Source organism: Salvelinus alpinus, chromosome 17 (assembly GCF_045679555.1).
Source record: "Salvelinus alpinus chromosome 17, SLU_Salpinus.1, whole genome shotgun sequence".
Classification (NCBI taxonomy): domain Eukaryota; kingdom Metazoa; phylum Chordata; class Actinopteri; order Salmoniformes; family Salmonidae; genus Salvelinus; species Salvelinus alpinus.
The window spans coordinates 20752901-20824989 of record NC_092102.1 but is presented as its reverse complement, the minus strand read 5'-3'; the positions used below and the strand labels follow the sequence as shown (position 1 = coordinate 20824989).

The 72089-nt window shown below is 42.8% G+C and overlaps 2 protein-coding genes across 4 annotated transcripts; both read left to right on the top strand.

The window, feature by feature from the left end:
- The first annotated feature begins 13067 nt into the window (after positions 1–13067).
- On the top strand, positions 13068–62143 carry LOC139542470 (prickle-like protein 2). 3 transcript variants are annotated; one of them, XM_071347923.1, is made up of 12 exons: positions 13068–13347; positions 13485–13549; positions 27810–27889; positions 42517–42700; positions 42887–43000; positions 53670–53807; positions 55883–56086; positions 56793–56979; positions 58739–59077; positions 59339–59647; positions 59892–60260; positions 60356–62143. In XM_071347923.1, exons 2-12 carry the CDS (start codon positions 13508–13510, stop codon positions 60832–60834), a joined length of 2445 nt encoding a protein of 814 aa, XP_071204024.1. In that variant the 5' UTR covers positions 13068–13347; positions 13485–13507; the 3' UTR covers positions 60835–62143. The 3 variants fall into 3 exon arrangements, with proteins under 3 accessions (XP_071204024.1, XP_071204025.1, XP_071204023.1); XM_071347924.1 differs by lacking the exon at positions 13485–13549; XM_071347922.1 differs by having other exon boundaries at positions 13068–13549.
- A 778-nt stretch (positions 62144–62921) lies between these two features.
- Positions 62922–66671, top strand: LOC139542471 (protein FAM110A-like). Its single transcript, XM_071347925.1, has 2 exons — positions 62922–63120; positions 64704–66671. The coding sequence occupies exon 2, from the start codon at positions 64902–64904 to the stop codon at positions 66189–66191; it is 1290 nt and encodes a 429-aa protein (XP_071204026.1). The 5' UTR covers positions 62922–63120; positions 64704–64901; the 3' UTR covers positions 66192–66671.
- Positions 66672–72089: the final 5418 nt, after the last annotated feature.

Below are 72089 nucleotides of genomic sequence, written 5' to 3'. Positions count from 1 at the left end.
GCAGTTAAGAGAGAACATCAGTCCGCTTTTTTTCTACTGAATTTAATTTAGCTACAAAGTTGTGTCTTCGTTGAGTTCTGCAACCTTGCAAAGGGAAATAGAGCCGTTATAATTAGTTGGTAAACTATAACGTTACATTCAAGTTAGTTATGGCTGATATGGATGCGGGCTGCTTTGAAAATCTGAAGGGTTACGTCAAGACCCTAAAAGGAATTATTCTCATCGCAGAAATAGGAAGTTTGTTCCATATCACTGTTATAGCCAGAGACTCACACAAAGAGTGCTGTAAATTAGCCTACATTTACTGCAATAGGAGGGTTATTCTTGGGCTGCGGTAATATTTTTTTTAAATACACTTTTTTTTACAAGAATAAATATATTTTCTGAACACCTCACAACATTAATGTAACGGGTGTCCTCCTCCTCTTCAGACGAAGAGGAGGAGTAGAGATTGGACCAAAGTGCAGCGTGATATTTGGACATAATGAAGTTTATTAAAGTACTGACGAAAACCGAAAACACTTCAACAAACTACAAAATAAGAAAACGACGTAGACAGACCTGAACATGGAACTTACATAAATGCACGAAGAACTCACGAACAGGAATGGACTACATCAAACGAACAAACAAACCGAAACAGTCCCGTGTGGTGCAACATACACAGACACAGAAGACAATCACCCACAAACAAACAGTGTGAACAGCCAACCTATATATGGTTCTCAATCAGAGGAAACGTTAAACACCTGTCCCTGATTGAGAACCATATAAGGCTAATTACAAGTGACCTAAACATAGAAACACAAAACATAGAATGCCCACCCCAACTCACGCCCTGACCAACTAAACACATACAAAAAATAACATAAAACAGGTCAGGAACGTGACAATTAAGTGCATATTAAACCTTCAAAAAAACACATATTTTTCTTTACAACCTTTTTTTGAGTAAACATTCCAGTTCTGATTGATAGAAATACATAACATCTATAAAATGCCATTTAAGGCGATATAAATGTCACGTTCTGACCTTTATCTTCCTTTGTTTTGTCTTTAGTTAGTATGGTCAGGGCGTGAGTTGGGGTGGGCGGTTCTATGTTGTCTGTTTCTATGTGGGGTTTTCTAGTTTGGCCTGATATGGTTCTCAATCAGAGGCAGGTGTTTTGTGTTGTCTCTGATTGGGAACCATATTTAGGTAGTCTGTTTTGTATTGTGGGTTGTTGTCTATGTCTATCTGTAAGTTGTCTGTGTCTGCACTTTTCATATATAGCTTCACGTTCGTTTTGTTGTTTTTGTAAGTTTGTTTAGTGTTCTTCGTCTTCATTATAATAAATAGAGAAGATGTATTCAAACCACGCTGCGCTTTGGTCCGATCCTTACTCCTCCTCAGACGAGGAGGATTACAACGAACATGACAATAAATCAATAACGTTTTCACTAATTATGACAGAAACAACAAACTAGGTATGATTTATTCTATAAATGTCTAGTATACTTTTATAACCTTTTCTTTGAGTAGAAATTCCAGTTTTGATTTGATAGAAATACATAAAATCTCAAATATTGCATTTAAAGATGACTGATTCAGTGATTGTCGCAGAAAAAAGTGAAAATATGCATTTATTTGCAATAACTGTAAAGAAATGTTAATTCTATTTACAATTTGTTCTATATGAAGTTAGACAATGTTTACAATCTTCCATTGTATGCCAAATCAAAGTTTGCATTTTTAGTGCAACAGTTCCACATTTTAAAGTAGTTACAAGGCACAACAGTCATTTATTTATACGTCTCTTATTTAATAGCAACGAGGCCCCTTCCAATCATTTTGTCACGCCCTGACCATAGTTTGTTTCTATGTTTTGTTTGGTCAGGGTGTGATATGAGTGGGCATTCTATGTTGTATGTCTAGTTTGTCTGTTTCTATGTGTTTGGCCTGATATGGTTCTCAATCAGAGGCAGGTGTTAGTCGTTGTCTCTGATTGGGAGCCATATTTAGGTAGCCTGTTTTGTATTGTGGGTTGTGGGTGATTGTTCCTGTTCCTGTGTTTGTGGGCATGTTACGGGACTGTTTCGTCGTCATTCGTTTGTCGGTTTATTGTTTTGGTTCTTGTTTCAAGTATTCTTATTAAAATGGATACTCACCACGCTGCATCTTGGTCTTCCTCTCCTTCGTCCGACGAAGAACGTTACACATTTTCTCTTTTGGCTTTGCTGAAGTTCTTCTTTGTCATCCTGATAAGGAAATGTGTTTTAATAAATGATTAGAATATTACACTCCTGGAACCATAAGTCTGAAATTGATTAGCCATATGATTGTATGAAATTAATTTGAATCATTAGATTATTATAATGCATTTATGTAAGTGTTAGAATCATTCGATTATTATAATACTGTGGGATGGTTTAAGTCAGGGGAATAATAATATATCCTGGAGTATAGTTCTTAGTCAGAATCAATGTTTTGGGGACAATGTGGCTAGTATTTTGATAACAGACTGTCTGTATGAGCCAGATTCGGGGCCGACCTTGGCTGGGACACTGAGAACTTCCCAGGTCTCTCCCTATCTTAGGGGAGGGCAGGAAGACACTATTCTCATGGACTCCCCTAAACTCTATTGGCGGGCAGATTTGATGGTTTGTGTGGAAGTATGTGTGTCACTATAAATTTAAGGTCTTTGTACTGTGCACGGCAGAACGTTCCGTGTATAAACGTTTAACTATGGTAGGCTGGGCCTCTGTCTGTTTTATTTCTATCAGTATCATACAAATCCTGATAGCGCAGACTGAGTAATTAAATTGAATTGGTTAATGAACAGGAGAACTTCATTCTCATATCACATCCCCAGACAAGCTGAATGGTACCATCACTGGCACACAGAGCATTCTATCTACAGTATTAAAACATAAAACAGGGTTAAGTTTATTTACATGTGAATTACAGTTTTGGAATTCCCAAATTCTGTTACATGATTTTGCTATTAGGAACATTTTCAAATTTAATTGGATTTTTGTTCAATTGCTAAATTGACTTTAAATGACATGCATTGGACCACAACCCTGACAGAAGCACTCATAACTGAGGTGTTAATCATCGTTGAGTATTCAGGCAATATAAATCATGTAGTAATAGAGGCATACATTTGCAAAAAACGTATGTGTTGATTTAAAAGGTATCACACATCAGTGTTGTAATATCAAACATTACAATAATGGCAGTCTTTGAAATCCAAATCAGTTTAATCGTCACTTGTGCCTGTCACGTTCTGACCATAGTTCTTATGTGTTTTGCTTGTTTTAGTGTTGGTCAGGACGTGAGCTGGGTGGGCATTCTATGTTGTGTGTCTAGTTTGTCTGTTTCTATGTTTGGCCTAATATGGTTCTCAATCAGAGGCAGGTGTGTTGTGTTGTCTCTGATTGGGAATCATATATAGGTGGCTTGTTTTGTGTTGGGGTTTGTGGGTGGTTGTTCCCTGTCTTTGTGTTTTCTCTGCACCAGATAGGGCTGTATCGGTAAGCCACGTTTGTTATTTTGTAAGTGTTCACTGTTTAATCGTCATTATTAAATCATGTTGAACACGAGCTATGCTGCGTCTTGGTCCGATCCCTGCTACACCTCCTACACCTTCTTCAGACGAAGAGGAGGAAGGCTGCCGTTACAGTGCCAGACACAACGTGTGTACCTATTGCTGTCATAGTATGTATCTAGTATCTCTCATAGTAGAATAATAAAATTGAGTAAATGGCATTTGATGTATTTCTATAAAGTCAAAACTGGAATTTCTCCTCAAATCAAAGGTTGTAAAAGTATGCCAGACATTTATTGAATAAATCATACCTAGTTTAATGTTTCTGTGACAAATGGGGAATTAGTTATTGATTTATATTGTTTTAAATGGCATTTGATAGATTTTATGTATTTCTGTCAAGTCAAAACTGGAATTTTTCCTCAAAACAAAGGTTGTAGAAGTATGCTAGACATTTATAGAATAAACAATATCTATTTTAATGTATTTGTGACACTCAATTCATTCGTTATTGATTTCTACAATTTGAAATGGCTTTTGGCGAATGTCTGTTGAATGTCCAAACGTGTGAATATAAAACCAACTTTACCTGATTTAAATAAAAAAATGCTTTGAATTCAGAATTTTTACATAAATCTAATCTTCTTGGGATTGTCCTTAACATTTCAGACTGAGCTCAGAAAACATTACATTTATATTTATTCATCTTTGCCATATTATTTAACAAATATTGTCATGTGACGGGGTTGAAACTAGGGTGACAGGGTTGAATACAGTAACGGTGTTGAAGAGACCCATCGGTTTCCATATAAACTAGTTTAGTTTACTATCGAAATCCCTCCAAGACTTACCCCGAAACATTGCAGTTCATTGTATGCAATGAAATGTAATAAGGACATTTCAAATATTTAGAATAATCTGCCCTACATTTGATAGGCCTATAGCAGTAAATATTGAAACAAATAAAAACACATCAGGCATTAGAGTAATGAATAACATTCAACAGGTTTCATCAGAAAAGTTTGTCATCAAACTGTAGGAACATGTTCCAAGGGCATTTAGAATGTTAGAACAGCTGTAACTACAGCACTAGTGTCAGCATGACGATCCTTCTCCTCAGGAGCACCATATTCACTCATTCATGGTTTTCTTCCTGAGAGTCTGGCCCACACGTCTCAATCTCTACAGTACGTCGCAGGATGTCACACGCTGTGGGTGTGGAATCATCTCAAGGACTTCATCAAACGGATACCAGTGGATGTCGTCTCGAAGTCCATAAAAATCTGTTTGGTCCAACACGATGCATACATTTCACTTGTACACTCATTTCATCTGTGCCGAAGTTGATGCCTGGATAAAGGTCATCATCATATTCCACTACACACCACTGCCCAAGAACACCTGGATTTCCCCACTGGATTTCATTCACGGGTTGTGGATTTTCCTCATTGGCTGGCTGTTCTGGAGCAGCCAGGCCCTTCTGCCTGAAACTGAAGTGCTGTGTGTTAAAGCATGTACAGATTACATCCTTTGTTGAACAAATGCAGCTGACATCACCAGACATCAGCTCATCAGGAGCAAGGGTGATGACCTGGTGTATTCTCATGATGGAGAGCACCGCTTTTATCGGGCTTGGCATCACCTCCATCGCACGATCAACATCGGCACTCTTCACAAGGTGTTTGTCTCATGGAGGGTCAACTTCCTCAGTGCTCCTTTCCTCTCCATGCTTCTTTTGTATGCTGTTCTATGTTTACATTTCTAACACTGGTCTCTCTCACGTACATCACTGATCTTGTTCTTTTTCTCTGCCTCAACATTTATTTTCCATCTCTGACGCTCTCTCTCAAGGTATTTTCTGGGTCAGCATTTTGACGTGATCGACACTGCGTTTCTCTTTCTGCTGCTGATGTGGGTGCCATCATTCCCTAGATGTTTCAATGGATAACGTTAAATCAAATATTCTTAGAATATATACATGTATACACTATAATCCTTAAGTCATTTAGGATCTAGAGCCACTTACAGGAACAACTGAAGTTAAGAGCATTACCCAACTCTCCTACCACTAGGCTACCTGCCTTAAAATATATTTTGTGTTCACATGGAACACATTACAGCATGTTTTATAAGTAAATATAAACAAGATATAATGCATTTGTTTAGATGCAATATTCATAAATAAAGTAAATAACTCAACCCTGTCACAGGTTTACTACCCCTTTACAATGAAACATGTGATGGGGTTGAATTTGACGGGATTTCGTTTTTTTTGGCTCAAAATGGCCTCTGCTCCTCATGTGTTGAAGGACAGGAGACCACATGGTGTGCATGAAATTAATAGATTGTATATCTTTATGGGTTAAAGTATAATTTAGATAAGTACTAGTTTTCCAACTTTATTTCAAATTGGTCAGCTTGACGATCCCCAACTGACTTTAAAAAACAACAATACAGATATAAAAGAATGTGATTACTTGCCTGTTTCTGTACCATGCAGTTGAAAATTGTTGAATGATGTCACTTCCTGTTAATGATGGCACATAAGGCTGGAGTGACCATTTTCTTGTCGGAGTTTGGTTGTTGTGACGGGGTTGAGTGTAGACTGAGGGACAGAGCTAAATTGTGTGATTTTAATCAGTAATCATGCATTTTTTAAACAAAATACTTTCTCAACAAAAGAACACAAATATATGTTTGCATTAATGGCAAATGTTATTCATTATATGCACATTTTAATATTAATTTCCCAAGTAAAAAATTAAGTGAAATGCCTGGGGGACATGACACAATTCTGAGTGTCAGTTAAATAATAATAATAAAAAAAAAAAAAAAGTTTAAATTAATGCTATATTTATTTCAATTCATTATAATGGACATTTCAATGTATATACAAAATCTTAAAAAATGTCATTTTGGTGACCCAATACTTGAAATATAATATAAAAAGTCAGAGGGACTGAAATATTACCCGAGCCCAAGAACGACCCAGGAGCAGCCAAACTATGAATGGAAGGTCTGTTGTAGAAATAGAATATCATTCCCTAGAATAGACCAATATGATGACATATTACTTTGTGTTGATACCTTATTACACTATTTTTGCAACGTATACAGATCTATGAGTATGTCCATGATGCTATACCATTGATTTGTTCATAGTATGATAAAAAAAAATTGTCCATTTTAAATCTTTGAGACAGTTGTGTCTCAAAGGGTTCTACCTGTAATGGGTTCTACCTGTAATGAAAAATGGTTATCCTATGGGGACAGCTGCAGAACACTTTTGGAACACTTTTTCTAAGAGTGTACTATGTTTGTTGTTGTTTCGTGTGATTTGGGACAGCTTTGAGTGTTTGTTTACTTCGTTGCTTCACCACAGGGTCTTTAACCACACATAGACTGTGTGGGTGTGTTTATTGTGTCCTGTTGTAAAATGTTAATGTGAGTGTGAGTGTGTGATTTGGCAGTTAGGGTGTCTGTCCATTTGACTGTGCTGCCCCTTGGTCTCACTTAGACTGGGCCTTGGAGTAGAAGGCTATCATGGATAGCATATGGGTCAAAAGTCAACCGGCATATTGCCTTCCTTTGATTAATATGACTCTGAGATGACAGTTCCTATCACTGCTGATCTGCGGTCTGGGATGAGTTTTAATCAAGCCATTCAACCAGAACTGCTAATTCAAATGGAAGAGCCGAATTTGGAGCCTGATTGTCAGTTTGTTGTAAACTACAGCGAGACTTCTCAAAGGATTCCTGGATACGTAGCAGTGATTTCCTTAAAAGGAAATGCTGTGAATAACATCCCAAGGTCAAGTAATTAGGCTACAGATGCATTGAGCCAAAAAGCTATTTTTGTGTACCACAGATTTGGCATTTGCTAAGTACCTTTATTAACATTTTGCACCAAATATTTCCACGCAGGCTGCTTTTTCCCTCCTCTTCCTTACTCTCTCTCACTCTCCTTTCCCCCATATAATTTTTTTATCCTTTTCTTTCAGCTCATCAGTCTCACCATCCTAATCTGCTATACGCTGTCATCTTATGTAGGTTATTATGGAGTGGCCATCTGTGAGATGGTCTCCGCCATCATCTTCTTTGTCGTCTTCATGATGGAAATGGACAAGTCCATTCAGGTGGTCAACTGGGTCTGGAGTGTGAGTACAGTATATGTTCACACACACACACACACACACACACACACACACACACACACACACACACACACACACACACACACACACACACACACACACACACACACACACACACACACACACACACAGAAAGAGAGACACAAAGAGAAAAATAAACACACAGACATAAATTATAGATACATTCATAAAAACAAACAGTAACATAAGGACATTCCAAGTGCATATAGAAGGACAATCATTCACTAATGTTAGTCTCCTCCTACCAGGATCTGTTGCGTGCTTCTACTGGTACAGCCATGTACCTCATCTCCTCTTTGATGGCTCTGATTAGTGGAACAAGGGATGGCGCCCATATTGCCGCAGGGGTGAGTCAAATGTCTAACCAGCCTGAGATTTTTTAACAGATACAAATGAAAGCATCTCAAATTACTTACTTCTTCAGCTCTCAAATCCTTCAGCCCAATTCATCACTGAAAAGTAGACCTTGGTGGTTAGATCATGTTTAGATTAAATGTTATTCCATTCCCTTAGGTGTTTGGCCTGCTGGCTGGGATCCTGTTTGCCTATGATGTCTGCACCATCATCCTTGTCATCAAGAGCAACAGATAGGATACAGCAGCGCCTACTGGTGGGTATTTTGGATAAGGTGCATGCAGCTTTGCTATGAACTACAGTTTGGACTTTGACATTTTCTCACCTAATTTCCTTTGTTCTATTCCCTGCTTTGTTTCCAGATGACAACGTTTAAGCCCTGGAAGATAAACCCCAATTTAGCCAATTAAATAAAATGACATTTGTGCAGGACGAGTTGACAATGAAGAGTGAAAGAAGTGCAGCAGGTTGGAAGGAAGTTTGATGCTCAAATGAAGAGATGAATAGCAGAAATGAACCAATGTTGGGGTCAGAAGAGAGAAACATCTACAGTACGGCTGACACGGAGAGGATAATGTTATACTGCACTGAGATCAGTATGTTCAAAAGAACCATGTCAATTCCAGGAGGGTTTCCCTTGACAACCGCTGTTCCAGTCTCGGTGTACAATTCTACCGTCCCATTGTTCAATCTTTAGTCTGGTGAAAAAGGGAAAGATGTAAATATTATGCATGATAAGGAGGTGAAAAGCTTTGGTCAGTTCACCCTAGTACATTATTTATTTTCTGATTTAATGAACTATTGTGTAAAAAAGATGTCTCTGTTGAATTCCATCCACTGCTAAAGTATTGGTTTATATTAGAAATTAGATTGTAGAATTACATTTATAGAGGTGCTCAGATTAATATAACATCATAATGTAACATCAATAGTTTTGGTACAAATGGCATTCTATCTCTCTTTGTCGTCATAATTTCACCTCAGCGTCATAGCCCTCTCCATATCCCACTGTAATATATTCAAATTGCGCTGGTTGAATTAAGCCAAATTTTGCCTGCGTTTAGGCCTCGATTCAATCAGATCGACTGTTAACCGGCATAGCGGAGGTTTTGACATATGTTGGAGGTGTCACTGCAGTATGAGCTGACAAATAGGTGAGAGGCTGCTCTTGTGTGTCACAAACCACTTCCTTCCTTATTAATCCTACTGCGTTAGAAGTTCAAAACGGCGATAGAAAGTGTAGGTTAATGCATGTTTACATGTTAATTTGGATGGTGGGGATTTATAGCCTATCACATCGAGGTATAAACAATAGAAACATCACTCATTCGAGTGTTTGAACTTGTAAAGTGGCTGCATGGGATTTGTCGGATTATAAAGTTGGGTGGTTTCGTTGCATCCAATGGCATGGTCCGCGATAAACTAACACAAGGAGCCGCTTGTGGATTTGACAGCTCTAACGCAGTTCCATCTCCGACACCAAAACAACCGCTATGCGGGTGTCTGCTAGCACGGATCTGCTATAGAATCTAGCCCTTAGTCAAGGCACCTTAATTGGGGAGGACGGGCTCTTAGTACTGGCTGGCACGGAATAAAGTAATTGGTATTAAACTGTGGTATTGGTACCATTCCATTCACTCTATTACAGCGATTATTATGAGCCGTCCTCCACTCAGCAGCTTCCTGTGCTGGAAACATTTGTAGTGCCTTAGTTGCATTGGTTGTTTTGCCTCTTTTTCTACTTACCTAGCACTGTAAGGCGTACTGGCCACAATTAACTCTGCACTCATAGTAAGGTTTGATGTTCATTTGCCACCAAATAACTTCTCATGAGTACTCTTGCCATAGGAAAATAATGGGATAACATGTTTTCATTATCCTGGTTTTGAAATAATCAAATTCAGGTCAAGTATGTTTCTTAACAGTTTTTCTTTGTGTGTTTTTTAACCAATGGTAGATAAGATATTTTAAAGACATTTAATGTTGTACAAGAGAAATGTTACCTCAGTTAGTGCACCCTTGGAAAAGTATTTAGAATGTTTGTATGCAGTTATATTAGTAAACATTAATATTTTTATTATAGACTCGTAGAAAAACAACTGATTTAGAATGAGCAATTAATTTAATTAGCAAAGAAGGGCATTTGATCATTTATGTGGTTGCATTTCAGGATGACTATGTTATAATTGTAATATCTTTTGTAAATGTTATCTAAAAAATATAAAGTACATTTCTCAAGGAAGAATTTGGCATTGTTTTATTGTTTTATTTCTAACAGGTTTTTAATGTATTTTTTCATACTTTTGCGTGTATTTGAAATATTGAGGCATACACAATGCTTTGCGCAATAAAAGCAAGTTGTTATACAATTAGGAACTTCTCTAATAACTATGTGTCTACACATTGTATAATCACATTGTTGTTATATACACAGTACTTACTAATAACTGTGTATACTGGTTTGTGACACTCACAAGTTCAAGGATCTGAGTGCTCTCTCTTAAGCTACCACTAGATGGAAGTAGCTGCACTCGAATTGGAACTTGGCCAGGGCTCATTCTGTACTTAATTTTTTTTGTTCTCACACAGGCCTAATAGCAATAAAATGGAGTGCTGCAAAATACTATGAATAATTACTAATGTTTGTTTAGAATTTCACTTGACCTAGATAACATGTTTTGTTTCATTTTCAGGGAACTAGGTAAACAAACACCCTTTCACTATGAGTCTTTGGTTGATCTGAACCCCCTCAGTAAAATTAGCAGATTTACAGCTAATTTCCTGCAATTCTAAAAATGTTTTTATAGGATGGAGAGAAATGTTTTCATTTTTGAATATGATATCTGAGTGAGAGTGACTATCAAAATCAATGGGGGCCCCTTGGTCGGTAATTCGACATGTTTACACATTTACCAATCTAACATTTTGTTTTGCTGACATGGGCAAGTTGAGTGACTGTCAGTGACTGACATAACAAGAGAAAAACTGCTGATGCACAACCACATTTTGAAATTTCACCTTGTGTATTCTACTATTCTAACTCTCAACAGTAAGTTGAGACCCCGACTGAGTTCCTTTTTTGTGTTTTTGGAAATTGATCCGTGGGCCCACAAAAGGGCCAGTTGCCCATTCCTCATCTAGAGTCTAGTCTGAGTAACCAGATAGATTTTCCTCTATGTTCACAAAAATATAATTGCAGTCACAATTCCAAATTGTCCTTCAAAAGGCTTCCTCAACCTGTGACCATATAGGAATTGTTTTGGAGTCTGAGTGTACCTGAATGCAGGCGATAGACCAAATGGGATTCAAAACCACAGACCTTTTTGATGATTATATAAGGCCGACATTGGGAAGAGCTTTGATATTCTTGGCCGATTTGAATGTTGAGGTGGTGTACTGTCCATAATGCCACTCGTTTTAATTGATTTTCCATTATTCGTTTAGTGCTCCTATCATTAACAAAGCCTTTTGGGAAACTGGGCCCAGGCAGAATGTGGAGATGAAAAATAAGTCAATACAACCCTATAGTAAAATCAACCATGGAAATGAATGTACTAGTAGTCTAGACATATGGATAATAGCAGGATATCCTTTTAAAGGTGACATAATTGTCTCATTGACATTCCACAGCATTGCAGATTACCTTGCCCTGTGGTTCACTTCACCTTTAAAATGTTGACTCCTAGGAAGTCCGATTGTTTTCTGTGTGGCACATTTGGTAACAATCGATTAGGTTGCGAGGACGCGAAAGCGTAAGAATGGCGCTGCTAAGATCCGAGATTCTTAGCTTCTCCTGTGCATACATCTTTGTTCGAGGAGTACATACCTAAGTCTCCTGATTACAAACCAAGTAATCTTACTTATAGGTCTTCATGCTCTCTTGAGAACCTTGATGATCACGAAATGGAGTCAGTCGGCAATGGTTAGGGCTCTGAAGTTAACCCAGTCCAGGATGTAGAGGGCTTACCTGTGGCAATAGGTGTGGTAGAGTCTTCCAATGTTTGCCCTGAGAATCCTACCAGAGATGATTTTGTTAGGAGTGAGATTTTTGGAAACAGTGAATTCCTGCTTTTTGGCCAATCCATATGTTGTGTCAAAATGGGTAAAGGACAAACTTGTAATGGTTACATCTATGACAGTTTCGAGAAGTGGAATTGTTTTTTTGTGTGTATTCGCCTCTCAGAGGAAGTGGCCGCTTCTAGTGACGCGGCTGGGGGCTCAACCTGTGGTGTGCTTTGCTCTCCGGAGCAGGGCACCGCTAAAAGGTGTGATCAGTGCGGTAGAGGTGGATCAAATGGAAAGGAATATTTCTAGAGTTTATAACACCTGCCATTTGGTGAAACATAGACCCAGTGGCAATGGCGAGACTGAGAATACCCTGTCTGTCTTGTTGAGCTTTGACACAGGTTCTACCTGATAAGGTCAGGTTACCTTGTATTTGCTATTCTGTGAGGGCCTATTTTCCAAACACGCTTCGGTGCTTTAGTTGCCAAGGATTCTGACATGTTACAGCAGGGAGAAGGGAGATCCCACTATATGAGAATGTGCAGGAGGGCACAGTCAGAGGGAGTGTACAGTTGGGATAGAGAAAGCACTGTGTCAACTTTGGGGGTGCCCATGCAGCTGGGGATCCGAGGTGTCCTGTGAGAGAGAGACAGGTTGAGATTGCCAGAGTTCAAGTGGGGCCAACTGTTTCCTATGCTGAGGCAATGAAGAGAGTAGAGGAAAGCCTAAGGGTGAGTGAGTTGACTCGGAGCACCCCAGTGAGTGATCAACTGCACTGCACTGATGGAGTGGAAATCACAGAAGATATATGTGGTAGTTGCAGCAGCAGAGAAATACTTGGTAATGAACGATTTTAATGAGAGAAGGGGTTCCATCCTCCCAGGCCGACTGCCTGGTGTTGGATTATTTATGGCCAAAGTAGTGGGATGGCATTTAATTGCGGTGACCAATATGTGCAATCCGCACTCCGACCTGTAAAAGGCAGCAATAGGCAACACAGCCTCTAGTCTGCCAGGAAACCACATGAAGAAGAACATGGTAACAAATGGGAAATGATGAACCTTTGAGGAGCGCACCGTCTGGGCCCGGGACAAGAGCGACAGGAGGACGTGTGTAGCGTAGGTAAAACTATCGTACAGCGCAGTGGGCTTCCACTCAATGAGTGCGGTCAATAGACATTGAAAACCGGTGCAGTCATCTAGGTGTAGGGTGCTTACGTATGCGTCAGTGATTTTCAGACAACTCCAGCAAATCGACTGTGCGTAAAACTTCAAGAAGAGGAGGTTTGTACAAGTTCGTACTGTATGTAGGACACGATTTATTGGAACATATTTTTACTTTGTCCTGTGAATTCAGATGCCTCATGTATCTATCAACCTATTTTAAAAAAAAACTCTCTGACTATTTGGAAACAACCAAGCCGCTTTTTCTTGAACCATCGACATGTTCACGCGCGGATCTAAAAAGCGACGGTCGAATCGTTCGGTAAGTAGATCCGCCAGAACTACAGTATGTTATGACATTGTTTTTTTAGAGTCCAGGGTATCTTGTTATCTGGAAAGTACTTGCATCATTTAGAATACCTTTTATTGACAATGAATAGCGTTCATACAGTTTATCGAGTAGGTTGCAAGTAAATATATAACGTTAGGCTAATCAATGTTGTCCGAACAAAATAGCCTATGCATTTGTTTTACTGTTTGTTATCGGCTTGATTATAGGCCTGTCTATGCTCTTTGCATGTTATAATTTGACAAGTTGCTTTGCTTCCCTTGATTTAGTTTACAGAAATTCCATTCTTTGTTTTATGACTCGAGTTGAATCGTGGTTGCGTGGGAGGGGCGTAAGGTCACTTCGTCAATGGCATTTACCTGCACAGGTTAGGGTTAGACAACTTCGGAGTATAGCCCACCCCTCACTGAACCCAGGCCACACACTTGCGGGAGCTCTGTGACACTCGTGTATGTATGTATGTATGTATGTATGTATGTATGTATGTATGTATGTATGTATGTATGTATGTATGTATGTATGTATGTGTACGGACACTTATTTCACAAAGACAATGTAGTCTTTATTTATTTAAGAACATTTACATGCCAAAGCATTTGAGTTTACACGTGTGGATGGTGCCAGGGAGGACATGTTTTAGTTGAACCATGCAGTCAAGGAGGACTAGTGTAGCTGTTGATATACGCGACATCTGGCTCCTATCAGACTTGGCGCATTTCCAATGTCTTTAAAAGTGAATCTCACTGTAATTATTTTGGAAGGTTGGCTTGTGAAACTCATCACACACAACTGATCCACACTATGGTCTGCATTCATGACTACTCTGTAACTACAGTATCTGTTGTATAATAACTTCTGTGGAAGTGTTATTTGGACATTATATCAGACATATAAATATATTTATTTTTAAAGGCAGTTAATATTGCCATGAGGCACATGCAGGGGAGCATGCGTCTCCTTTCCTCTGCAGGAGCTTAAAACATGTAAATAAAGCTTTTAGTCAGCATCATTTTAATAGCCTGATGCAATCCTCCTATCGCAAGCTAAACATGCAGGTAGTTGAGACATGCAATAGCTGCAACATTATGCCTCTTCAGTTTTGGCATGAATTACTTGAAAGGGTGACTTGAAGTCAAGACACAACACAGTAAGCCAAGTGAGTTTGGTTGGTGTTCGCCTCTCATAGTCAAAGAGAGGATCAACTTTCTGGAAGCAATACAAGCATTATTGCCTGAACATTTTATCCCTGTAGTTCTCTTATGAAAATCCCTATTGACAACATAATGAAATACTACACCTGCTGTATAGTACAGTAGAGGGAATTGAGTGTATCGCAAAAGCAAACAAACGTCTGTATGCAGTTGACATACAGTATAGGCTTAGGCAGTATATAGATTGTCATACCGACCTTGTTCATCCCGAGATATTCGGTAATACTGGCACTGAACACAAGGGGGGTTATTTTCAAACCCCACTGAGCCTCTGTAATACGAAGGTTAGCAATGCTAACAAGTACATGCACAATCCCGTAGCGAATGCTAACAAGGGCATTGAATGGAAAGCGGGATACCTAGTCAGTTGTACAACTGAATGCATTCAACTGAAATGTGTCTACTGCGGGGGGCTGCCTTAATCGACATCCACATCATCGGTGCCCGGGGAACAGTGGGTTAACTGCCTTGCTCAGGGGCAGAACGGCAGATTTTTACCTTGTCAGCTCGGTGATTCAACCCAGCAACCTTTCGGTTACTGACCCAACGCTCCTACCCGCCAAGCTACCTGTTGAAAACATTTGATACAGTTTCAGACATAAACTATTGCAGGACAGACATTAGGCTTACTGGGGTATTTGGCAAAATCCAAGGGATGGTTTTTCAATACAGTCAAAACTATTTATTTTAAGTTTTTCAATACATTTGAATATGTGTGGCTAGTTAATACCTGCAGTCAACTTATGCAATACGCTAGGAGATAAAGCAGATTGCGTTCTTCATTTCACCTGTCATATTATTTTACATTATGAAGCTTAGGGCCTACCATAGTTCCCCAGAACAGTTGAGCCAGTCACATGTTTTTTTGTAAATAACACAATGGGAGAAAGTGGGAGCTGGTGAGTCCAGCTGTGTATTTGGTTTACCTTGCTAGTCAGCTAAGTAAGTGGCTAAATGTAATAAGGAGACTGGGCATCATATAGTTTACTTTCTGCTGTGTTTGAGAAGTCAAAGCGCTTTTTTGATATCCTTGCATAGATTCTTTTTCCTCCTCTCCGTTCTCGGCCGACCTGCTCCCCCCCCCCTTTTCCTCCCTCCTTTTCTCAGAAGGCAGGCCTGTTGCCCTAGGGACTCCACACAGACACAGTGTGTTCACGTACTGCTCCAGAGCCAGTACTGTTCTTCCTTCAGACAAGCATGCGTCAAAACTTTGTTCATTTGCACAATGTATCTCGTTCACATTCGCTTGTAAATGTCAAAGCTCACCAAAAATACTACCTATACTTCTGTAACTTTATGAGATGGATTTCCTGTCTTTGCAATTTGTGCGCTCGTTAGCTAGCAGCCTCTATTGAAATTCTCTGTTAGTTAGTGAATTTATTTGCATTCTGGTAATAGACACCCAATTGGCTTTTTTAGTGCCTCCTTGTGTATGAAGACCGTTATACTGTAAATCCGAGGATGAGAGAAGGATGGTATGATGATATGAAAATCTGGATACCGCCAAACCATAACAGACATCCCAGCTCATAAAGTTATACAAGTAACTCAAAAATGCTACTCAGCTTGCTGCACACACAAAACAAATATTGGACTGCAAGGCTATTGATCCAGGAGGGGATTCTCTGCTGTTACCAAGAGAATCTTGATTTTGCAAGAAGCTAACCACTTAGCTAGATAACTTGCTACTAAATTAGCCTACCAAATGCACAACTGCAGAGCATTTAGCACATTTTAGAAAGTTCACTTAGTACACTGAACAAAAATATGATTGCAACATGTAAAGTGTTGGCCCCATGTTTCATGAGCTGAAATAAAATATCCCAGAAATGTTCCATATGCAGAAAGCTTATTTTTTCTCAAATTCTGTGCACAAATTTGTTTACGTCCCTGTTAGTGCACATTTTTCTTTGCCAAGATAATCCATCTACCTATGGTATATCAAGAAGCTGATTAAACAGCATGATCATTACACAGGTGAACCTTGTGCTGGGGACAATGAAAGCCCACTCTAACATGTGCAGTTTTGTCACACAACACAATGCCACAGATGTTTCAAGTTTTGAGGAAGCGTGCAATTCAAAGTTGTTTCAGAGAATTTGGCAGTACGTCCAACCGGCCTTACAATCGCAGACCACGTGTATGGCGTTGTGTGGGCGAACGATTTGTTGATGTCAATGTTGTGAACAGAGTGCTCCATGGTGCGGTAATGGTATGGTACCGACAACAAACACAATTGCATTTTATCAATGGCAATTTGAATGTTTGAATGCACAAAAATACATTGACGAGATCCTTAGGCCCATTGTGAGGCTCATTTTTGTTTAAGCTATCTATGACTAACAGATGCATATCTGTATTCCCAGTCATGTGAAATCCATAGATTAGGGCCTCATTTATTCATTTCAATTGACTGATTTCCTCATATGAATTATAACTCAGTAAAATCAAGGAAATTGTTTCATGTTGCATTTATATTTATATTTTTGTTCAGTATGGTTATAAGATATCAAGCTTGCAAAATAAAATACTGTAACTAGATCACCTGGTGCGTGCTGCACAATAGTCAGTGACTCACAAAGCTCCGGTCTCTTGTGCTTGTAAACAAACACTATGTGTCTGGGGACTACAAGTAAGCTTCAAAATAAAAAATAATGAGACAGGTGAAATGAAGAATGTAATCTTCTTTATCTCCTAACGTATTGCACAAGTTGACTGCAGATATTCAAATGTATTAAACAAACTTCAAATAAATAGTTTCGACAGTATTGAAAAACCATCCCATAGCTATTTCCAAATACCCCGGTATATGATATATGGTATACAACTCAAGCCTAATACAGTGCGATAGCCTATTGTAGGGAACGGGGATGTGTTCCTGACATTCCAGAGAGAAGAGCAAGATAGGCCTATGTGTGTTGTGGTTAGTGAAGCTTTCCCTGCAGGCTGTGTGTTTGATGTATTGAGTCCAGCCCAGTGTGTAGTGTAACTAACATGTCTCAGTGAGTTAGGCTGCACAGGCCTGTGACCTCTGACCACTCCCCTGAGTTAATGTTTAACTCTTCAAACACTGAACACATCCTGCTGTCTCCATTCCAGCATCTGTTATTCTATGCATTGCAACAACGTTACTATGTAAATTGTTATAACATGGGTATAAGAGCAACAAAGTGTTACTTAACATTACCATTGTATGACTATGATGGCATTGGTCAGCTTTTAGGTAAAGGGTCTAACAGCTAACTTTCTGCAGCCTCAATCTAGCTGACTGCTGTGTCCACCTGGCCATAACACGCATGAGCCTGAGAACAAACGCACAATATCTCACCCCCGCCTTGTAATTTAAAAAAAGCTTGTTGGATAAAGCGGATTATCAAGGTCAAAAGCAGTAACTAAAGTATGGTCTATGTATGTGTGTTGGCGAGCGTTCATGTGTACGCTCTCCTATACAGATGTGCAATCTTAATTTGATCACTGTTGTCGCAGATAATCTTCCTGTGCAGGATGAAATGCAACCTTGTAGCGTATTCTAGGTTTAAAAAGGCTTCTAAAGTTTGTAATTTCCACTTTAAAATATCAGACTTGATTTTCTCTAATGAAAAATGTATCAACGCCTACAAAAATGTCCATTCATAATAATCAAAATTTCCTGTTGCTGCAGAATTTATTTTCCTGCTGTGAGAAACTGTTCAAATTTGCTTTTAATGGAGAGAATAAGAGTTTTTTTCTTGTGTGATACTACAAACAAACCTATTGTCAATTCAAATGTTCTATTTACTCCGCACATATAGTTTATAAACTCACTTCCTACCTCTGCAGTCCCCACCCATCACATCCCCTACTTCAGATAGCAAAGTAGGCTAACCCACTGCAGGGACAGAAACGTGATGTATATTTTCTCTTGCTGAGAGATGTGAAGGAAACACATGAAACCCACATTACCTTGACTTATGTTACACTGTCTGAGAGTGTCTTCTTGACACTTGATCATCTCCTTCCCATGTTGTCTTGCACATGATGAATTTCGACTCGCTGCTCTTGTCTTCATTCAATGAAAAATCATCCTAAAGGAACAAAAGTTGTATGATGGATCTGAAGTTTTCCATTACAAACTTTATTTGTCATGGTAATGATATGGAGCTAACATCCCCTCTCTCTCTGTGAACACGATAGTGTTAATTAGAACCAGCTTGGCGGGTATTGATGCATTTCTTTCTGGATCAGTTTACAGATGGGACCGTTTTAATGCCAGCTTTTTCTCCGTGAGCAGACTGGATCAGCTTTATGACGGGGATGAAGTTTGACCTTGTGTTTCACATTTATTCACTGTTATGAAGTACATGAATGTAATGCCTACATAACGATCATCATCTGCCTTCTAGCATTGATCAACTCCCATAAATGTTTTAAATTGATTGTAAAGTCGGAGAGCAGTGTGCTATTATCTACAATATGTGTGTTTACGGACATATTCAATCAATCCTTATCCCAGTCTGCTGTTCCCACATGCTTCAAGAGGGCCACCATTGTTCCTGTTCCCAAGAAAGCTAAGGTAACTGAGCTAAACGACTACCGCCCCGTAGCACTCTTCCGTCATCATGAAGTGCTTTGAGAGACTAGTCAAGGACCATATCACCTCCACCCTACCTGACACCTTAGACCCACTCCAATTTGCTTACCGTCCCAATAGGTCCACAGACGATGCAATCGCAACCACACTGCACAGAGGAATACCTATGTGAGAATGCTGTTCATCGACTACAGCTCAGCATTTAACACCATAGTACCCTCCAAACTCGTCATCAAGCACGAGACTCTGGGTCTCGACCCCGCCCTGTGCAACTGGGTACTGGACTTCCTGATGGGCCGCCCCCAGGTGGTGAGGGTAGGTAACAACATCTCCACCCCGCTGATCCTCAACACTGGGGCCCCACAAGGGTGCGTTCTGAGCCCTCTCCTGTACTCCCTGTTCACCCACGACTACGTGGCCATGCACGCCTCCAACTCAATCATCAAGTTTGCGGACGACACTACAGTGGTAGGCTTGATTACCAACAACGACGAGACTGCCTACAGGGAGGAGGTGAGGGCCCTCGGAGTGTGGTGTCAGGAAAATAACCTCACACTCAACGTCAACAAAACAAAGGAGATGATTGTGGACTTCAGGAAACAGCAGAGGGAGCAGCCCCCTATCCACATTGACGGTACAGTGGTGGAGAGGGTAGTAAGTTTTAAGTTGCTCGGCGTACACATCACGGACAAACTGAATTGGTCCACCCACACAGACAGCGTTGTGAAGAAGGCGCAGCAGCGCCTCTTCAACCTCAGGAGGCTGAAGAAATTTGGCTTGTCACCAAAAGCACTCACAAACTTCTACAGATGCACAATCGAGAGCATCCTGTCGGGCTGTATCACCGCCTGGTACGGCAACTGCTCCGCCCACAACCGTAAGGCTCTCCAGAGGGTAGTGAGGTCTGCACGCATCACCGGGGGCAAGGGCAAACTACCTGCCCTCCAGGACACCTACACCACCCGATGTCACAGGAAGGCCAAAAAGATCATCAAGGACAACAACCACCCGAGTCCCTGCCTGTTCACCCCGCTATCATCCAGAAGGCGAGGTCAGTACAGGTGCATCAAAGCAGGGACCGAGAGACTGAAAAACAGCTTCTCTCTCAAGGCCATCAGACTGTTAAACAGCCACCACTAACATCGAGTGGCTGCTGCCAACATACTGACTCAACTCCAGCTCACTTTAATAATGGAAATTGATTAATAATGGAAATTGATCAAAAATGTATCACTAGCCACTTTAAATAATGCCACTTAATATAATGTATGTATATACTGTACTCTATCATCTACTGCATCTTGCCATCTTTATGTAATACATGTATCACTAGCCACTTTAAACTATGCCACTTTGTTTACATACCCTACATTACTCATCTCATATGTACAGTGGGGCAAAAAAGTATTTAGTCAGCCACCAATTGTGTAAGTTCTCCCACTTAGAAAGATGAGAGGCCTGTAATTTTCATCATAGGTATACTTCAACTATGACAGACAAAATGAGACAAAAAATCCAGAAAATCACATTGTAGGATTTTTAATGAATTTATTTGCAAATTATGGTGGAAAATAAGTATTTGGTCAATAACAAAAGTTTATCTCAATACTTTGTTATATGCCCTTTGTTGGCAATGACAGAAATCAAATCAAATCAAATCAAATTTTATTAGTCACATACACATGGTTAGCAGATGTTAATGCGAGTGTAGCGAAATGCTTGTGCTTCTAGTTCCGACAATGCAGTAATAACCAACAAGTAATCTAACCTAACAATTCCACAACTACTACCTTACACACACACACAAGTGTAAAGGGATAAAGAATATGTACAAAAAGATATATGAATGAGTGGTGGTACAGAACGGCATGGCAGATGCAGTAGATGGTATAGAGTACGGTATATACATATGAGATGAGTACTGTAGGGTATGTAAACATAAAGTGGCATAGTTTAAAGTGGCTAGTGATACATGTATTACATAAAGATGGCAAGATGCAGTAGATGATATAGAGTACAGTATATACATATGAGATGGGTAATGTAGGGTATGTAAACATTATATTAAGTGGCATTGTTTAAAGTGGCTAGTGGTACATTTTTACATAATTTCCATCAATTCCCATTTTTAAAGTGGCTGGAGTTGAGTCAGTATGTTGGCAGCGGCCGCTAAATGTTAGTGGTGGCTGTTTAACAGTCTGATGGCCTTGAGATAGAAGCTGTTTTTCAGTCTCTCGGTCCCTGCTTTGATGCACCTGTACTGACCTCGCCTTCTGGATGATAGCGGGGTGAACAGGCAGTGGCTTGGGTGGTTGATGTCCTTGATGATCTTTATGGCCTTCCTGTGACATCGGGTGGTGTAGGTGTCCTGGAGGGCAGGTAGTTTGCCCCTGGTGATGCGTTCTGCAGACCTCACTACCCTCTGGAGAGCCTTACGGTTGTGGGCGGAGCAGTTGCCGTACCAGGCGGTGATACAGCCCGACAGGATGCTCTTGATTGTGCATCTGTAGAAGTTTGTGAGTGCTTTATGTGACAAGCCGAATTTCTTCAGCCTCCTGAGGTTGAAGAGGCGCTGCTGCGCCTTCTTCACAACGCTGTCTGTGTGGGTGGACCAATTCAGTTTGTCCGTGATGTGTACACCGAGGAACTTAACTTTCCACCTTCTCCACTACTGACCCGTCGATGTGGATAGGGGGGTGCTCCCTCTGCTGTTTCCTGAAGTCCACAATCATCTCCTTTGTTTTGTTGACGTTGAGTGTGAGGTTATTTTCCTGACACCACACTCCGAGGGCCCTCACCTCCTCCCTGTAGGCCGTCTCGTCGTTGTTGGTAATCAAGCCTACCACTGTAGTGTCATCCGCAAACTTGATGATTGAGTTGGAGGCGTGCATGGCCACGCAGTCGTGGGTGAACAGGGAGTACAGGAGAGGGCTCAGAACGCACCCTTGTGGGGCCCCAGTGTTGAGGATCAGCGGGGTGGAGATGTTGTTACCTACCCTCACCACCTGGGGGCGGCCCGTCAGGAAGTCCAGGACCCAGTTGCACAGGGCGGGGTCGAGACCCAGGGTCTCGAGCTTGATGACGAGTTTGGAGGGTACTATGGTGTTAAATGCTGAGCTGTAATCGATGAACAGCATTCTCACATGGGTATTCCTCTTGTCCAGATGGGTTAGGGCAGTGTGCAGTGTGGTTGCGATTGCGTCGTCTGTGGACCTATTGGGTCGGTAAGCAAATTGGAGTGGGTCTAGGGTGTCCGGTAGGGTGGAGGTGATATGGTCCTTGACTAGTCTCTCAAAGCACTTCATGATGACGGAAGTGAGTGCTACGGGGCGGTAGTCGTTTAGCTCAGTGGTGCAGCTCAGTCGTTTAGCTCAGAGGTCAAACGTTTTCTGTAAGTCTTCACAAGGTTTTCACACACTGTTGCTGGTATTTTGGCCCATTCCTCCATGCAGATCTCCTCTAGAGCAGTGATGTTTTGGGGTTGTTGCTGGGCAACACGCACTTTCAACTCCCTCCAAAGATTTTCTATGGGGTTGAGATCTGGAGACTGGCTAGGCCACTCCAGGACCTTGAAATGCTTCTTACGAAGCCACTCCTTCGTTGCCCGGGCGGTGTGTTTGGGATCATTGTCATGCTGAAAGACCCAGCCATGTTTCATCTTCAATGCCCTTGCTGATGGAAGGAGGTTTTCACTCAAAATCTCACGATACATGGCCCCATTCATTCTTTCCTTTACACGGATCAGTCGTCCTGGTCCCTTTGCAGAAAAACAGCCCCAAAGCATGATGTTTCCACCCCCATGCTTCACAGTAGGTATGGTGTTCTTTGGATGCAACTCAGCATTCTTTGTCCTTCAAACACGACGAGTTGAGTTTTTACCAAAAAGTTATATTTTGGTTTCATCTGACCGTATGACATTCTCCCAATCTTCTTCTGGATCATCCAAATGCTCTCTAGCAAACTTCAGACGGGCCTGGACATGTACTGGCTTAAGCAGGGGGACACGTCTGGCACTGCAGGATTTGAGTCCCTGGCGGCGTAGTGTTTTACTGATGGTAGGCTTTGTTACTTTGGTCCCAGCTCTCTGCAGGTCATTCACTAGGTCCCCCCGTGTGGATCTGGGATTTTTGCTCACCGTTCTTGTGATCATTTTGACCCCACGGGGTGAGATCTTGCGTGGAGCCCCAGATCGAGGGAGATTATCAGTGGTCTTGTATGTCTTCCATTTCCTAATAATTGCTCCCACAGTTGATTTCTTCAAACCAAGCTGCTTACCTATTGCAGATTCAGTCTTCCCAGCCTGGTACAGGTCTACAATTTTGTTTCTGGTGTCCTTTGACAGCTCTTTGGTCTTGGCCATAGTGGAGTTTGGAGTGTGACTGTTTGAGGTTGTGGACAGTTGTCTTTTATACTGATAACAAGTTCAAACAGGTGCCATTAATACAGGTAACGAGTGGAGGACAGAGGAGCCTCTTAAAGAAGAAGTTACAGGTCTGTGAGAGCCAGAAATCTTGCTTGTTTGTAGGTGACCAAATACTTATTTTCCACCATAACTTGCAAATAAATTCATTAAAAATCCTACAATGTGATTTTCTGGATTTTTTTTCTCTCATTTTGTCTGTCATAGTTGAAGTGTACCTATTATGAAAATTACAGGCCTCATCTTTTTAATCTTTTTTTGCCCCACTGTATATACTGTACTCGATACCATCTACTGCATTTTGCCTATGCCGTTCTGTACCATCACTCATTCATATATCTTTATGTACATATTCTTTATCCCTTTACACTTGTGTGTATAAGGTAGTAGTTGTGGAATTGTTAGGTTAGATTACTCGTTGGTTATTACTGCATTGTCGGAACTAGAAGCACAAGCATTTCGCTACACTCGCATTAACATCTGCTAACCATGTGTATGTGACAAATACAATTTTATTTGATTTCACTGCTGAGTATGCTGATTCAACCACACGTGTACTGAACCGAACAGTACTTTACTGGCCTAACAATTGTTAGGTAATATTTTATGTATCTTTATTGCAAATACTAATGCTCCTCCGCAAGCTTTTTTGTAGTTCCTCTGTTATTTGCTCTACCCACAATCCCAAATGCACTGCATGGTTTGCAGGCCCTCTAACTTCTCTCCCCAGGACTCTAATCCTCCATTTGTCAATACAACATGATTGTGCTACTCCTCCCATCTTTCTCTCTGTATTTATTGCACACTTTGCTGGGCTTTCCCAGGGAGTCCCGTGCTCTGCTGGAGAGTTACACAAGTCAGGGATCAGTAGGCATGACAGAGGGCAATGTGGCTTCACAAAATGTTTGTTTTTAGCACACGTGTTACCATGGATCGCATTCCCCAGAGACAAAAGAGTCTGCTCTCTGACTGTGAAAGATTGCGTAAGCATGTGTGTTCAGGACACGGTATGACGTACAAAAAAAAATATATATGTGTGTTTGTATTCTTAATGGATGTCAACTTGGAGGGGAACGTTTGAAGAAGACTTACTTCCTCAGTACTCCGGACCGTTTGGTTTGTGTGACTAGAGTTGGGGATTGTTTATACATCCTACTGATTTAATGTAGATATCTTACAATACATACATGTCTGAGCGTGCACGTACGTGTCTCTGTGTAGCTATTCAATCCCACAACAGTTGCAATACAACTATGTGGAACCATTCAATGTTATTTTCCATAGCGTGTTCTTTCCTAACCTGTTGATGCTGTTCATAGATTGGGCGTTTTGAGCTAAGGGGTGTGTGATGGCGCCATTGGTAGATTGATGTTGAAGTGCATCGGGTTGAGCCGTTAAACTCTTTCTCAACGACCTGCAAACATATCAACATCTGGACTCCGTTAACGAACAGGCACATTTATACAGTGATGACTAGAGCAAAATGCAGAGGTGTTTTCTCTGTTCAACGACATCCAAAATATTGGTCTACTGCATCTCTGTTGACACTGACTGCAGCCCCATCATAATAACCTTCAGTACACAAGCCATAAAAGGCCTATCTCAAATGGTATAACTGGCTTGACATGAATATTAACGTTTCATTCACCCTATGTACTGAGATGTTAAACAACAGATCAAGATAAAGTTGCACACAGGTGCTTTCCCAAATGGATTTGCTTTATTGGCATGTGTATGTCTGTGAGAGACGGATAAGTAGCCTGCATGCGTGTGTCTGTACAGTTTTTAAGATTGTTCAAGGGAGTCTATTTTTTTGGCAACATCCTGTGTTTTTGTCTCGTGGCAGTGACTCTCCGTCTCTCTCACTTATCTGAGAAATATTGTTTTGCTAACCATCCCATCCTTCCCTTCCTATTGTTTGGAAGGGCTGGTTAATTATGCTTTGCATAATAAAACAAGAGGACTGACATTTTCATGGTGTGAAGCAACTTTTTATCCTATACTGTATATCAACATCGAATGTAAGGAAAGAGCCAATTATTGAGAGGAGGGTCGGTTTAGAAAGTGGGAGAAGGGAGGCAGGATGACAGCGCTAGAGCAAAGTGGAGACAGTGACTACATGGAGAGGGAAAGCAAAAGGTGGCACACTTCCTCTCATCTGTTTCCTTCCTCTCATCTGTTTCCTTCCTCTTTAAAAAGAGACTCCACGGAAGAGCAGTAGTCACACACTCTCTCAAAGACTACTTAACTGAATAGAGACACACACACACCAATACTAATCCACAAGTCAATATTTAGCTTTTTCATGTAGGTCATCTGTTTATGGTTTGTTGAATGTGCTTTGAGAACTTCTGAATTTGCCAAATGACTTGTGATCGTGTGTGGCTAGAGTCCCACTCCCAACAGGAGCTGTAGTACGGGGGTTGGACCCAGTTACTGGGCTGTTTCTTCTGGACTTGACAAGAGCTTAGCCCGTTCCTCTAACCCCTTGCCACATAGCAGCGAGCACTCGGCACGTAATCCGCTCACCCACCCGCTCCACACACACAAAGCTGGGTAATGGACAAGCCGTCTGTGCAAGCATACACACAGACCTTTCACATGCATATGAATCAGGGGCTGGAAACAAAATTATTTCCCAATCATTAAGTTCTGAACAGAACCATTCTTTTTTTGTTTCGTTCTACTGTTCCAGACAGAGAAATAAAGTTCTGAACTGTTTAGAACCCCCCAAAAATGACGGTTTCGATGGTTCCTTTTTAAGCCTCTGATATCGACATTTAGCTCGTCATTAAATTAGGCCCACAGAATTATACCTATGGAGGAGCAGCTTCCTTAAAGGAACTTTGAATGTCTTTGAACTTCAGAGAGTTGGCTTAACGTTGGACCAGCTAGCTAGCTAACAAGCTTGTGTGTGCAGAGCGGCACCAGAATTAAAATAAAACGTCTTAGCTTTTTTCTAGTTAATCCAAATGTGAAAACTATAGTATCCTTAACTAGCACTGAAAAGGTTAATCCATTTTTCTCTCATTAAAAATCTCTCACTAATTTCTGAATCACGCTTGTAACGTCAGTAGGCTACTAGACTATGCTTCGGAGGGGCAGGTTGCCTACACACACACACTTGAAAAGATTTTCAGCTGACAGGCAGACACTGGAATAAGTTTCTGAGTGACAGACTTTGCATAGGCGATTTGTTGTGTTTTTGTGGGACTGGGGAAAAATGCCCTGAATGTAAAATAATGTTATTAACCGGTTCCCATACTTTTTAAAATAACTATTCTGTTCCAGAACAGTGTAGATCACTTTCGTTCTGATTCTGTTCCTCGACAAATGTCCTTATTTGTCGGCTCAGTACCCTGAACCTGTTCCAACCCGTGATAGGAATACAGTCACAACATAATGTGTGTACACATAAACATACACAACCCTACCCTATTAACATAGACCATTTTACACATTATTTACACGCATATACTCACAGATGACATCACACACATGGAATATGAGCAACCACTCTCGCATAAAGTACACTGATGTGTATTTGAACCAATGCAATCCTACTTCTCTGTCAATCACAATGCTTTGCAGTACTATACATTTTATGATGTAGATTAGTGAGAGAATGAGTCCTGTGTGATCGTAAAGTCTTGTCCGAACAAGCAATCATCATATATTATGCAATCAAACTGCAATTGTGCAAATTGAGGGTGTAAAGGATTTTTCCATGCATTTCCCTGGATCTCAGTGAATTTACTTTGCTTCCTGGAGAATAATCTATTGAGAAAGATCACTCCTCTCAAATACTATGCAGCAAATGACAGTAGAGATAGACCTCTCTAAGTCCGTCCGTACTGCCTTTTGATTTAAAGTGGAATGACAACTTTACTTGTGTGACCGTTTCTCCTCCCATTCACTCACTGTCAAGTGAAATAAATAAATGCTGTATTTGTTCATCATTTTATCGTCATTGTTTGTGATGCATGAATGGTGTTATCGTACTTGGTATCTAATGTCATGTTGTGGTTTCAGGAGGAGGAAAACCCAGACCAGGGACAACCATGTATGAGATGTGGAGACCAGTGTCCAGGCTTTCACATGCATGGCTGGAGGTAGGCCTCTCATACTCCCGTCACATACTCTAAATACTCCCTCCTCGCCTCCTCACAGGATCATAGACATTGTTCTCAAGATATTTCATGTGATTATATTTCACGTCATAGGTTTCTTTACTTTCATTTCGGATTCATAACTCATATGTATTATAGATCTGATCCGTTTAGTGCAGGCAGTGCCTTCTTGTGTGTCGCCTGTCGCTATTTGGTTGTCACTTCATTATTGAGGAAGAGTCACATGGCTAACTTAGTATAATTTGCATAATTAGAGGTGATTTCTGACAACAATTGGGTCTGTGTGTTTGTATATCAGAGTGGACTGGGCCCTTGGAGAGATTAACACAACTGTGTCCATGTTGAGAGCAGGCCTAGATATTGACTCAAACAAACATTATCCACACACAACACATTTACCACATCCAGAGCAGATAAAGCGCCCAGCAGTGTATATGGAAAGGTCATAGAGAATCTAGGCTATAGACACAAAAGCATATTAAGCAAATGTGAGAGCAGCTGCACTTTGTGTGTGTGTGGACGTTATCCACACACAACACGCACAACCTCTGAGGGCAAGGGATTACCACTAGACATGCATGTGGTTTAGCTTGTTTTTTTTGGTACTTTTCAAAGGGTTAATATATATATTTTTTTTTATGATTTAACCTTTATTTAACTAGGAAGGTCCGTTAAGAACAAATTCTTATTTACAATGACGGCCTACCCCGGCCAAACCCTAACCCGGAAGATGCTGGGCCAATTGTGCGCCGCCCTATGGGACCAACCAATCACGGCCAGTTGTGATACAGCGTGGAATCGAACCAGGGTCTGTAGGGACTCCTATAGCACGGAGGTGCAGTGCCTTAGACCGCTGCGCCACTCGGTAGAGCCATAATATGCTATGGATGGATGTAGCCCTATTTTACATGACACTGTAGGCATTCTACATACTGTATCTCAATTAATAAATGAAGAAGAGGTGTTTTAAATAAATGCAAGATGACAAATTTGAAATCTTGGAATGGAAATGGCAGAGATCATAAGAGAAGCTTTGCTAAACTAAATTGCGTCTTGACTTGGTCTTACTACCAGAGAGTATGAAATAGCTGAGCGTTGAACTGGAACAAACTCTAGTGGACACAAGGGGAATTCCACCAGGCTTAGAGGTGAGTCTTTGTCTACCGGTGCATTAAAAACATTTGAACATAATCTATACAGCTAACTGTACCCCTGAAATTAGTATCTGTCAGTTGGAATGTTTTTCAACCATCTATGGTCATATAGCAGTCCAGTCAGTGTCCCCAATGTCTTTCCGAGCAGCAACTAGTTTTCCGCTCCTCTTTCTTCTGTGTTGTACAGTCCCCCTGTATGAACTCCCTCTCCCCTCCTCACTGTGTCAGCCATCTGGGTCTCTTGGTTAGTCCTAATCCTGTCCGTCTCCCTAATAAGATTAGCCCTTTCAGCCCATGCTACTGCCGCCACCGCTGTGATGAAGCCCTAACCCCCCCCCCCTCCCTGAATCTCTCCCCTTCTCCTTCTCCTCATCCCTTTCTTTCAGTTCCTGCCTCTGCCACCACCGCTGTGATAGAGCCGTAACCCCCCCCCCCCCCCCCCCCCCTTCATCCCTCGTTCACTTTCCCTCCCTCTGCCCATCCCTCTCTGGCTTTTCACTGTCCTTGCTCAGTTAATAAGCACTTTATGAGGAAGGGCAGTTTTGATTTAGGACCAGTAAATCTTTTGAAGACATATTTATTTTTTTAACCTTTATTTAAGCGGGGAGTCTCATTGAGACCATTATATATTTTGTAAGGGAGCCCTGCATGACAAGACCAGCAGCAATTACACTTTAAAAGTTAGAAACACAAATACTTCAATCAAGGCGGGAGCATAGGAAACACAGAAAAATACAAAAACACAATTATAAAATAAAAAAAACACATTCCTCTGTGAAGAGATCCTCCACCATCAATCTGAACTGCCGAAAGGCACCAAATCATCCAACTGTAGGGTATTCTGAAGATTGTTCCATAAGTGTGGTGCGAAGAAACTAAAAGCTGTTTTACCTAAATCGGTAGTGACAGAAGGAATTTCAAGAGTTAGCCAACCCTGTGAGCGGGAATGGTATCTCGTACTTCATATAGGTTAGGAACGGTGTTAGGTAATGGGGTAATTTTTGCATAAGAGCATTATGAACAAACAGAATGCAATGTTTCGACCACCACAACACTGAGGGCCAGCCCACTTTCTGATAGAGAATGCAGTGATGAGTGCAAAATCGCGCAAGGCTTGAGGTTAACACAGATTGCAATTCTGACTATTTTCTTAAGTGCTCCCTTAGTTGTTTTAGTGAAACACTGTTACCACCGATAAATCCACTATAATTGAGAATTTCAATAAGCATTTCTCTACGGCTGGCCATGCTTTCACCTGGCTACCCCTACCCCGGTCAACTGCCCGGCACCCTCCACGGCAACCCGCCCAAGTCCCCACCATTTCTCCTTCTCCCAAATCCAGATAGCTGATGTTCTGAAAGAGCTGCAAAATCTGGAACCCTACAAATCAGCAGGGCTAGACAATCTGGACCCTCTCTTTCTAAAATTATCTGCCGAAATTGTTGCGACCCCTATTACTAGCCTGTTCAACCTCTTTCGTATCGTCTGAGATTCCCAAAGATTGGAAAGCTGCTGCGGTCATCCCCCTCTTCAAAGGGGTTGACACTCTAGACCCAAACTGCTGCAGACCTATATCTATCCTACCCTGTCTTTCTAAGGCCTTCGAAAGCCAAGTTAACAAACAGATTACTGACCATTTCGAATCGAACCTCAGCCACACTCATGGTCCTAAACTATATCTTAACCGCCATCGATAAGAGACATTACTGTGCAGCCGTATTCATGGACCTGGCCAAGGCTTTCGACTCTGTCAATCACAACATTCTTATTGGCAGACTCAAAAGCCTTGGTTTCTCAAATGATTGCCTCGCCTGGTTTACCAACTACTTCTCAGACAGAGTTCAGTGTGTCAAATCGGAGGGCCTGTTGTCCGGACCTCTGGCAGTCTCTATGGGGGTGCCACAGGGTTCAATTCTCGGGCCGACTCTCTTCTCTGTATACATCAATGATGTCGTTCTTGCTGCTGGTGATTCTCTGATCCACCTCTACGCAGACGACACCATTCTGTAGACTTCTGGCCCCCTCTTTGGACACTCTGTTAACTAACCTCCAGACGAGCTTCAATGCCATACAACTCTCCTTCCGTGGCCTCCAATTGCTCTTAAATGCAAGTAAAACTAAATGCATGCTATTCAATCGATCACTGCCCTCACCTGCCTGCCTGTCCAGCATCACTACTCAGGACGGCTTTGACTTAGAATACATGGACAACTACAAATACCTAGGTGTCTGGTTAGACTGTAAACTCTCCTTCCAGACTCACATTAAGCATCTCCAATCCAAAATTAAATCTAGAATCGGCTTCCTATATCGCAACAAAGCATCCTTCACTCATGCTGCCAAACATACCCTCGTAAAACTGACCATCCTACCAATCCTCGACCTCGGCGATGTCATTTATAAAATAGCCTCCAAGACTGCATCCAATTTGTTTGTTGAGTAGAGTGTATCACAGTGCCATCAGTTTTATCACCAAAGCCCCATATACTACCCACCACTGCGACCTGTACGCTCTCGTTGGTTGGCCCTCACGTCGCCAAACCCACTGGCTACAGGTTATCTACAAGTCTTTGCTAGGTAAAGCCCCGCCTTATCTCAGCTCACTGGTCATCATAGCAGCACCCACTCGTAGCACGTGCTCCAGCAGGTATATCTCACTGGTCACCCCCAAAGCCAATTCCTCCTTTGGTTGCATTTCCTTCCAGTTCTCTGCTGCCAATGACTGGAACGAACTGCAAAAATCACTGAAGCTGGAGACTCATATCTCCCTCACTAGCTTTAAGCACCAGCTGTCAGAGCAGCTCACAGATCACTGCACCTGAACATAGCCCATCTGTAAACAGCCCATCCAATCTACCTCATCCCCATACTGTATTTATTTATTTATTTATCTTGCTACTTTGCACCCCAGTAGCTCTACTTGCACATTCATCTTCTGCACATCTACCATTCCAGTGTTTAATTGCTATATTGTAATTACTTCGCCACCATGGTCTATTTATTGCCTAAACTCTCGTATCTTACCTCATTTGCACTCACTGTATATAGACTTTTTGTTTTCTTTTTTCTACTGTATTATTGACTGTATGTTTTGTTTATTCCATGTGTAACTCTGTTGCTGTATGTGTCTAATTGCTATGCTTTATCTTGGCCAGGTCGCTGTTGCAAATGAGAACTTGTTCTCTACTAGCCTACCTGGTTAAATAAAGGTGAAATATATATATTTTTAAAGATATACTGTAAGTTTAACAACTTTGAGTCACAGATTAACAGTCTGTTATAGTCCGTTTCGTTATGGTGAAGTTATTGAATGTAGGAAAGACATTGGGCCAAATTGAGAGTTTACTTGGTTGGTGACATGGATTTTTTTGTTTTGTTTAACGTTCCAGTCTGGTATCGGAAGAATGAGAGGTGTTTAATTGTTTTAAGTCGGAGGTGTCAGAACCACAGTTAAGAGGGCAGAATTAATAAATGATTGAGATGTATGGGGGTCACTGCTTAACATCTTAAAGACTCCAGAGCCCAGGACAAATAACCTCTCCTTTAATAACCCATTCACAGTAATACCTGACCCCATTACCCCCATGGAGGACAAACAGGCAAGTGACCAAAGAGCTCCGCTGTTTAACCACACTGTCAGGGCAGTGATCCATCTTCAGCACTCTCTCTCCCAGACAGGGCTGAGGCCTCAGAGGCAGATGTCTGTATCCACCAGAGGAGGAATTAAGTTACTTGTGACCCCACAGGTCCCAGTTAGTGTCACTGACATACAGAGTACTCAAAACCAACTCATTGGGGAGGGCAGGCAGGCAGGCGGGTGGCATGGCGATTACTCTGGCACTAATTGGTGGCCACAGAGCGAGCGTTCTGGGACCGTGTCCATCTGTTTCTTGATGGATCTGTCTAATCTGGACTCAGAGTACCATCATGACACAGTAACAGAGAGAAGCTATACTGTAGCTACTCAGTTTCAATCACAGCTAATCACACCAAGAGCACACACGCATTCATGCCAATGGGATTATTTATCACTGTACTGTACACACTGTTTGGCACATTACACTACCCATTTAATCTATTTGACAATTGAGTGGCCAAACTGATGGGACTGGGTGGCTTTAAGATGTACATACAGTGGGGAGAACAAGTATTTGATACACTGCCGATTTTGCAGGTTTTCCTACTTACAAAGCATGTAGAGGTCTGTAATTTTTATCATAGGTACACTTCAACTGTGAGAGACGGAATCTAAAACAAAAATCCAGAAAATCACATTGTATGATTTTTAAATAATTAATTTGCATTTTATTGCATGACATAAGTATTTGATCACCTACCAACCAGTAAGAATTCCGGCTCTCACAGACCTGTTAGTTTTTCTTTAAGAAGCCCTCCTGTTCTCCACTCATTACCTGTATTAACTGCACCTGTTTGAACTCGTTACCTGTATAAAAGACACCTGTCCACACACAATCAAACAGATTCCAACCTCTCCACAATGGCCAAGACCAGAGAGCTGTGTAAGGACATCAGGGATAAAATTGTAGACCTGCACAAGGCTGGGATGGGCTACAGGACAATAGGCAAGCAGCTTGGTGAGAAGGAAACAACTGTTGGCGCAATTATTAGAAAATGGAAGAAGTTCAAGATGACGGTCAATCACCCTCGGTCTGGGGCTCCATGCAAGATTTCACCTCGTGGGGCATCAATGATCATGAGGAAGGTGAGGGATCAGCCCAGAACTACACGGCAGGACCTGGTCAATGACCTGAAGAGAGCTGGGACCACAGTCTCAAAGAAAACCATTAGTAACACACTACGCCGTCATGGATTAAAATCCTGCAGCGCACGCAAGGTCCCCCTGCTTAAGCCAGTGCATGTCCAGGCCTGTCTGAAGTTTGCCAATGACCATCTGGATGATCCAGAGGAGGAATGGGAGAAGGTCATGTGGTCTGATGAGACAAAAATAGAGCTTTTTGGTCTAACTCCACTCGCCGTGTTTGGAGGAAGAAGAAGTATGAGTACAACCCCAAGAACACCATCCCAACCGTGAAGCATGGAGGTGGAAACATCATTCTTTGGGGATGCTTTTCTGCAAAGGGGACAGGACGACTGCACCGTATTGAGGGGAGGATGGATGGGGCCATGTATCGCGAGATCTTGGCCAACAACCTCCTTCCCTCAGTAAGAGCATTGAAGATGGGTCGTGGCTGGGTCTTCCAGCATGACAACGACACGAAGCACACAGCCATGGCAACTAAGGAGTGGCTCCGTAAGAAGCATCTCAAGGTCCTGGAGTGGCCTAGCCAGTCTCCAGACCTGAACCCAATAGAAAATCTTTGGAGGGAGCTGAAAGTCCGTATTGCCCAGCGACAGCCCCGAAACCTGAAGGATCTGGAGAAGATCTGTAGGGAGGAGTGGGCCAAAATCCCTGCTGCAGTGTGTGCAAACCTAGTCAAGAACTACAGGAAACGTATGATCTCTGTAATTGCAAACAAAGGTTTCTGTACCAAATATTAAGTTCTGCTTTTCTGATGTATCAAATACTTATGTCATGCAATAAAATGCAAATTAATTACTTAAAAATCATACAATGTGATTTTCTGGATTTTTGTTTTAGATTCCGTCTCTCACAGTTGAAGTGTACCTATGATAAAAATTACAGACCTCTACATGCTTTGTAAGTAGGAAAACCTGCAAAATCGGCAGTGTATCAAATACTTGTTCTCCCCACTGTATCTAAAAGGTCTGACAATTTGACTTAGTTCAGAGTGGATGAGGAAGTTGTGATTTTATGGAAGATTTTGTAGCTAAATATTCTAACTGTTCATTATGTTTGGATTGATGGCACACTTTACAGATGTTTGAACTGAGAGTGATGCTAGTATTGGTTGGTGAGTGACAGAGACCAGAAAAGTTACAATACCAGAGATGTACAGAGGAATAAAAGAGAGATTTGACAGGCGAGGCGAATTATCACAGATCTAAGGGCAAAGGGCCTTTTTGGTGAGATCATCTGACTGACAGGTCATCGTGGAGTGATTCAAAGTGAGGTTAGATGAGCTGTTATGATGTTGTACTTCTTTGAGGCCTGTAGCCAATCCAAGAGCTGCTCTGAATGTCATCCTTTTTAATTGGTCAAAACAGAAGTACTTGATAACCCACCAGAGGTGTTTTTCATCAATTATGCTTGTCTTGATTTGACTTGTCAGAACTAAGAATGATTCATTCACAAATGGGTGGAGGTAGGGGCTTGGATTTCTTTGTGACATTATTGACAAAAGCTAAAGTGGCTTTATTTCTTCCTTTACTCATTTGTTTTGTTGAATGTAGCCACTAATTGGAAGGCTACTCGCTCATAGAACATACAAGTGAAAGTTCTTGTGTTAATGTCTTAGCTCACAGTGGGAAGTGGATAGTGGGAACACATGGGCCCCTATTTTCCAGAGGTAGATGGTTTAGAATTTAGATTGAGTCTGTTAACACTGCTAGCAAATTTATAAACAGGATGGTTAATGATTGTAATTAGGATTGTGGCATTCTAAAAGTGAAAATGAGCAGTCTGCTCTCCCACAAGAGGGCCAGCAGGGAAAATGTTATTCATGATTACTATATGTCAGGATTATTTGGCCCTGCTGTGTATACTAATGGAAGTTACTGAGGCTCCATGGTGGCCTAGTTCACACTGTTTTACTTTATAATGTCACAGAAGTTATCCACTGAACATAATGAATAAGACTAGGTAAGAGTACCACAAGCTAATGGATAGTGTTTTGTAGGGATGTAATAATTCACCGATACGCATCGGTCCCTGATTCAAATGTTTAAGATACGAATGCATCGGTCCGCGGACCCCAAACCAATCCAAATGTAGCATGCATCAGTCAGAAAATTGATTTAAAATGTTATAAATCACAAATGAAATGTTTTTTGTTGTTGTTGCTCATATTACTTTCAACCTTCTGAAAATAACATGTTTTGTAACAACTGATGCGTCCTAAGTGTTGAACTAAGCATGTAACTGTGTTGACAGTCACTAGGCAGGTTTCCATTGACCCAGGTTTATTTGACAAAAGCAATATCTACAAAAAAATATATATATACACTGCTCAAAAAAATAAAGGGAACACTTAAACAACACAATGTAACTCCAAGTCAATCACACTTCTGTGAAATCCAACTGTCCACTTAGGAAGCAACACTGATTGACAATAAATTTCACATGCTGTTGTGCAAATGGAATAGACAAAAGGTGGAAATTATAGGCAATTAGCAAGACACCCCCAATAAAGCAGTGATTCTGCAGGTGGTGACCACAGACCACTTCTCAGTTCCTATGCTTCCTGGCTGATGTTTTGGTCACTTTTGAATGCTGGCGGTGCTCTCACTCTAGTGGTAGCATGAGACGGAGTCTACAACCCACACAAGTGGCTCAGGTAGTGCAGCTCATCCAGGATGGCACATCAATGCGAGCTGTGGCAAGAAGGTTTGCTGTGTCTGTCAGCGTAGTGTCCAGAGCATGGAGGCGCTACCAGGAGACAGGCCAGTACATCAGGAGACGTGGAGGAGGCCGTAGGAGGGCAACAACCCAGCAGCAGGACCGCTACCTCCGCCTTTGTGCAAGGAGGAGCACTGCCAGAGCCCTGCAAAATGACCTCCAGCAGGCCACAAATGTGCATGTGTCTGCTCAAATGGTCAGAAACAGACTCCATGAGGGTGGTATGAGGGCCCGACGTCCACAGGTGTGGGTTGTGCTTACAGCCCAACACCGTGCAGGACGTTTGGCATTTGCCAGAGAACACCAAGATTGGCAAATTCGCCACTGGCGCCCTGTGCTCTTCACAGATGAAAGCAGGTTCACACTGAGCACATGAGCACATGGGCACATGTGACAGTCTGGAGAAGCCGTGGATAATGTTCTGCTGCCTGCAACATCCTCCAGCATGACCGGTTTGGCGGTGGGTCAGTCATGGTGTGGGGTGGCATTTCTTTGTGGGGCCGCACAGCCCTCCATGTGCTCGCCAGAGGTAGCCTGGCTGCCATTAGGTACCGAGATGAGATCCTCAGAGCCCTTGTGAGACCATATGCTGGCACATGCACATTTGTGGCCTGCTGGAGGTCATTTTGCAGGGCTCTGGCAGTGCTCCTCCTTGCACAAAGGCGGAGGTAGCGGTCCTGCTGCTGAGTTGTTGCCCTCCTACGGCCTCCTCCACGTCTCCTGATGTACTGGCCTGTCTCCTGGTAGCGCCTCCATGCTCTGGACACTACGCTGACAGACACAGCAAACCTTCTTGCCACAGCTCGCATTGATGTGCCATCCTGGATGAGCTGCACTACCTGAGCCACTTGTGTGGGTTGTAGACTCCGTCTCATGCTACCACTAGAGTGAGAGCACCGCCAGCATTCAAAAGTGACCAAAACATCAGCCAGGAAGCATAGGAACTGAGAAGTGGTCTGTGGTCACCACCTGCAGAATCACTGCTTTATTGGGGGTGTCTTGCTAATTGCCTATAATTTCCACCTTTTGTCTATTCCATTTGCACAACAGCATGTGAAATTTATTGTCAATCAGTGTTGCTTCCTAAGTGGACAGTTTTTGATTTCACAGAAGTGTGATTGACTTGGAGTTACATTGTGTTGTTTAAGTGTTCCCTCTATTTTTTTGAGCAGTGTATATTTGTGACATGTGTAATGGTAACAAGTAATTTATTAGCTGAGTGACAACCTATGTAATTTTCAAGTGTAACCTGTATGAAATGGCTAGCTAGTTAGCAGTGCGCTAGTAGCGTTTCAATCGGTGATGTCACTCGCTCTGAGACCTTGAAGTAGTTGTTCCCTTTGCTCTGCAAGGGCCACGGCTTTTGTGGAGCCATAGCTAATGATGCTTCAATGGTGACTGTTGTCGATGTCTTCAGAGGGTCCCTGGTTCAAGACCAGATTGGGGCGATGAGAGGGTCGGAAGCAACACTTATCTATGCCCTGTTGAATATTGTGTTTTACCAGAATAAAAGTGAGCTATCGGAGACACAACTCATCTGGCTATAGGCTACCTGCTGAACAGGGCTTACAATAGATTTTATTTTTATTGTTCAGGTTCACCATCAGCAATAGTTTTGGCAGTTTTGCTTTAAACAATCAGTGTACAAAACATTAGGAACACCTCAGAACAGCCCCTATTCATCGGGGCATGGACTCGACAAGGTGTTGAAAGCGTTCCACAGAGATGCTGGACCATGTTGACTCCCATAGTTGTGTCACGTTGGCTGGATGTCATTTGGGTGGTGGGCCATTCTGGTTACACACGTTAAACTGTTGAGTGTGGAAAAACCCAGCAGCGTTGCAGTTCTCAAACCGGCGTGCCTGGCACCTACTACCATACCCTGTTCAAAGGCACTTACATCTTTTGTCTTTCCCATTCACCTTCTGAATGGCACACATACATAATCCAGGCCCAGCTCATGAGATCCATCAGCAGCAGATTTGAATTTAGAATGTAAAAAATCTTAGTGCGTCAATTCGTTCTCCAGTCAAACCGAAACTCATCGTTTCAACCCCCCCCCCCCCCCCCAAAAAAAATCCTGTATTGTAGTTTAATCTCATCTTGATTATTGTCCAGTCATATGGCGCTGCATAGAAAGACCTAGTTAAGCTGCCGCTGGCCCAGAACAGAGCGGCAAGTCTTGCTCTTCATTGTAATCAGAGGGCTAATATTAATACTATGCATGCCAGTCACTCTTGGCTAAGAGTTGAGGAAAGACTGATTACATCACTTCTTGTTTTTATAAGAAACAATGTGTTGAAAATTCCAAATAGTTTGCATAGTCAACTTACACACAGCTCTGACACACACTCTTACCCCACCAGACATGGAACCAAGGGTCTTTTCATAGTCCCCAGGTCCAGAACAAATTCAAGGAAACATGCAGTATTCTACAGAGCCATGATTGCATGGAACTCCCTTCCGTATCATATAGCGCAAGTGAACAGCAAACCTGGTTTCAAAAAAACAAATAAAGCAACATGTCGCGGCACAACGGCCTCTCCCCATGTGACCTACTTGTTGTGTGTACTGTATGTGCTGACATCTATGTGTAACTGATAGATGCACACTACATGTTGATGTTTATACATTTATGTCAATTGTAAAGTCTTTTGTCTGTAATGTATTTTTCTTACCATGTACGACTCCAGTAAGACTAGCTGTCGACAATAAATATATATATATATATATCTTTTTTTAAATCAAGTATCGGAGCCCATGTATCGAATCGTCTTGAAAGATGCACATCCCTGACATGGATTCTTCACACGCTGTTTTTGTAGAGGATATAAGAAGTGTATATACTGTATTGTTTATCTAAATGTATCGTACTAGTTTGTGATGTGCCTCAGGAGCACAATAGAAAAGCAGCCTACACTGCTTTACTTGTATCCTACTGCCCATCAGTCAATCATGTATGGGATTATCCACTACCAGTCTCACTGTTTACACATCAACACAAAGAAAGATGCCTCAACAACTGTTACAGCCACAGTGCGCTGACGCAGAGGCGTAACACGGATTACAAGCTAAACAGATCAAATCAGCATCTGCTCATGCTCTGTAACCGCGGTAACGATGCTGGTCATTTCTGAGGCCCTCTTGGTGGCAGTAGCTGGGTGTGGCTGTGGAGGCTGTGTGCCGTCCTGGCATTCCATCTGAGCGTGGCTAAATATACTCTTAATGGCCAGCTAGATGTCTTTCCAGGCTGGCAAGAAGATACAACTAGGTTAATAACACTCAAGCCCATTTGCACACAGTCCACATCATTTAAAATAAATTGGTTTAGAAACTGCTCTCTAGCTCTGGCTGATGTAATTAGGTTTAATGTTGGATTTGGCAACTATACTCTGAACAACTCTTTGCTGATTATTTTACTGATAAACCTCCCTGTCATTTTGAGTAGTTGGTGGGTGGCTGGATAACATTTCCTGGTACTTCTGTAGTGGTTTTCCTGCTGCCTGCATGCTGGAAGTCGTCTGTACTACACACACACGTACACACGTGGTGTCTCGCTGTGCCTCTTACATGCACGCATGTACAGTGTACACAGGCTCTGAGAACAAACAGCTGGGGCCAGATTGTGGCTAGTGAGTCTTGCCAGAATGGCTTACCCTGAGGTGACCTGCTATGTTTACCATGATTTATACTGGACCTGCTGCACTACAACCTGGCCTTATAAGGAGCTATGGTAGCCAGTGATGAAAGCAATCTGTTAAGGAACAAAAGTAAATGTACAGCAAAGGCATAGATATCATAGTATCAGCAGAATGGATAGCAGCAGAATAAAGATTGGACAGGAAAGCCCAACAGTTTAATATTTTAATAGGAAGGTAATAGTAGGAAGGATGGGGGACTGACTGGTGAATGATGTTTATCCACATGAAAGGATTGGCCTCTGGTCGGAGAGAGAGTGGGTGTGTTTAGAGCTGGTGTTTTGGTTAAGGGGTGGGGGGGCTGGGGGTGTGTGTCTAAGCAAAGCGGCTTTGTCCTCCATCTGTGCCTGAGGAACAGGCCTTGAGCCGCAAATACCAGCTGAGGGCCTGTTATGCAATCACACGAGCCAGAGATACTGTATATGCAGCAGCCATCACACTGATGCATCCACACAAATGTAATGCTTGCACATACATTAGCACGTACTGTACAAAACCTTTCTCCCATGATCAATCCCACATACAGACAGGCCCAATTACAGATTGATTCTGAGGAAAGATATGACATCCCAGAGCGGGTGTCTTCCTCCTCCTGCTATAGATGTAGGATCTTAATTCAATCAACCTGTTGCAGGATAAACTTTCCTGCAATGCAGGTCATTTAAAACTTGTGGTGTATTTGAGGTTTAAAAAGGCTTCTGAAATGTGTAATTTTTCACTAAGAAATTTCAGACTTTAGGGCCTCTCGGGTGAGACTCTCACCAGAGACTCTGGGTTCGCGCCCAGGCTCTGTCCCAGCCGGCCGCGACCGGGAGGTCCGTGGGGCGACGCACAATTGGCCTAGCGTCGTCCGGGTTAGGGAGGGTTTGGCCGGTAGGGATATCCTTGTCTCATCACGCACCAGCGGCGACTCCTGTGGCAGGCCGGGCGCAGTGCGCGCTAACCAAGGTAGCCAGGTGCACGGTGTTTCCTCCGACACATTGGTGCGGCTGGCTTCCGGGTTGGAGGCGCGCTGTGTTAAGAAGCAGTGTGGCTTGGTTGGGTTGTGTTTCAGAGGACGCATGGCTTTCGACCTTCATCTCTCCCGAGCCCGTACCGGAGACAAGATAGTAATTACTAACAATTGGATACCATGAAATTGGGGAGAAAAGGGGGTAAAATTAAAAAAAGAAAATAAGAAATTTCAGACTTTAGTTTACCTTACAAAAAACCTTTCCTGTTGCTGCAAGATCATTTTTCTGCTGTAGCAGACTGACTCAAATTAAGATCCTACATCTGTATTAACCACTGTAGGATGGCCAGGCCCATGCTTACATCAGTGACCTCATTTCCTGCTAGCTCAGTGGGGTGATAGAGCAATGGTGGGAATCTTAAAGGAAAAATCCACTCAAAACCGATATTTGTGTTAGTCCTCTGATACAGTCCCAAAATGTTTTGCATGTCAGCAGTCAGGTTTTCAAGATATTGTAAAACGCGTCATCATGATGCCTCATGAAAGTCATGATATCAAGATAGTTTTTGAGTGGAGTTTCCTTTTGATATGCAGGGTCTGATTCAAGAAGAGATGAGACTTACCAGTATGTTTACCATAGGTGACAAGGTGTTAAATATGACCCCTTCACGGGCAGGGGTCAGTCTCTTTCATCAGGTAATCGGAGAATGGTCAGCTACCTCATTCAGTTATGTGTGTGTCCGACGGTGTCACTGTTACACTGAATGCGGGTGTGCATGTCAGTTTGCAGTTTGACTACATGCTCGTTTTAACTTCTGGGCAGTGAGTATTTGACTGGGTCTGTGTGTCTGAGTTTGTGATGTGCCTCTCCTTGGATGAACACCTGCTTGTTGTCTTAGTAATGCGTGACTGTGATGCAGGGAGTCATATTGAGTCACGCTCAAAAATGTTTGTGGGCTTGCTAATTACATCATGTATCCAACGCAAAGTATGTTCATGCCATAGAATACTTGACTACAGACAGTGGATGTGTGGGCATGTGTATGAGTCTATTGGAGCGGTTGGCAAATGTTGGCAATCAATGGCATGTTTTTATGATTAGATAATAGGATATGTTAAAAAATCTTTGTTTGGTGGGTGTTGCATGTATTGGACCTGTTGTCCTCTCTTTCCATCCACAGGAAGATCTGTGTAGTATTCTGGTTGCCATGTATTGTTCCCACCATCACTCTTTCCAACCACAGGAAGATCTGTGTAGTATTCTGGTTGCCATGTATTGTTCCCACCATCACTCTTTCCAACCACAGGAAGATCTGTGTGCACTGTAAGTGTGTGCGTGAGGAGCATGCAGTGCGGGCGGTGCCGGGCCAGCTGGAGAGGATGATGGTGAAGCTGGTCTCAGACTTCCAGAGACACTCCATCTCCGACGACGACTCAGGCTGCGCCTCCGAGGAGTACGCCTGGGTCCCGCCTGGACTCAAGCCCGAACAGGTCAGAACCAGCTTTCAATATACTTGGCATCGCTCATTTACTCATGTGTTTCCTTTATTTTGACAGTTACCTGTATGTTTAAACCTCAACGCTCATTCTTATTTGCATACACACAGGGTAAAAAAGAAATGGCCTCGCAGCCCCTCTCAAAGAAGTGTGTGTCTGAACATGCTTGTTTTAATGCAGGTGTATCAGTATTTCAGCTGTATCCCGGAGGACAGAGTGCCCTATGCTAACAGCTCAGGAGAGAGGTATCGCATTAAACAGCTCCTCCACCAGCTACCAGCTCACGACAGTGAGGTAACAGTCGCTAATACTGTAACTCTGCGTGGGGTTTTGGTTGTTCTAAAGCCCCTGGGCTGTAATATGATTGTTTTCTGTGATGCTTGTCTGACTCAGCATTATAACTATTCTTTAATACTGTACTGCACGTCTGTGTGAGATTTTGGTTTCCCTAGCCTCTGGGCTGTAATGTACAGTAACAGTCACAAGTTTGGACACACCTACTCATTCCAGTAAAAAAAAAAAAAAGATATTTATTATTTTTGACTATTTTCTACATTGTAGAATAATAGTGAAGACATCAAAACTATGAAATAGCACATGGAATCATGTAGTAACCAAAAAAGTGTTAAACATTTCTTCAAAGTAGCCACCCTTTGCCTTGATGACAGCATTGCACTCTCTTGGCATTCTCTCAACCAGCTTCATGAGGTAGTCACCTGCAATGCATTTCAATTAACTTGTTTGGGATAGGGGGCAGCATTTTCACTTTTGGATGAAAAGCGTGCCCAGAGTAAACTGCCTGCTACTCAGTCCCAGCTGCTAATATATGCATATTATTAGTATATTTGGATAGAAAACACTCTGAAGTTTCTAAAACTGTTTGAATGATGTCTGTGAGTATAACAGAACTCATATGGCAGGTGAAAACCTGAGAAAAATCCAACCAGGAAGTGGGAAATCTGAGGTTTGTAGTTTTTCAACTCTTTGCCAATCGTTTAGTTTATTTATTTTATTTTTACAGGGACAGTGCACATTAATCAACGTTTCAGTAAAAGTGCCGGTTTTAGCCAGCCGGCTAATTTTCAACCGCAGTCCCTGGGCAGGTTATTAAAAACAATTACAATATAGACAATCATTGAGCAGTGAGCACACGCAGAGCAACATAGCAACATAGGACAAGCAAGACGTAGCATACAGACAGAGCAACATAGAACAAAAAGCAGCAAGACAAAATTCATAAAAGCAGCAAAGTGTTTCCACACCTCACAAGCTACAGACAACAGACAACATGGAAAGCGGCAATACACAGCTAGGGAATATGTTCACAAATCTGATTCACCTTTAGCCATGTCTTCATGCATTTTGTGAAAGTGTGATATGTGGTGCAGTTATGTGTCTGATGGCAATGTATTCCAGATATAGGAAGCTCTCACAGAGAAAGCGGATTTACTAAAGGTGTTTTTCCTTAAGGGAACTATACAGTCACCTCATGGCAGACCTTGTGGATCTGCTGCCATATGTTTGGGTTTTCTGTTTAACAAAAATACTGAGTGGAGGGGGAGCCAGGCCATTTAGGATCTTGAATAAAAGACCTGCGTCAGTGTATTGCACAAGATTTTCCCAACTCAGAAGCTCATGCTTTCTGAGGATGTAACAGTGATGATGGCTATTGAGCTTCCTATCAAGCACTTTGAGAGCCTGTAGACACTGAATATACAGTGTCTATGGGGTCAAATTGCACTTCTTAAGGCTTCCACTAGATGTCAACAGTCTTCAGAACCTTGTTTGATGCTTCTACTGGGAAGTGGGGGCGAATGAGAGGGGATTGAGTAAGGTCTCTCCCAGAGTGCCATGAGCTGACCATGCGCGTGTAACGGATGTGAAATGGCTAGCTAGTTAGCGGGTACGCGCTACTAGCGTTTCAATCAGTTACGTCACTTGCTCTGAAACCTAGAAGTAGTGTTGCACCTTGCTCTGCAAGGGCCGTGGCCTTTGTGGAGCGATGGGTAACGATGCTTCGTGGGCGACCGTTGTTGATGTGTGCAGAAGGACCCGGATCACTGGTTGCTGCGGAAAAGGAGGAGGTTGAAAGGGGGGTGAGTGTAACGGATGTGAAATGGCTAGCTAGTTAGCGGGTACGCGCTACTAGCGTTTCAATCAGTTACGTCACTTGCTCTGAAACCTAGAAGTAGTGTTGCACCTTGCTCTGCAAGGGCCGCGGCTTTTGTGGAGCGATGGGTAACGACGCTTCGTGGGTGTCAGTTGTTGATGTGTGCAGAGGGTCCCTGGTTCGCGCCCGTGTCGGGGCGAGGGGACGTACTAAAGTTATACTGTTACACGCGTTCACGTGAGAGTTAGCTTGAGTTCCATTGCATTTCTGAAGTCAAAGGAATTCTCCGGTTGGAACATTATTGAAGATTTATGATAAAAACATCCTAAAGATTGATTCTGTACTTCGTTTGACATGTTTCTACGAACTGTAATATTACTTTTTTGACTTTTCGTCTGAACAAAGCGATCGCATTGAGCATTTGGATTACTGGGCTAAACGCGCAAACAAAAAGGAGGTATTTGGACATAAATTATGGTCGTTATTGAACAAATCAAACATTTATTGTGGAACTGTCATTCCTGGGAGTGCATTCTGATGAAGATCATCAAAGGTAAGTGAATATTTATAATGTTATTTCTGACTTCTGTTGACTCCGCAACATGGCGGGTATATGTTTGGCTTGTTTTGGTCTCTGAGCGCCGTACTCAGATTATTGCATGGTTTGCTTTTTAAGTAAAGCTTTTTTGAAATCTGACAAAGCGGTTGCATTAAGGAGAAGTATATCTATAATTCTGTGCATAATACTTGTATCTTTTATCAAAGTTTATTATGAGTATTTCTGTAAATTGATGTGGCTCTGTGCAAATTTACGGGATGTTTTGGAGGTAAAGCCAAATGTAAACTGAGGTTTTTGGATATAAATATGAACTTGATCGAACAAAACATACATGTATTGTGTAACATGTTGTCCTGGGAGTGTCATCTGATGAAGAATATCAAAGGTTAGTGATTAATTTTATCTCTTTCTGCTTTTTGTGACTCCTCTTTTTGGTTGGAAAATGGTTGTATGCTTTCTGTGACTAGTTGCTGACCTAACATAATGATATGTTCTGCTTTCACCGAAAAGCATTTTTGAAATCGGACACTGTGGTTGGATTAACGAGAAGTTTATCTTTAAAATGTTGTCTCATACTTGTATGTTTGAGAAATTTAAATAATGAGATTTCTGTTGATTGAATTTGGCGCCCTGCAATTTCATTGGCTGTTGGCGAAACAGCTAGCGGAACCCCGTTCCCAGACAGGTTAACAGGTGTGTCTTTAAAAGTTAATTTGTGGAATTTCTTTCCTTAATGTGTTTGAGCCAATCAGTTGTGTAGTGACAAGGTAGGGTTGGTATACAGGAGATAGCCCTATTTTGTAAAAGACCAAGTCCATATTATGGCAAGAAAGCTCAAATAAGCAAAGAGAAACAACAGTCCATCATCCGGAAACTTTCAAGAACTTCTTCAAGTACAGTCACAGAAACCATCAAGCGCTATGATGAAACTGGCTCTCATGAGGACCGCCACAGGTAAGGAAGACCCAGAGTTACCTCTGCTGCAGAGGACATGTTCATTAGAGTTACCAGCCTCAGAAATTGCAGCCCAAATAAATGCTTCACAGAGTTCAAGTAACAGACACATTTCAACATCAACTATTCAGAGGAGATCTTGTGAATCAGGCCTTCATGGTCGAATTGCTGCAAAGAAACCACTACTAAAGGACATTTATAACATTCAGATGTCATAAATCAGCAATGCAGAGCTCTCCCTGTCCTCTGCCGTGCCTTGATTGTATTACTGTTGATGATATCTGGAAATGTGCATGTACAACCTGGCCCATCTACTGTTGCTAGCCCCAATTCTGACTTGTGCTCTGATCAATTGAAAGTGTGGGTTCACAGCTCCAATCCAGATGTGTTGGTCAATACTGAGACGTGGTTAAGGAAGAGTGTTTTGAATACTGATGTTAACCTTTCTGGTTATAACCTTTTTCGGCAAGACAGATCTTCCAAAGGTAGGGGAGTGGCAATCTTTCCCAAGGATCACCTTCAGTGCTCGGTTGTCTCCACCAAGTCTGTCCAAACAATTTGATTTCCTGGTTTTAAGCATTAAACTTTCAAATAGCTCTTTGTTGACTGTTGCTGGGTGCTATCGTCCTCCATCAGCACCGGCCTGTACCCTACCTGCCCTAAGCTCTCTCCTGGTCCCTTACACTGAGTCTGAATTTGTCCTGCTAGGTGACCTAAACTGGGACATGCTTAAACCACCTGACCAAGTCCTAAAGCAATGGGACTCCCTAAATCTTTCTCAGATTATTACCAATCCCACCAGGCATGACTCCAAACATCAAGAAAAGGCTACTCTCCTCGACGTTATCCTCACAAATAATCCTGATGGGTATCAGTCTGGTGTTTTCTGTAATGACCTTAGTGATCACTGTTTTACAGCCTGTGTTCATAATGACTGCTCAGTGAAACGACCTGTCGTGATTTACATAGACGCTTGCTAAAAAACTTTAATGAGCAAGCCTTCCTTCATGAACTGGCCTCTGTAAAATGGTAAAGAATCAGTTTGATCCCCTCTGTTGAAGACGCTTGGACCTTTTTGACATTTTCAGTGGTATTGTTAACAAATACGTCCCCATAAAGAAAATTTGAATTAAAAACAGGTTCAGCCCCTGGTTTGACCTTGTTCTTGCAGAGTTACCCCACCTCAAGAATTACATTTGGCGAAGGCTCGGCACACGCATACTCAGGCTGACTGGCTCTCGTTCAGGCAAATGAGGAATAAGTGCACTCAGGCTATCCAGGAGGCAAGTTAGTAACTTTAAGGAGCAGTTCTCTCTCTGTGGATCTAACCCCAAGATGTTCTGGAAAACGGTTAAAGACCTGGAGAATAAACCCTCCTCCTCACAGCTGCCCATGTCCCTTAATGTTGATGATATGGTTGATGATGTGGCAGTCACTGAGTCCGAGGTCCTAAAGGAGCTCCTTAAACTTGACCCCATAAAAACATCTGAGTCAGATGGTTTAGACCCTTTCTTCTTTAAGGTTGCTGCCCCTATCATCGCCAAGCATATTGCCAAACTTTTTAACCTGTCTCTCCTTTCTGGGGAGGTTCCCATTGCTTGGAAGGCAGCCACGGTTTGTCCTTTATTTAATGGGGGAGATCAAGCTGATCCTAACTGTTATAGGCCTATTTCTAATTTGCCCTGTTTAACAAAAGTGTTGGAAAAACATGTCAATAATTAACTGACTGGCTTTCTTGATGTCTATACTATTCTCTCTGGTATGCAATCTGGTTTCCGTTCAGGTTATGGATGTGTCACTGCAACCTTAAAGGTCCTCAATGATGTCGCCATTGCCCTTGGTTCTAAGCAATATTGTGTTGCTATTTTTATTGACTTGGCCAAAGCTTTTGATACGGTAGACCATTCCATTCTTGTGGGCCGGCTAAGGAGTATTGGTGTCTCTGAGGGGTCTTTGGCCTGGTTTGCTAACTACCTCAAGAGTGCAGTGTATAAAGTCAGAAAATCTGCTGTCTCAGCCTCTGCCTGTCACCAAGGGAGTATCCCAAGGCTTAATTCTAGGCCCCACACTCTTCTCAATTTACATTAACAACATAGCTCAGGCAGTAGGAAGCTCTCTCATCCATTTATATGCAGATGATACAGTCTTATACTCAGCTAGCCCCTCCCCGGATGTTGTGTTAAATGCTCTACAACAAAGCTGTCTTAGTGTCCAACAAGCTTTCTCTACCCTTAACCTTGTTCTGAACACCTCCAAAACAAAGGTCATGTGGTTTGGTAAGAAGAATGCCCCTCTCCCTACAGGTGTGATTTCTCTCTTTCTTTCTCTCGGAGGACCTGGGCCCTAGGACCATGCGTCGGGACTGCCGCCCGTGGTGACTCCTTGCTGTCCCCAGTCCGCCTGGCCTTGCTGCTATTCCAGTTTCAGCTGTTCTGCCTGCGGTTATGGAACCGGCACCTGTCCCAGACCTGTTGTTTTTCAACTCTTGATGATCGGCTATGAAAAGCCAACTGAAAATTATTCATGATTATTATTTGACCATGCTTGTCACTTATGAACATTTTTGAACATCTTGGCATAGTTCTGTTATAATCTCCACCCGGCACAGCCAGAAGAGGACTGGCCACCCCTCATAGCCTGGTTCCTCTCTAGGTTTCTTCCTAGGTTTTGGCCTTTCTAGGGAGTTTTTCCTAGCCACCGTGCTTCTACACCTGCATTACTAGCTGTTTGGGGTTTTAGGCTGGGTTTCTGTACAGCACTTCGAGATATTAGCTGATGTACGAAGGGCTATATAAAATAAAATTGATTGAAATTGATTGAATACCTCCTGAGGGTTTAGAGCTTGAGGTAGTCAACACATACAGGTATTTGGGAGTATGGCTAGACAGTACACTCTCAGCACATATCAAAGCTGCAGGCTAAAGTTAAATCTAGACTTGGTTTCCTCTTGTAGTCACTCCTCTTTCACCCCAGCTGCCAAACTAAACCTGATTCAGATGACCATCCTACCCATGCTAGATTACGGAGACGTAGTTTATAGATCGGCAGGTAAGGGTGCTCTCGAGCGGCTAGATGTTCTTTACCATTCGGCCATCAGATTTGCCACCAATGCTCCTTATAGGACACATCACTGTACTCTATACTCCTCTGTAAACTGGTCGTCTCTGTATACCCGTCTCAAGACCCACTGGTTGATGCTTATTTATAAAATCCTCTTAGGCCTCACTCTCTCCTATCTGAGATATCTACCGCAGCCCTCATCCTCCACATACAACACCCGTTCTGCCAGTCACATTCTGTTAAAGGTCCCCAAAGCACACACATCCCTGGGTCGCTCCTCTTTTCAGTTTGCTGCAGCTAGCGACTGGAACGAGCTGCAACAAACACTCAAACTGGACAGTTTTATCTCAATCTCTTCATTCAAAGACTCAATCATGGACACTCTTACTGACAGTTGTGGCTGCTTTGTGATGTATTGTTGTCTCTACCTTGCCCTTTGTGCTGTTGTCTGTGCCCAATAATGTTTGTACCATTTTTTGTGCTGCTACCATGTTATGTTGCTATTATGCAGTGTTGTCATGTTGCTGCCTTGCTATGTTGTTGTCTTAGGTCTCTCTTTATGTAGTGTTGTCTCTCTTGTTGTGACACGTGTTTTGTCCTATGTTTATATTATATTTATTTTTAATTTTTAATCCCAGGTCCCATCCCCGCAGGAGGCCTTTTGGTAGGCCGTCATTGTAAATAAGAATGTGTTCTTAACTGACTTGCCTAGTTAATAAAGGTGAAATAAGGAGATAATTTCTTGGGCCAAGAAACTCGAGCAATTAGACCGGTGGAGTCCAAATTTGAGATTTTTGATTCCAAACGCTGTGTCTTTGAGACGCAGAGTAGGTGAACTGATTATCTTTGCATGTGTGGTTCGCACAGTGAAGCATGGAGGAGGAGGTGTGACGGTGTAGGGGTGCTTTGCTGGTGACACTGTCAGTTATTTATTTAGAATTCAAGGCACACTTAACCAGCATGGCTACCACAGCATTCTGCAGCGATACGCCATCCCATCTGGTTTGCGCTTAGTGAGTATCGTTTGTTTTTCAACAGGACAATGACCCAACACACCTCCAGGCTGTGTAAGGGCTATTTGACCAAGAAGAAGAGTGATGGAGTGCTGCATCAGATTCAATTCAATTCAATTCAATTTTATTTTATATAGCCCTTCGTACATCAGCTAATATCTCGAAGTGCTGTACAGACACCCAGCCTAAAACCCCAAACAGCTAGTAATGCAGGTGTAGAAGCACGGTGGCTAGGAAAAACTCCCTAGAAAGGCCAAAACCTAGGAAGAAACCTAGAGAGGAACCAGGCTATGAGGGGTGGCCAGTCCTCTTCTGGCTGTGCCGGGTGGAGATTATAACAGAACTATGCCAAGATGTTCAAAAATGTTCATAAGTGACAAGCATGGTCAAATAATAATCATGAATAATTTTCAGTTGGCTTTTCATAGCCGATCATCAAGAGTTGAAAAACAACAGGTCTGGGACAGGTGGCGGTTCCATAACCGCAGGTAGAACAGCTGAAACTGGAATAGCAGCAAGGCCAGGCGGACTGGGGACAGCAAGGAGTCACCACGGGCGGCAGTCCCGACGCATGGTCCTAGGGCCCAGGTCCTCCGAGAGAAAGAAAGAGAGAAGGAGAAAATTAGAGAGAGCCAAGATTTTCAAAATGTTCATAAATGACAAGCATGGTCAAATAATAATCAGGAATAAATCTCAGTTGGCTTTTCATAGCCGATCATTAAGAGTTGAAAACAGCAGGTCTGGGACAGGTAGGGGTTCCATAACCGCAGGCAGAACAGTTGAAACTGGAATAGCAGCAAGGCCAGGCGGACTGGGGACAGCAAGGAGTCACCACGGCCGGTAGTCCCGACGTATGGTCCTAGGGCTCAGGTCCTCCGAGAGAAAGAAAGAGAGAAGGAGAAAATTAGAGAGCGCCAAGATTTTCAAAATGTTCATAAATGACAAGCATGGTCAAATAATAATCAGGAATAAATCTGTTGGCTTTTCATAGCCGATCATTAAGAGTTGAAAACAGCAGGTCTGGGACAGGTAGGGGTTCCGTAACCGCAGGCAGAACAGTTGAAACTGGAATAGCAGCAAGGCCAGGCGGACTGGGGACAGCAAGGTGTCATCATGCCCGGTAGTCCTGACATATGGTCCTAGGGCTCAGGTTCTCAGAGAGAAAGAGAGAACGAAAGAATTAGAGAGAGCATACTTAAATTCACACAGGACACTGGATAAGACAGGAGAAGTACTCCAGGTAACCAACTGACCCTAGCCCCCCGACACATAAACTACTGCAGCATAAATACTGGAGGCTGAGACAGGAGCGGTCAGGAGACACTGTGGCCCCATCCGAAGAAACCCCCGGACAGGGCCAAACAGGAAGGATATAACCCCACCCACTTTGCCAAAGCACAGCCCCCGCACCACTAGAGGGAAATCCTCAACCACCAACATTACAATCCGGAGACAAGGCCGAGTATAACCCACAAAGGTCTCCACCACAGCACAAACCAAGGGGGGGCGCCAACCCAGACAGGAAGATCACGTCAGTAACTCAACCCACTCAAGTGACGCACCCCTCCTAGGGACGGCATGAAAGAGCACCAGCAAGCCAGTGACTCAGCCCCTGTAACAGGGTTAGAGGCAGAGAATCCCAGTGGAGAGAGGGGAACCGGCCTGGCAGAGACAGCAAGGGCGGTTCGTTGCTCCAGAGCCTTTCCGTTCACCTTCACACTCCTGGGCCAGACTACACTCAACCATATGACCTACTGAAGAGATAAGTCTTCAGTAAAGACTTAAAGGTTGAGACCGAGTCTGCGTCTCTCACATGGGTAGGCAGACTGTTCCATAAAAATGGAGATCTATAGGAGAAAGCCCTGCCTCCCGCTGTTTGCTTAGAAATTCTAGGGACAATTAGGAGGCCTGCGTCTTGTGACCGTAGCGTACGTATTGGTATGTACGGCAGGACCAACTCGGAAAGATAGGTAGGAGCAAGCCCATGTAACGCTTTATAGGTTAACAGTAAAACCTTGAAATCAGCCCTTGCCTTAACAGGAAGCCAGTGTAGGGAAGCTAGCACTGGAGTAATGTGATCAAATTTCTTGGTTCTAGTCAGGATTCTAGCAGCCGTATTTAGCACTAACTGAAGTTTATTTAGTGCTTTATCCGGGTAGCCGGAAAGTAGAGCATTGCAGTAGTCTAACCTAGAAGTAACAAATGCATGGATTAATTTTTCTGCATCATTTTTGGACAGAAAATTTCTGATTTTTGCAATGTTACGTAGATGGAAAAAAGCTGTCCTTGAAACAGTCTTGATGTGTTCGTCAAAAGAGAGATCAGGGTCAAGAGTAACGCCGAGGTCCTTCACAGTTTTATTTGAGACGACTTTACAACCATCAAGATGAATTGTCAGATTTAACAGAAGATCTCTTTGTTTCTTGGGACCTAGAACAAGCATCTCTGTTTTGTCCGAGTTTAAAAGTAGAAAGTTGTCAGCCATCCACTTCCTTATGTCTGAAACACAGGCTTCTAGCGAGGGCAATTTTGGGGCTTCACCATGTTTCATTGAAATGTACAGCTGTGTGTCATCCGCATAGCAGTGAAAGTTAACATTATGTTTTCGAATAACATCCCCAAGAGGTAAAATATATAGTGAAAACAATAGTGGTCCTAAAACGGAACCTTGAGGAACACCGAAATGTACAGTTGATTTGTCAGAGGACAGACCATTCACAGAGACAAACTGATATCTTTCCGACAGGTAAGATCTAAACCAGGCCAGAACTTGTCCGTGTAGACCAATTTGGGTTTCCAGTCTCTCCAAAAGAATATGGTGATCGATGGCCTCCACAAATGGCCTCCACAATCACCTGACCTCAACCCAATTAAGATGGTTTGGGATGAGTTGGAGCGCAGAGCGAAGGAAAAGCAGCCAACAAGTGCTCAGCATATGTGGGAACTTCTTCAAGACTGTTGGAAAAGCATTCCTCCTGAAGCTGGTTGAGAGAAGCTGTGGCTACTTTGAAGAATCTCAAATCTCAAATATATTTTGATTTGTTTAATACTTTTTTGGGGGTTACTACATGATTCCGTATGTGTTATTTCATAGTTTTGATGTCTTCACTATTATTCTACAATGTAGAAAATAGTAAAAAAAAAAAAATAACTTGAATGAGTAGGTGTCCAAACTTTTGACTGGTACTGGCGTTTTTGTTTTGTTCCTCACTAGTTTGTTCTGCTTGAGTCAGCATTATAACTTCTGTATGTGTTTTGTGTTTCCAGCCTCAATACTGTAACCATCTGGATGAGGAGGAAAAGAAGGAGCTGTGTATGTTCAGTCAGCAGAGGAAAAGAGAGAACCTGGGCAGAGGCATGGTCAGACTGTTCCCTGTCACCATGACCGGAGCCATCTGCCAACAGGTAGATACTGCTGAGGGAGATCAGGGTGGGATGGATACAGTGAGAGTGAGGAACCAGGGAGATGGAGACAGGAGGAATTAGGGAATTCTCTGGTTTTTGGTGTATGTATCAGACCTGGTTTCAAATATCTCAATTATTTTCACATTTGAAGTAAATATTCACATTATATTTGAAAATACAAGTGGTTTAATATTTTTATGTATTTGGAAATTAACTTGGAAAGTATTTTAAAATACTCAAATACACTCCCATGCATTTAACCCAGGTATTTAAAAATAGTATTTGAAATAAGTATTTTAAAATACTCTCAAATAAAATTTGTTAGACTTTGGTTTTTACAAATAACCATTCAAATACTCAAATAAAGATACTTATTTTGGGCTCTTTTGAAAAGGCTCAAATACACAGAAAAAAAGCATTTTAAATACCAGATACTGAAATACACACCAAGCCAGGCACATGAAGTTGGAAGTTTACATACACCTTAGCCAAATACATTTAAACTCAGTTTTTCACAATTCCTGACATTTAATCCCAGTAAAAATTCCGTCTTAGGTCAGTTAGGATCACCACTTCATTTTAAGAATGTGAATGTCAGAATAATAGTCGAGAATTATTTATTTCAGCTTTTATTTCTTTAATCACATTCCCAGTGGCTCGCACACGCTTTTTCAGTTCTGCCCACACATTTTCTATGGGATGGAGGTCAGGGCTTTGTGATGGCCACTCCAATATCTTGACTTTGTTGTCCTTAAGCCATTTTGCCACAACTTGGGAAGTATGCTTGGAGTCATTGTCCATTTGCGACCAAGCTTTAACTTCCTGACTGATGTCTTGAGATGTTGCTTCAATATATCCACATAATTTTCCTCCCTCATGCCATCTATTTTGTGAAGTGCACCAGTCCCTCCTGCAGCAAAGCACCCCCACACCATGATGCTGCCACCCCCGTGCTTCACAGTTGGGATGGTGTTCTTCGGTTTGCAAGCCTCCCCCCTTTTCCTCCAAACATAACGATGGTCATTATGGCCAAACAGTAATATTTTTGTTTCATCAGACCAGAGGACATTTCTCCAAAAAGTATGATCTTTGTCCCCATGGTCTCAAATAGTTCAGAGAACTTCAAGAAACAACATTCTTCTGTGGGAATTTCAGTACTTCTGCATAATGTTTCCTTATGGTTATATTTAGTCATGTTCTCAAATTGTTCCACGAACGCTAAGAGAACTTTCCATAAAAAAACAAGAACATGTTTAATGTTCAGAGAACGTTCCAAGAATGTTATTTAAAAACATGTACATTACGTTCTCAGCATCAACAAAACACTCTCTATCCTCTCTTGTTAAGTGTGTTCAGGTATGTTGGTCTCGCCCACTATTTGGCCACACCTGATCTTAATGAGTGCTTGTTTCCTTTGAAATGGGGTATTTTTGAATAGACTAAAAACATGTCAGGCTTGCTCCATCCTGGTGGCGCAGTGAACTAATTCCATGGATAGAGAACAGAGGATTATACATTCGAATCTCACTGATGCCGTGTCACAATAAAAAATAAATGTGTTTCCATGATTAATGCCTAAGGAAATTAATTTCCATGTGTCCTATCTGTTCTTGGAGTTCAAAAAAGTTAACCCAAAATAAGCTAGCAGCGTTATTAAAAGTCTTATAGAAACATTCAGTGACTTTTTTTTCTTTTTTTTTCAACCTACAAATAACCTATCATTTTAGTTCTCTGAGTTAATTAAACCTCCCAGGAAAACTGTCAAGGAACCAGAGCAAAATGTTCTCAGAACCTCCCTGCAACCTAAAAATAAACATTCCCAGAACAGGCAAAATGTTTAGTTCTGTTCTCGGAGCGTTTAAAAAAAAAAAAAAGTTCAGTTTTACTAGTCAGGAAGCGTATGGCTTCGTTTCCTTGAACAAATGGGAAACCAAAAATGTACGTTCCCACAACTTCCAAGGAATCAAATGTGCGAGCTGGGATGTATTTGAACCGAGGTCTGTTATGTATACACTTGTGTTCTCACATGCTCATTTACATTTTGTTTTGTCTCTCTGTCATTCTCTGTGTTTCAGTGTGGCAGACAGATCTGTGGTGGGGACATTGCGGTGTTTGCCAGCCGGGCTGGTCACGGGAGCTGCTGGCACCCTCAATGTTTCCAGTGTGCCTCTTGTACTGAGCTGCTGGTGGACCTCATCTACTTCTATCAGGATGGACAGATCTACTGTGGCAGGCACCACGCTGAGAGGATCAAACCGCGCTGCCAAGCCTGTGATGAGGTGATTGACTCTGCCCTGTCCTGTCATGACTCTGCCCCGTTCAACAAATGATATGCTTACTGTGTATCCAGTCCACTGTCTGGTCATGCACTCTGTCGGCCCTGTCCTGTCAACAAATCTCTCCATACTATGTACGCTGTCTGCTCATATACTGTGCTGTCCACAAAGCTCTCCAAACTGTGTATCCACTCTCTGCTTATACACTCTCTGCCCTGTCTACAAATCTCAATTTTTCAAATCGCCACTCTCCAGTTCTAACACTGACTCTTATGAGGAGATTTGTATCTTTGGCAGACTTGTACTCGGGGCTGGGAGAGTGTGTCTTTATTTGATTTACATGCCTGTAGACCCTAGAGGAACATCTAGTCCCTCAATGAGACAGCCATATGTTGTTGTTCCACAAACCCCTTTTAAATCGCTCTTCCACGCACGCACACACCCACACAGACTCTTGTTTAGACCCTTGGTATTTCTGACTTAAGAGATTAGATGAAGTAGACTAATAGGTCTGTCATGACTGACCTTCACAAGTCCTTAGAGGATGTACCCTGTCACACTGTAAAGACAAGTCTTAGAGAAAAACAGAGCTGTCATTCCTCATGAACCAGAAATGTTCAATAGTGACGTGATTTGCTGAGCCTCTTACCCTTTTTTCCACCCACTCTCTTGCTCTCTCTCTCTCTCCTCCTCTCTTTCTGAAATGCAGATAATTCTAGCTGATGAGTGTACGGAGGCAGAGGGCCGACACTGGCATATGAAGCACTTCTGTTGTTTTGAGTGTGAAGCAGCGTTGGGAGGACAGCGGTACATCATGAGAGAGTGCCGGCCGTACTGCTGCTCCTGCTATGAGTCCCTCTATGCAGAGTACTGTGACACCTGTGGGGAACACATAGGTACTGGAACAACACAGGTCCATGTTTGCACAAAAGGAAACATATATATACAGTGGGGAGAACAAGTATTTGATACACTGACGATTTTGCAGGTTTTCCTACTTACAAAGCATGTAGAGGTCTGTAATTTTTATCATAGGTACACTTCAACTGTGAGAGAAGGAATCTAAAACAAAAATCCAGAAAATCACATTGTATGATTTTTAAGTAATTAATTTGCATTTTATTGCATGACATAAGTATTTGATACATCAGAAAAGCAGAACTTAATATTTGGTACAGAAACCTTAGTTTGTAATTACAGAAATCATACGTTTCCTGTAGTTCTTGACCAGGTTTGCACACACTGCAGCAGGGATTTTGGCCCACTCCTCCATACAGACCTTCTCCAGATCCTTCAGGTTTCGGGGCTGTCGCTGGGCAATACGGACTTTCGGCTCCCTCCAAAGATTTTCTATTGGGTTCAGGTCTGGAGACTGGCTAGGCCACTCCAGGACCTTGAGATGCTTCTTACGGAGCCACTCCTTAGTTGCCCTGGCTGTGTGTTTCGGGTCGTTGTCATGCTGGAAGACCCAGCCACGACCCATCTTCAATGCTCTTACTGAGGGAAGGAGGTTGTTGGTCAAGATCTCGCGATACATGGCCCCGTCCATCCTCCCCTCAATACGGTGCAGTCGTCCTGTCCCCTTTGCAGAAAAGCATCCCCAAAGAATGATGTTTCCACCTCCATGCTTCACGGTTGGGATGGTGTTCTTGGGGTTGTACTCATCCTTCTATTCCTCCAAACACGGCGAGTGGAGTTTAGAGCAAAAAGCTCTATTTTTGTCTCATCAGACCACATGACCTTCTCCCATTCCTCCTCTGGATCATCCAGATGGTCATTGGCAAACTTCAGACGGGCCTGGACATGCGCTGGCTTGAGCAGGGGGACCTTGCGTGCGCTGCAGGATTTTAATCCATGACGGCGTAGTGTGTTACTAATGGTTTTCTTTGAGACTGTGGTCCCAGCTCTCTTCAGGTCATTGACCAGGTCCTGCCGTGTAGTTCTGGGCTGATCCCTCACATTCCTCATGATCATTGATGCCCCACGAGGTGAGATCTTGCATGGAGCCCCAGACCGAGGGTGATTGACCGTCATCTTGAACTTCTTCCATTTTCTAATAATTGTGCCAACAGTTGTTGCCTTCTCACCAAGCTGCTTGCCTATTGTCCTGTAGCCCATCCCAGCCTTGTACAGGTCTACAATTTATCCCTGATGTCCTTACACAGCTCTCTGGTCTTGGCCATTGTGGAGAGGTTGGAGTCTGTTTGATTGAGTGTGTGGACAGGTGTCTTTTATACAGGTAACGAGTTCAAACAGGTGCAGTTAATACAGGTAATGAGTGGAGAACAGGAGGGCTTCTTAAAGAAAAACTAACAGGTCTGTGAGAGCCGGAATTCTTACTGGTTGGTAGGTGATCAAATACTTATGTCATGCAATAAAATGCAAATTAATTACTTAAAAATCATACAATGTGATTTTCTGGATTTTTGTTTTAGATTCCGTCTCTCACAGTTGAAGTGTACCTATGATAAAAATGACAGACCTCTACATGCTTTGTAAGTAGGAAAACCTGCAAAATCGGCAGTGTATCAAATACTTGTTCTCCCCACTGTATATATATACAGCCACTCACACAGAGAGAAGTATACAGCCACTAACACATCGAGAAATCCATACACACTCAGACAATTTTCTTAGACCCGCTTTGTCTTCCAGGTATAGACCAGGGGCAAATGACCTATGAGGGCCAGCACTGGCATGCTGCCAAGTCGTGTTTCTGCTGTGCCCGCTGTCGGCTCCCCTTGCTGGGGCGGCCCTTCCTCCCACGTGGGGGCCTCATCTTTTGCTCCAGGCCCTGCTCTCTGGGAGAGGACCCAGATAACTCAGACTCGTGTGACTCAGCCCTCCAGAGCCGGCATCCGCAGCACAGACGCTGTGAGACAGATGAGAAGATCCAGCAGCCGCAGCGCTGCTCCCCACAGCAACCACCAGAGGGAGCCAACATCCCTGTTGTCCCAGGAGAAGTCTGCATTCATGCTGCACTGGAAAATAGACGTAGGGGCTTACTGTACATACATAGATGCAGATGGCATTTACATGTTATGTAGGTCATGCCTCAGCCTTTTTATTTTCCCAGCATGTAACAGCTTTGTAATACTCATACACATAGATTATTTTACTTATTTAGCAGGCTCTTTTATCCAAAGTAACTTTGATCACATGCTCAAAACAATAGATTTTAGAAATTGTCAAAGATTACATAGCATTTTCTATTTAAGCAAGGTGTGTTTTATCTTCATTTCATCTGTCTCACAGGTGTTCACATCTCTACTAATGTTCCGAATGGAGTCCCCCCACCACTCAACGGTCATCCTAACCTCAGAGGGTCCTACTCTCCCCTTCCTCATTGTCACTTAGCCAATAACTGGGGACCATCTTGTCCTGTCGACCAATCACTCAGCAGTTTGTACCCTGGAGATTGTGGCAAGCATCCAGGCAGTAGTCTGGAGTTTTTAGGAGAGCCCAATGGCTATGCGGGACACCCCCTCACCAGTTTCAGTAGAGGAACGTCTACTGCAAAGGACTGTGGGAACTGTGTGGAGAGAAGTAGTCAAGTTATGCAAGGTATTACACAAGGCAATAACATGCATCATAAGTTAAAGTGGGACTGTTCGTAATGAAAAAGTTAACTGTGGTGCTCTGTTAGATACAGTTGGCCACAAGCAAGAGTTTAGTTATATTCTATAAATCTGTAACCAAGTCTTACTCACCTCCTGTTATTGTGAGTTGATTCAACAGAAATTGTATCTCTTGCTTTTTTAAATTTATAAATGGAAGTATTTTATTTGTTTTCTCTCCCTCTTCCCAGTGTTTCCTCCCCCGAGGAACTCCTCCTTACCTGCATCACTAAACCATCCCAGTCCTGCTGACCCTCTGCCCCTCCCGCCCCCTCAACCCAAGTCTTGTGATTTGATAATCAGGCCAAATCTGCACCAACCAGAGCCAAGCCCCCCTGACCCTAGCCCCCAATCAAGTCGAAGTGGGACAGCCAGGGTCAGTTTCCGAGAGCCAATCAGCTGCAGCTACTCTGTGGATGAGGAGGAGGAGGAGGAAGAAGAGGAGGAGAAGGATAAGGAGAGAAGAGAGGGGGATGAAGAACAGGCAGAGGAAGAGGATGGAGGTTTTGGGAGCAGGTTACATATGCAGAGGGGCATTCCACCTCAAATGGACCTTCTGGGTAAGAGACAGACAACTTTTTTTTCCCTTTTCGTTCTCTTTTTTTCTTTTCATCACAAATGCCAACCGTCTTTCATTTTTTGCGTCTCCTCACAGATGGTTCATACCAACATCGTCGTTTACGGCGGAGGTGGAACCGTGGCCGTGTGGCTTCCGACTCTACTCTCCACCTAGGCACAGCGACACGTTTCCGTCACTCTCAGCCGGACAGGCCCCGTATGGATGCTCTAGAAAGGAGACGAGAGAGGGAGAGTGTTTCCCTCTCTTCCCCTGGCGTCACAGAGCCCCCATTACTCAACCTCCAGCCAACCCAGTACAACAAACATGAGGATTCCTGCTCCACCTGCTCCTCCTCCTCAGACTCAGAGGAAGATGGTTACTTCCTGGGGAAGCCTATCCCCCTGCCCCCCCAGCTAACCCACAGGCCCCAGTCTGTGGATGGAGAGAGGGAAGGAGAGAGGGATGGAAAGACAGAAGGAGAGAAGGACAGGGGGTTGAGAAACAGCCTGAGCAGGAAGAGAAGGGCCAATGGCCTTGGTGCAAAGGACAAAGACAAGAACTGTGCCATCTCCTAAGTTTGACCCTCACAGTGAAAGTTCTGTTTTTCAACGATCAAGCCAATGTCCAGTTTCACAATAAATTATAAATATGAATCTGTAACATGTTGGGGATACTTTGAATACAATACTCCTATCCAGCAGACTCATTCAAAGATTAAACCACTGTACTATAAGAAGGCAAGAGGAAACAGAGAGAGTGACTGACTGTAAGATGTATTAGAGGGATCAGATATAAAATAGAAATGTTGTGTTTGTATGTTGTTTCGGGCACTTTTTTGCACAGTAGAGTGAATCTGACATCCATCTAGGAAGTTCTGTAAGAAAATGTCACTGTGTTCCCGCAGTGCATGTTATAGGATTTACTCAAACGTGAAAAATTCACTTGACATTATATTCAAGTGAATTTGTGGAAAGAGAACATTCCAGTATAAACATGTAAGCATTTATTGTGGGAAGCTATTCTTATATCTATTTTTGTATAGGACCATCTAATTAATGTACATTAAAGATTTGAGGATTCCTTCTCAGATTCTACATTTCTTTGAGGGTCTTCATGGGCATTTGTCTCTCTCACTCACGCTCTGCTTCCAAACATGCACATTAGAGAGTTCTTCAGAAAAGAATGTGCTGGCAGTGTTCAGTCACATTATTTCACCAAGGCCGATATAAACTAAGATTCCGCCTTTAATGTTTTCGTAGCATAGCATTTTTTTTCTACTCTGAGTGTTATATGCAATGTTACACATTTTATGAGAATAATGATTGGAAATGTTTGTTCAACCAAATAGTTGGCTAAATATTCTGTGAGAACCAAAATAGAGTGTTGGTCCCACACAGTGAGATTGAAAGACTAAATGTGCAAACCTGGACTGTGAATGTTGGTGTGTATGTTTTGACAACCTATCATATCAAAATGTATTTGTCACATGCGCTGAATATAGCAGGTGTAGACTTTGCCGTGAAATGCTTACTTATGAGCCCTTTCCCAACAATGCAGAGTTAAAAAGGAAGAAAAATGTGCAAAAAAGGAAATAGTAACACAATAGAATAAGACTATATACAAGGTTCTCACTTTGACGTAAAGCCTCCCTATGTGAGCATATGATATTCAAAAAAAGAAATTGTGTACATTCATTGATTTTTAGATCAAAAACACATTTACTTCAAGTCTAGTTATTTTTATACTCTTGGGTGCTGGTTCCTGTTTTCAATGTTTTTTGTTGAAATGTAAAACACTTTTTAAACTTTCACTTTTCAGAGATTGTGGAAACTACAGTTTCTGAAAGTTTTGTACTAGGAGAAATAAATTCATTGAAAACTACAATTTCTCATTTCATATCTGAATATACACAGTGTACAAAACATTAGGAACACCTTCCGAATATTGAGTTGCACCCTCTTTTGCCCTCAGAACAGCCTCAATTCATTGGGGCACTGACTCTACAAGGCGTCGAAAGCGCTCCACAGGGTTGCTGGCTGATGTTGATTCCAATGCTTCCCACAGTTGTCAAGTTGGCTGGTTGTGGTGGTGGACCATTCTTGAGACACACAGGAAACTGTTGAGTGTGGAAAAACCCAGCAGCGTTGCAGTTGTTGACACTCAAACCGGTGAGCCTGGCACCTACTACCATACCCTGTTCAAAGGCACTTAAATATTTTGTCTTGCCCATTCACCCTCTGAATGGCACACACACACAATCCATGTCTCAATTGTCTCAAGGCTTAAAAATCCTTCTTTAACCTGTCTCCTCCCCTTCATTAACAGATGACATTGATAAGGGATCATAGCTTTCACCTGGTTAATCTATCATGGAAAAGGCATGTTTTGTACACTCAATGTATGTTTCATTCATTTCAATATTATGTTTCATTTTGACAATTAACTCCAACAACGGTCCTCTTTTTACAGTCTATGGTCCACACACTGACCTTCAGAGGAAGGCTTCTGATCAGAGATGGGTCTGTTATTGTGTAACAGGTTCATTATTACAAACACCAGCATGCTTTAAAGAATAAATCATTAGAGGAAAAGAAACTGTCATGTGACAGAAGAACCCGGTTTACTTCCTTATGTAGGAGTGATTGGTCAGAGTAGTCAGGTGGGGGAGGGAGTAGAACAAGGAGGAGGAGCAGCACATGAGTCGTCTGACAGGTTTGGCTGGTCTGTTGCTCCCTTCCATTCTGGAACACATTTACACGCTACAGTAGAATTCTACAGTTGTTACCCTTTGTGGCGTGATGAGCTGTAGAGAGGCCTAGAGTTCCGTTGGGGACCTGTAAGATTCTACTTCCACTCTAAAGGTGAGTTTTCATTGGATTGTAAAGCCTGAGTAAGTGTGCGTGTGTCCTAGGAACCAACGCCTTCAAACAAACAGGATCAAAGAACACTAGGACAAGACCGTCTATAAGGCCTTGACTGTGTTTTTGTGAGAGGTCCTTTCAGTTTCATGTATATACCTGGCTTGTAAGTTTCTACTAGTCTTTTCTCATTAACCTCCTGGGTCATCCCATGGTGTTAGGTGTTTTTTCTTCCTAAATGGAACAAGCTGAGACTTGAGCCTGGGTTGAATGAGAATGATCGGTATGTTCATTTTACATACTGAACACAAAGTTCTGTACAGTGGTATTACTGTACTTGGAGAACTTAGCCTAATAAAATAGAATGTCCTCTGCCCTCATTGACATGCATTGCACTGTGTGTACAGTAGGAGTGTGAGAGGAGAAGCAACATTGAGATAAAGAGATAAGGACATGCAGGTGAGAGTGCAGTGAGACAGTTGTTGCTCGAGGTGGAATGAGAAACATGTTGAGAATGTGTCTGTCACACAGACTATTAGAGTGGTGTATTTTAAACTCACTCTTCCTCTTTCATAAAGCAATGAATACTGGTTTGTCATTGATATCTTTGCACTTTATCTACCAACGGTGCATGACACCACACTATAGGAACGTCTTTAGAAGTTAATAACAGGCCTACACTCTTAACTTCTTGTTCCCCAGTAGGGTCAGATACATGGAATCATTTCCCTGACCCAACCCACTTGTATCCAGCTACTGAAGTTAATGTCTATGTTGCTGTGGTCACTGATCTTCAGCAGATTTACTGGTGTAGAAAAACCTATATAATGTGTGTTCTTCTAAGCAAAACAAATATTCAGATAACGAATTGATGAGGACTGACTACAGTCAACTCCTAGATGGGTGGGTCAAGTGTTACGGTATCAGAAATACAAACCAGACAACCCTGGGGTCTGCAGTCTAGAGGAAGCCCAAGCCCAGCACAACCCCTTAGCAACTGGGAGCTTTATTTAAAGATGGCGTGGCATTGTTCCCCTCTAACAGCTGTTGGGGTGTGTGTCTGGGTATTCCTCCAAACAATAGTTTGTTGACAGCTGGTGAGCCCCCCCCCACACTTTTCTTCAGTCCTCTCTCAAGCTCAGGCTTTTCACTGGCCTTACAATGAATGAAAATGAAGTGTGGAGGTTTATTGTGTTATGTTCTTGAGATCGATGGGTGCTTGGTGTAATTGTTAAATGTTTGGACCCGCAGCCAATGGCCTGCATCCGACCCGTTCCTTTTCTATTCAGATGTATAACATTCTGTGTTGTGATTGGCTGCATCCTGGGGTTTTGTGGGTGCAGGGGGAGGAGCCATTATACTGTTGACTTACAATATCCCTGAATCAACCACAGCACTTTTTAGTGCTTAGTGTGAGTTGCTGTATCAGTTACATTGGGGCAGTATCTCTGTATCTCTCCCTCTGTCTTTGAGGTAACTGTGAATTTATATTGATTGCTTGCCTGTATGTTTTGTCTCTTTCCTCTGACACATATATCTGATGGTGTGTAAGTTGATGTGTGATGGTGTTTCTCCTTTTTCTACAGAACATCGAGACTTTAGGGCACCAGGGTTCAAGTGAGATCCCGTGGGAACTGGACGAAGACGGAATCATATCAGCCAAGAGCAAAATCCTGTCAACTTTCAGGGGACAGTAAGATCCTGGACTGATGGCATCCAAAGAAGTTTGACTTTGGGTGGCCAAAAACAGCAAGAGAAAGACGGGAGTCAAGGACAACCCACCCATGTTACCTCCTACTCCCATCTCCAGCATGCCTGTGGAGACCCCCCAGCCTGTCCTGACACAGCCGGTGAGGGCTGCTGGGACGCCCAACCCCAACCGCATCCTCATGCCAAACCGCCTCCTCCTCCAACCAAGAACAGCGGCAGCAGCTGAGCCCAGGCAGAGCGCAGTGGAGAGGCTGGCGGCAGACAAGGCTAAATACGTCAAGAGTCAGGTGGCCCCCTCCAAGCAGCAGCCAATAAAAGTGCCTCCGCCTGTCATGCGCAAACCTCTGATGTCCCCGGCTACCGGACTGCGGCCAACCCGTAAGACCCAACCGCCTCGCTCTAACTACACCCAGCAAGGGAGTGCCCCATTGGACCTGGAGCACCTGAGTAACCTGATCAATGGGATGGGTGAGGCTGAAACTCCCCCTACCGCCCCCACCATGGACCCAGTGGAGAGTAGTCAGGCCCCTGATTGCCCCAGCACCACTACCATCTCTCCTTGTCCCTCTCCGTTCTCTGCTGGGGCTGCTGAGGGGATCCCGACCCCCTGCCCTGAATGGTCCACCCCAGTCAAATTAAGGATAAATGCCTCTGGCCCACTAAGTCCTTCTGGATGTTCTGCTGCAGTAACCATACGTAGAGTGGACGTAATACCCCAACACCACCATACCATGCCAGTGAGGAAGCCCTTCAGAGCACGGCAGCAGATGCATCTCCCATTGCAGCCCATGGCTCTGCATCCACACACCCAGATCCACAACGCTATGTCACCTCTTCGTCTCTTCCACCCCCGAACTACCTATGCACCAGGCCCTGCATCTCCTAAACCAGTCCCAGCCCCTCCACCACAAGACCACACCCCAACCCCCAACTCCCCGTCTACCCCCGTTCAGTTCCCAGCCAACTACTCCTTACTTCCGCCCTCCCCGTCGGTCACTCGCCCGTCCTCCGGTAGCTCCAGGAAACGGCCCTCTCTGACCCGCTCCAAATCAGACATGAGTGACCGTTACTCCCGGGCCAGTACTGACCTGGAGCGCTTCTTCAACCTGTGTGGTTTGGACCCTTCGGAGATGCAGGTGCTGAAGGGGCCGGGCTCGGACATTGTGTCCCTTGCACAGTTCCGCAGTGCCAGTGCTCCTGGGTCAGAGTGTGCAGGCCATGAGGGTGAAGAGGAAGAAGAGAACGGTGGGCCTGCAGAGCCAGCTCCCTATGGTGTCTCGGTCATTGAGAGGAACGCCAGAGTGATCAAGTGGCTTTATGGTATCCGCCAATCCAAGGATACTGCCAGGAGCACCAACATGTAGGGCCATGAGACTGATGTAAATAGAGGCAGGGGGAAAAAATATGGAGGTACACTTTAAACATAATTCCTGTACAGAGAAAAAAAACTGGAGAAGTCTGACTGCCGTATAAACCAACCAATGACAATGAAAATGAAAGGAAGGGACTGATGTGTACTAATAATGAAAGAAAATGTATGTTAAAGCAGTATGATAAGAGTGTTGGACATCATTTGTGCAAGATATTTGGTACTTTGTACTACCACCCGTTTCACCTTTATTGACAAAAAAGATAGCCAGTCAGATTACAAGTAAGTAAGTTATCAGAATTGTGTTCTCTTTTTTTAAAATGAGAAATACATCAACATATTTGTTTTTGTCTCATACTGGGGCTTACAAGTCTTTCTTGGTTGTTGGTTGTGCTGCTGTTTGATTGCTTTGTTACTGTATGTTCAGATAATCTGTTTCTAAATAAATACCATTAACAATGTTAAAGTAAACTGATCTGAAGTGTGTGAGTTCATCATTCATGTTCTCTGTTTTCTAGGGGTGTAGCTGAGGCAGGAAAAGGTAGGGACTGGCTGGGTGAAATTCCAGGAGAGTTTCACGAGGTCATGGGAGTCCAATTCAATATGAAGTTTCTGTTGAACATTTGGCTTAGTGTGTTTTTACTCCATTTGAACTTGAGCAACTCATGATTAATGATGATGTGAAACAATGATTTGATTTATCAGAAGCATTTATTTGGTTCTCCATCCTCTTGCAATGGACTACCATTTCCCCTAACACCTTTTTGTGTTATAACACTTTAGTGCTTCATGGGTGGGTTCACTGGGTTGATGTACTTTGGAAGGAGTTTCTCACTTTCAAAGGGCCAGGGTTGTTCTGTGGGATTGTCAACGATTAAGACGTGTGCACGCACAAGTGTGTGCATGTGTCCATGGTTACCAGATACTAGTAGTACTTAGCTTGTTCTCATGTCAGAAGCAGAGAATCATGCTGAAGTTGTAGGACAGAGATATACCTTACAGAGGAGGCAAAGGTGACCTGGAGTGGTCTGTAACCACCGGGGAAGCCTAGTTCCAAAGGATGAGCTGCTTCAAGACTTTTACAGATCTTGAGGAGTCATTTACTCGCCCAAACCATTGATGGAAACACATGCAAGGACAGTCATCAATGCAAGACTATTGTAAGCTTTAATTTAAAGTTTGAATTTCTTAAATATAAAACTGTTAATTACCTTTTATTGTGCTTAGTAAACCAAAAGTGGGTATAAAATGTTGATTTTCTCTTTAAAGAAGACTTCACTTCATGTTTTCAACTTGTTACTGAGACAGGTAGCTGGGCTGTGGAATAGGACAGGAAAAACACGAGATCCTATTCACACCCTTTATTTTACTCTCTCTCGCTCTCTGTTTTTCTATCTCACAAGCATGTATGTCCAGTGTGTGTGTGTGTGTGTGTCTCTGTAATATATCCGGTCACTGTAGAGGCCAGGGGGCTTCTTCTGTCCAGGAAGCTGTGCTATGCCATGGGAGGCGTGCCATATCAGATTACTACTGTTGACATGGGCTTGGCTTTACAGATGTTCCTGCTGGATGTTCTACAGGTCAGTAATGTTACTCATTGCCTGCATGCCAGTCAGTCAGTCAACTCCACTGTCTCATGTCTGTCTGTCTGTAATCTCTCTGGCCTGGAGTCCTTTCTGTCCCTGGCTCTTTTGCAGATTGAGGCCTTCTATGTTTCTCTGATCCTTCAAGAGGAACTGACCCATCCCTACCTTCAGGCTAGTGAGCCTCAGCGGTTTGACACCCATTGGCAAACTCATGCCATGGTTAGTGGATCTCAGTAATGCCTTCAATGTTTATATTGAAATTGAGCAGTGCTATCCATTCGGGCTGTCCTTCTCAGAGCATCCCTTTCTGTATTTTGTGTTTTTCCGGGTGGTTGTCTCCATGCCTTTTGGGGTCTTCTCCTATGTCCTGCTGTAGTTCATGTCTCAAGCCTTCAGTGTTCCCTGGTACCTCACAGCAAACTGCCTGTTTGAGACCCTCATGACATCCAGCCTGTTATCTACTCTTCCTTCACATATAGTATGTCCCGCCAACCCTATCTCTAAGTCTTTACCCTCTACATCCTCAACCACTGTTTGCCTTGCTCCATTTCTGTATCATCATGACTACTGTATGTATCCCAAACAAATCACTTGGCTGTAGCCTGATCTCTGCAGGGCTATTGCCGTTGCTTTCTTGAGAATTACCTGACTGTATGAAACAAGAAGTACAATTTACATTCCTTAGGGCATCAGTATGGTTACTGCCTTCCATACTCTTCCTGTGTCAGTGTGACCATGGTTACAAGGTGCAATTCTTGACTGACTCTATAGTTAGTATCACAAACCCCTTTTTTTCACCATGGTTTCTGTCTCTTTCCTGACACAGTGTATTAATGTGCCTACCCGCTGAACATGAGACAGAGACTCTGCACAGCCTACAGTAAGAGCTTGATATCCACTGTCTCGTTTTTCATATTGTATTGATGAATTGCATACAGTAACAATTGATAAAATTATAAATTTCAGTTTTTCAGCCTCACCTGTCCCTTGGTCTGTCTGTTTCTCCTTCTCTCTCTCTCTTGCTTTCTCTCTCTGATAGGGATGAGTGTGGAGAAGCTGGCAATGCTGGTGGCCTCTGTGATTCAGGGTCAGGTTGAGGCTGTATTCTACACAGAGAAGGCCGGGGCATGTCAGCAGTTGGACCAGAGCCAGGAGCTGCCTCACAACACCCCTTCACCACAAACCGGTACTACAGACCATGGTTCTACTTCCCCTCTGAAACACACTGCAGGCAGGGCATGGTGCAAGTAACTGTTTCCCAGTCTCAAACCCTAGCCTAACCCAGCACTGAAGGATATACCGCTCTCCTACTATGTTGGTTTAGCAGCATTTCTTTGTCTGTGGAAGTGAACTTACCTATAATTCCAGGGATATCGTATTACACTAATTAACTGTCCTTAGCACAACTAACAAAGGCCATTCTTGTGTGTGTGTGCACGTGGGAGCATGCATTTCAAGGACATGAGTTTGTCTTGTTTGTTTACCCATAGGCCTGTGCGTTTTATGCATACATGTGAAGGACTTGTGTTTGTGTAGCCTTGTTTATCTGTGAGGTATTGTGTATTTTTCCCTGTTGTAAGGGTTTCCTGACCTCAGTGCTGGTCATGGGTGGGCTGTTCTTCCTCTGCTGCCTTGTCCTTTTCCTGGGGGTGAAAGAGCAGCGGAGTGAGTCAACGGTCAGAACAATGGAATTAGGGTTAGAGTGTGGTCAGTTTAGAACTGCTAGAGCAAAGCACATGGGAGGTCAAGGTTCAGTAGAACGTGTTCAAGAATCTAGAGCTGGGAGGTGGCTAAATAATGGATAGGCTTGGAACTAAAGTAACTTAGTCACGGTAAGTAAGTATTTTCTTCAGTTTTCTACAATACCAAACACCTCTGATTTTGTCTCCAGCTCCCCTCTCTAGTGTGGATAGAGTGTGTGTGTCCTATCTCTCCACTCTAAAGATGCTAGTGTGCCATGTTCCTAACCAACAACTGGTCCTTGGCTTCCTCTTTGCTGCACTTGCCTTCTAGATAAATCCTTGCCTGGACTGCATTCAAATTGATCAACAAAAAATTCATAAATCTTGAATCAACTAATGCACATTTGTCCCTTAGATGTCTTTGGGGAACTTTGCACTGTTCTGTACCCATGCAGCTGGGTTTGGGTCCCAGTTCCAGCCCCTTCCGTCTCTGCTGGTAAGACATTGCTTGTTGCTACACACAGTTCTGTCAATGTCACACATAGTTGTATCACACACCCCACACCCTCTTGGCCACAAAAGGACGGTTTGATTGGCTCAATACACAGATGACAGAACACATTTCTTATCCAATCTGGCATATCATACTCTTTATGATTTGATATATTTATGTGTAGCTGGTATTCGTCTCTGCAAGCTAACCACTTATTCCTTATTAAAGGGCAAAAACTATAGCCACAAGACATTCTCTTGTTAGTGTTTAATATCTGGGATGGTTGTTTGTTTGTCCTAACAGATTGCAGCAACTATAGCTGTTTCACTGTTACAGGCATCTCTGGTATGGGCTTGGAAATAGATTACAATCTCCATTGGTCTGTGAGCACAACATTGTTTCTCCCTTTATGACAAGTTTATGCTCACAGTAATAATAGTCTTCACTTACTGTATGTGTGATGTTTTTTTTCTTCGTATTTACTGCCAGTCTTCGTGGCTATGTGTTTGATGCTAGGATTCAGCTTGGCAACCGTGTCCCTGCTGCCTTGGCGAGTCTGCAGTTAGAAGGCCACGACTCTGGCTTTGGGCTGTCTCTCTGCTCTCTACTCTACTCTGCTCCAGTTCTGTCTCTGCCTCTGTCACTCTGAATGACACTCAACACACACAAAATGCTGACTTGATGATTCATTAATAAACCCCCATGACAGCCTGTCAAGTGTTGAATATTCTAATATGCTGATATATGCTGATTTGACACTTGGCCAGTTTACACTTCAATCGAATTCACCAGACAGTGCTTGTTGCATAATCTGCGTGTGGTCTGATTTGCGAACCAGTCTCTTATTATTCATGTAGGTCCATGCTCCCGGATGTGGTAGATGACTTAGCTGTGAAAAAACCCTGCTGCAAGGACCTGGAGCAACTGTTTTTTTCTACTGCTATGCCTTCTGCAGTAAGCTAGGGGAGGCCTGTCTGTTGGAATCTCAACCATGACTAACATTGAGTCATACATCCACCTACTCCTCCTCTCCCTTTCTCTCCTCATTATGTCAAATCTGATTTCATGTTTCTATCACTCAATTTATGTTATGTGTTCATGCATGCGTGTGTATATTTTCTGTTTGTATTTATGCTTGTTTGTACTGCAGCTTTGTGGGGTACACTATTAGGAAAAAAAGGGTTCCAAAAAGGTTCTTCAACTGTCCCCATAGGAAAAAACTGTTTTGGTTCGGGGTACAACCCCTTTATGGTTTCTATTAGAACCCTTTTGGGGAAAGGGTTCTTCATGGAACCCAAAAGGGTTCTACCTGGAACCAGAAAGGGTTCTTCAAAGGGTTCTCTTATGGGGACAGCTGAAGAACCATTTTAGGTTAAAGAGTGTACTGTGCAGTTGCCTGTAGACAAAGTGAGGACGTGATGACTGCCCTGATTGTACTGTTTGCCCCTGTGCCCATCACCCTGCTGCAGGTAGGGCTGGTCTTCTTCCACCTGTACACCATCAACAAGGAACAACGCCTCCAGCTCCAGAGAGAGCAAGGCAGAGAGTGAGTCATGCACACTCTTGGCTCTCCTAAGAGGCTGCTTTAGTGCTCCTACTCTGACAATAGCTTCCTGTCTAAATCCAACATACTGCCTCACACCTTCACTTACACATACCTGAGTTTATGCTTCTTCTCAAACATCCTGCCGCACACTTCCTCTCTTATTGATGTTTTGTATTTGCATGACATTAAATATGTGTAGCCCTAGGCCACTAACTGTTCTTGTTTTCCCTTCAACTGATAGAGGAGATAGGATCAACACGCAGTCGTCAGTCAAGACGCCAACCACCTTTTTATTTAATTTAGCCTTTACTTATCTAGGCAAGTCAGTTAAGAACAAATTCTTATTTACAATGCCGGCCAAACCCGGATGACGCTGGGCCAATTGTGTGCCACCCTATGGGACGCCCAATCACGGACGGATGTGATACAGACTGGATTCGAACCAGGGACTGTAGGGACTGTAAAATATATTTTGATTTTGGTTACTACATGATTCCATATGTGTTATTTCATAGTTTTGATGTCTTCACTATTATTCTACAATGTAGCAAATAGTACAAATAAAGAAAAACCCTTGAATGAGTAG

What these genes read in the sequence shown, in the direction of transcription:
- LOC139542470 (XM_071347923.1), top strand. Translation starts at nt 13,508, where the DNA reads ATGTTCACGCGCGGATCTAAAAAGCGACGGTCGAATCGTTCG. An exon ending in AGCGACGGTCGAATCGTTCG is followed by an intron (nt 13,550 to 27,809) that starts GTAAGTAGATCC and finishes TTGTGGTTTCAG; the next exon opens with GAGGAGGAAAACCCAGACCA. An exon ending in AAGTAGTCAAGTTATGCAAG is followed by an intron (nt 59,648 to 59,891) that starts GTATTACACAAG and finishes CCCTCTTCCCAG; the next exon opens with TGTTTCCTCCCCCGAGGAAC.
- LOC139542471 (XM_071347925.1), top strand. Translation starts at nt 64,902, where the DNA reads ATGTTACCTCCTACTCCCATCTCCAGCATGCCTGTGGAGACCCCCCAG.